General features: G+C 42.7%; 2 protein-coding genes across 2 annotated transcripts; both read right to left on the minus strand.

Annotated features, from left to right (window-relative positions):
* Window positions 1-957: 957 nt before the first annotated feature.
* LOC120917272 (dispanin subfamily A member 2b-like) lies at window positions 958-7926 on the minus strand. The gene is made up of 2 exons (XM_040328441.1): window positions 7441-7926; window positions 958-1187 (listed from the first exon to the last, which is right to left on the minus strand). The coding sequence occupies exons 1-2, from the start codon at window positions 7669-7671 to the stop codon at window positions 1047-1049; spliced, it is 372 nt and encodes a 123-aa protein (XP_040184375.1). The 5' UTR covers window positions 7672-7926; the 3' UTR covers window positions 958-1046.
* A 21878-nt stretch (window positions 7927-29804) lies between these two features.
* On the minus strand, window positions 29805-34624 carry LOC120916884 (dispanin subfamily A member 2b-like). The gene is made up of 2 exons (XM_040327822.1): window positions 34286-34624; window positions 29805-30561 (listed from the first exon to the last, which is right to left on the minus strand). The coding sequence occupies exons 1-2, from the start codon at window positions 34529-34531 to the stop codon at window positions 30373-30375; spliced, it is 435 nt and encodes a 144-aa protein (XP_040183756.1). The 5' UTR covers window positions 34532-34624; the 3' UTR covers window positions 29805-30372.
* Window positions 34625-55282: the final 20658 nt, after the last annotated feature.

Raw genomic sequence — 55282 nt, forward strand, 5'->3', positions numbered from 1 at the left:
AAAAAAACACTAATGCCGCGTACACACGATCGGAAATTCTGACAAGAAAAGTCCGATGTGAGCTTTTGGTCGGAAATTCCGTCCGCGTGTATGCTCCATCGGAGTTTTGCTGTCGGAATTTCCGCCAACAAAAGATTGAGAGCAGGTTCTATCGGAAAATACGCTTGTGCAAGAAAACACGCATGCTCACACGCATGCTCAGAATCAAGCAGAAGACCCAAACTGCCTATTGAACTTCATTGATCTCGGGTACGTCTTGTACGTGACCGTGTTCTTGACGGTCGGAATTTCCGACAAGATTTGTGTGACCGTGTGTATGCAACACAAGTTTGAGCCAACATTCCGTCAGAAAAATCAACGTTTTTCTTGTCGGAATTTCCGATCGTGAGTACGCGGCAATAGGTGTGAGCCAGGCCTAAAAGAGCTTGGCTTTATTACTTCCCAGTAGTGCCAGAGCTTGCCTGACTCTTATTACACACTCCTATTGTCCATTAAAGCCTATAGCTATGGGCCAATAGGCAGGGCTGTCTTCATAGCATCATGGGCCCCTGGGCAAAGTAATGCTCTGGGGCCCCTACAATGGAGACAGTGTAGGTAAACCAAAATCAAGTAGGTAGGATGTAGGGGATATCTAGGGTGTAGAGGGGTCAGAGAGCTGGGGGGATATCTGGGATGTAGAAGGGCAGCCCGGGCTGCCCCAATTTCGGGGCAGCCCGGGCTCAAGGATCAGCTGCTTTGGTGAAAGGCAGTGCCCAGGTGTGCCCTCTCATTAAGACAGCCCTGCCAATAGGAAGACATGGAGCAAGAGGGAATGAGCGTGGTGCAATCAGAACTACATGAAAAGAGGACAATGAAAGCTGCTGTAGGTATGGACAAGAACCTTTGGGCATCTGCATTTTGTACCTTTGGCAGTTTGTTATTTCTTTAAGGTACCATAGAGAAAGGACAGCATACATGTTTGAGAGTTGTTGTCTGCAGCTGCAAAAAGTTTATTTTCTAAATCCTTGCTTTATTCTTTCCTAGATTATTTCAACTGCCATGAATTTCTAAATAACGAGCATGACTACTATAATGGTGATAACACAAAAGAGGATGGAGAGCGTGGTTGCAGCAATATTCATAGAACGGGCTGTAGATCCATAGCTTTGGGCTCCGCTTCTGTCTCCCAGCTGTTTCATATCCCGAGACTGCAAGACAGAAAAATTATGAGGGAATGACAAATTTTCCATTGACAGAATGCCTTAAACTTAAGGGACAATTAGGTTTTAAAGTAAACAATGACCTATAATATTGTTTTGTCTGTCTATCTATCTTTTATATTAGAGACCTGTTTTGTGATAGCACAGAATGAAATCACCCTGCGTTCCCCTTGCCTTCCCTCACAGCCATGAATTCCCTCCCCCATCTCCATCGGGTCGGATTTCCCGGCAATGAGGAATTTGGCAGATACGGCAAGTGAGCAGAGAAGGGAGGGGACTCTAGTGTGGACATTCTTGTCTTATAATGTAAACAGGAAATGAGGGTTTTCAGGGCGCCAATAAACCATGGAAAAATCACTGAAATATTATGAAAAAATCAGAAATTAGAATTATCTACGCAAGAAGGCTTCTAGATGCATTGAAAGTATGTCTGCTGTATGTAGCCTATACTCTAGCTCCCTTGGATTGTGTTACTCTGGCTGAAAAAAAAAGAAAGAAAAGACCTGATTCCCCATCCGCACACTCGATGTGGATGGGGGAATCACTGTGCTATTGTGTTCTGACAGCAGGTCGCCTTGTGTACAACCAGCCTGCCCATACATGGATTGAAATTTGTCCGGTCCCTGCGAAACCAGCTGAATTTTGATCTATGCATGGCCAGCTTTAAGGCTGTTTACCCATGTGGTCGCCATTGCTGCCCCTCTTAAAAGAGATGTGCGATTAATTGCTGTTCAGAGGCATTTGAAGTTCAGCTTGGAAGCAATATGCCACCCCGACACCTATTTTAATGCTTGAAAGCCACATGCATTACACTTTGTTGTAGGGTGGTTGTGGTGTGGGCCCCACACTGAATTGTGTATGGAGGCATTAATGTCCACCAAACATGATTCACGGTATACATTTTAGCTGTGCCACACTAAGACCACAGCAGTGTATACTAACATTGTCGGTGGTCGTGTTAAGTTTTTGGTTGACAGTTGGGGGGTGGTAAAAATAGGCGGTTGAGCTGAGATTGGCCACATGTGTAAATAAGGCCTTACTGTACATCATCGGTGTGCGCAGTTTATTGCATTAGGGTGTGCACCCTAAAGCTCAAACACACATGCATGTGTGTGTGTCTATATATATATATATATATGACCCCAGAACACTGATTTCCCTGCCGGCACAGTGAAAGAGAAGAGCATAAACACTTCTCTTATGACAGAGTCGGTAAGAGGGAGATCTTTTCCATATTCCTGCTGCTACACAGACTGATAATACTAATGCACATGGCATGATTAGGGTGTGCCTGGGCACATCCGGCGCACCCTGTGCGCACACCTATGCTGTACATCTAGTTGGATTTGTTTTTTGAGGAAGTTTGATACACTGTATCCCAGATTGGTTGTATTGGAAAGGTCCAATATGCCTCAATACAGTTGTTTAAGATTAGCATCGGTTAACTTTTTCCTGAAGCAGTTAATCTTTCTCTATTGTCCCCTGGTACCCAACATGGCAGCCAATAAACTGCTGGGCACAATTTAGGCAGTAGAGAGGCAGCAGGGTGCTGGCCACTGGGCGCTGGAACACTCTCTGTGTCTAGGGTGACCACGTGTCCCGGATTGCCCGGGACAGTCCCGGATTTTGCAGGTCTGTCCCGGGCACCTTCATTCCAGGACAATACAGTGTCCCGGAATGAAATTGACACAGCAACCTCTGGGGCCAATCTGATGCCCCCAAAAAAGGCCGCCACATCACTGCTTTACTCACTGACAGTATTTGTCCTGGCCGGGAATGCCTGGAGGAGCACAATCCCCGACCCCTGCTTGTGATTGGAGAAATCATAAATCCCGCCTCTTGTGTCCAATCACTGTGCTGTGATTCGTTACAGCATGAGCTGATTTTTGGGAAGGGGGGGTGTCCCTGAATGGTAGTTTGAAAATGTGGTCACCCTATCTGTGTCCCAGCACCTGGCAGTAAAAGACTGTACTGTGGGTATTATCTCTGTCCACAGCACAAAAAAAGTCTTGCCCTGGTGAGAAAGAGAGCAGCATGGGATCAGGTAAGAGATGAGGGGGCTAACTTTCCATAACCATGACATCAGTGCTGGGTGTATTATTGTGCCCTGTGAAATCAATGATAGCGGATTATAATTGCATTCACTGTCACCAATGCTCTGGGTTATTATTGCCCTCACTGATACCAATGCTGGAGGTTAATATACTGCTACTGACACCAATGATTGGCATTCTTTTACTCTGACTTTTTTAGTGAACATTGCTATTTGCTGTAAAAAACACAGCAGGACCAAATTATTGGCCATTTAGGTGCATTATAACCTTATTTTTGTTGTCAAAATATTGAAAAAATGTACTGGAAGCTTGCTGTTTGCAGCAATAGCTTTGCTTTTATGGATGATTGCAATGCATGTCTTTACAGCATGAGAACAGGAACTGAACAACAAACAAGTGCATATAATTCAATAAGAAATGTACTTCCTCTGATTACATTACCATAGAATACACACTTTATCACTGCAGTGCCACCTGCTGGCTAGATAGGTATAATGTATATAGTTCACAGTAACGAAAGCTACTTGCTGTTCTTCTAACACCCTTTTTCAACAGCATGTGCTTTGTCAAATTTCATTCAGTTTCTTCTGGATATAACTATGACATTCCTTCAACAAATGCTTGATGAGTGCATCGGCAGTCATCTCCTCTGATGGGCAGTATTGAATGTCAATAACATTTTGCTCTTCATTGTCCCTCAGTAGGTGATACTTGACATTGATGTGTTTGGTCCTAGGATTGACCCGTTCTGATTGCGTTAGCTTTATACAAGTCTGGTTGTCTTCAAAAATGGGAATTGGTTTTGACATGTCTATCCCAATGTCTATGTCCACAAAAGTTGACAAATCCAAATCGCTTCTTGACATGTGTTTGCTGTACTCTGCTTCAGAGCAACAGTTGCTTGCTCTCGACTAGACTAACTTATGGTCCCTTCCCCATACTGGAAGATGAATTCACTTGTGGAATTGCGGCCTGTGCTGTCCCTGGCCCAATCAGCACCCACATATCCAGTTTTGGAGTGGATGTTGCTGGTAACCGAAACTTCATCTGAATTGTTCCTTTGAGGTATTGCATCACTCTTTTTACTGAGTTCCAGTCATGCTGACAGGAAGCTGAGACTTTCCTGCATGGTATGCCCTATGCTGCGGCTATGTCTGGTCTTGTCACAGTGGCAACATATAGCAGCTTACCGATTGCTCTGTGATACATATCATTGTTGGGTGGCGAGTTTTCTGCTTCATTCTTCTTTTGATAGCCTGGTTCCATATGAGTTTTCACTTCCTTTGCATCTTGCATATGACATTTTTCCAAGATTTAAGAGATTTTCTGAGATTGGTTGAGAAGATAACTTCCATCTTCTTTTCTTTTTTTTTTTAAAATATGTTTATTAGAATTTCAAGTTGTAATTTTACAGACATTCTCATGAAATCAATACATGCAATACATGCGGTGAGTAAACGCTATTAAAGCTGAGCGTTTAAAATTAAAATTATCATGCATAAAAAAAAAATCAATATCATGTGTTGTTGTTCTTAACAAAAGACAAGTACCCTGTTTACCCGAAAATAAGCCCTACCCCGAAAATAAGACCTAGCGTTATTTTTGGGGATGGCTGCAATATAAGCCCTACCCCGAAAATAAACCCTAGTTAAAGTCGTCGTAAAAACATGTAATCCGTTTTGTAAAAAGATTATATAATGTGCAGTGTGTCTCCTTTTTGTAACTTTGTTTTGAAAAATACCTTACTTACAGTGCCGCTGGGCACTCACGTGACTGGCTGGAGATCTTCTCCTCTCCAACGTCAGCGGTCCCTTCCTCTGCAGTGCTCAGAGTGGAGAAGAAGAGCTACGGCGGGTCACTGTGCTGGCTATCATGCTTTAAAGGATCAGGATATATTTTTTTTCTTTTTGGGGTTACAACCACTCTAAGATCATCATGATGACATGACTGTATTTGAATAAATGTAGATCATTGTACATACCGTAAATAAATAAGACATCCCCTGAAAATAAGCCCTAGTGTGAATTTTGTAGCCAAAATTAATATAAGACCCGGTCTTATTTTCGGGGAAACACAGTATTATGGAGGGGAGAGGGTAAGAATAGGTTAGGAAAGGGTGAGCAATTGATTGAAACATGCATTAACTGGCGTTTCAACCCTGGCCTAGGTATGTGAAGTAAAAGGTTCTAAACATATATTATACTTCAATAGAACAAAAGTATCGAATTCAAAAAAGTCTGTTAGGGTTCCATTAACATAAGGTACTCTGCTGATTTTGTAAAATGCGACCAACATGACCACTTATCAAGGTAGACCCTGGATGAGTCTCTTGATTGATGTATTAATTCTTCCATGCTGGCAATGTGATTAACTCTGCGGAGCCATTCCGGAATAGTAGGTGGGAGAGTTTGTTTCCATTTGATGGGGATACATAATCTTGCTGCGTTAATTAAGTGTAAAATTATGGTGTTATTATAAGTTGAATGGGAGAGGCTAGAGAGGTGTAATAAGTATTGTTCGGGAGTGAAGTCGGGTGTAAAAGTAGTAATTTGTGTAATTAAGTTATGAACTTTCTTCCAGAATTTAGATATAGCGGAGCATTCCCACCAAATATGCATTAGAGTACCTGGTTCACAGTTGCATCTCCAACATAATGGATTTTATGAATAATTGAAGGGGTTCTGTACCATCTTGAGTAAATCTTGTATCCGTTTTCTTGAGTTAATATATTTAACGTGCCCTTATGTATACGTCTGAATACGGTCGTCCATTGATCAGATGTTACAGAAATTTGAAGTTCCTTTTCCCATTTGAGGTTAGAACTATCCATTTGAAGGTCAAGGTTTGAGTTGAGAAGAGTGTACATAAGAGAGATAAGGTGTTTCTGAGGGGAATCTCTGAGACAAACAGATTCAAACCGCGTCTTGGGCCTATACCACCCATTCACGGGGTTACATTTTTTGAGAAATCCAGTGATTTTGTTAAAACTGAGATCTGTTATATTGCTATTAGGATTAGAGGTTATAAAGGATTCGTAAGAAATGAGGGAATTATGTTTGAAAAAATCCGCAGCCCTGTGTGTAACTGTGAGAGTGTTGTCTGAGTGTATTGTGTCATTTTCTGGAAGAGGGATTTCAAGACTTAGGATAACCGGGGTGTTGTCAGAACACAAAAGAAAGTAAAGGCCCGTACACACGATCGGATATTCCGACAACAATTGTGTGATGGCAGGGTTTTTGTTGGATAATCCGACCGTTTGTATGCTCCATCGGGCAATTGTTGTTGGAATTTCTGTGGGATAACATGCGCTCAAATTTTCCGACAACATATGTGTGCCATCGGATTATCCGATCGTGTGTAGACAAGTCTGTTGGACTAAAATCCAAAGTACAAAACATGCATGCTCCGAACCAATGCTAACCATAAGACAACATTGGCAGAAGTTGCCCAAAGGGTGGCGCCAAAGAGCAGAAAAAAAACACATAGTTTTGTGTATGTTGGCTTAAAAAGTTCTGTCGTCTGTATGCAGAACAGGTTCACGGCCAACGCCCTTCGCACAACATTCCATGGATTTGTCAGATGGAAATTCCTAGCAGATCAACTGGATTCCTAGCAGATCAACCAGTATTCGGGAAGTGTATTTAAGAGATGTAATGCATATGTAGTGTTTTTTTATTTTTATTTTGTCCAGATGTACACTTTAAGTTCATCAGGAGGCTATTTCATGGTGGGGATTATCACAATCCTTTTCTAGCACAAGAAACTTTTTTTACAGTGTATTTTGACTAGAGTTTCATTTCAGGGCCTCCAATGTCAACTTGTTCCGCCCTCTCTGTTCCCTTGTGTAAATCTGCTGATACCAAACAGCTACCCCCTCCTCTACTACAAGCAGCACAGACCATCCCCTTCTCGGAAATTACCGTTAACCACAGCTGGGAAAAATTAACACAAATGTCAGCCTTATGTTTCGTACTCATGTTGAAATTAAATCTGTTTCCAATAGAATACATTCAGTACTTGCCCTTCTGTACTGCACGGCAGAAAATGGCAGTAAAAAAGTTATACACATAAACAAAAGTTAGTTTTTTTAAGAGGTTGCTTTGTAAAATAGTTATATAGTAATTCAGATCTGCTAACGGTAGAAAGATTCATTGAGTTGCTAAATTTTAATACGATCTTAATCTTACCTTGACGGAAAATACAAGAGCAATCAACCCAAGACAGAGGATGTTCATGTACATGGTATTAAACAGTGACCAGATGAGATGGTCGCGTACTGGGGGGATCTCTGGCACTATTGTCACAACAGTGATTTGGCTTTGCTGGCTCGGGATGTTCCGCAACTCTTGCTCGTTGCAACTCTCACTGTAACTTGGTGGAGGATAAAGTTCACATACATAATCTCTGGTCTCCATCATTTCAGCTCAGCAGAGTAGATGCTAGAAAAAGATTTTTTGGAGTTTTTTTCCAAGAAGCACATCCGCAGAGCAGGAAAGACAACAATATGGAATGTTATGGGAGGGAAGTTACATTCCTCTTTGCATTTGGCAGGAAGACGGAATAAAAAAGTTCAACAGCCTTTCACTTTGGAAAAGAATACTGTGTGTATTATGATGAAACGAACCAGCAGCGTAACTACAGAGCATGGGGCCCCTCTGCAAAATACTGATGTGGGCCGCCGGCCCCCTTGGTGACCTCCCTACTGTTGTTAATCGTAACATAAAGAATGTTTAAACCTAGGGAAAGTAGAAGAGCTGCCAGCATAGTCAGTACCAGAGCTTTTTTTCTCAGAAAATAGGTGCAGGAACACAACCACGACCCCGTTCAGATTTCACGAACAGTAGAAGGGTCTTAAATCGGGGGTTCACCCGAGAAACACATTTTTAACATTAGATTGAGGCTAATTACGGGAAGCACAATCGGGTGTTTTTTTTTAAATCAATGCAGTACTTACCGCTTTAGAGATAGATGTTCTCCGCGGCTTCCGGGTATGGTCTGCGGGACTGGGCGTTCCTATTTGATTGACAGCCTTCCGACCGTCGCATACAGCGCGTCACGAGTTGCCGAAAGTAGCCGAACGTCGGTGCGCAGGCGCCGTATAGAGCCGCACCGACGTTCGGCTTCTTTCGGCAACTCATGACGCGCTGTATGCGACGGTCGGAAGGCTGTCAATCAAATAGGATTGTAACTCACCACCTCGCATTACGGTGGTGAGTTACAGACAGAAGAACAGGAAGTGAGGATTTCTCAGAAGAAATAAGGACATTTAAAAGCAAAATGGAAGGATGAGGTAAGTGAAGGAGGACTGCACTAAGGTAAAGTAAGCTATTTAGGGAAATTTTTTTTTCCTTTACAACCCCTTTAAGCCCTTACATCTTAGGCCTCGTACACATGACCGAACATGTTTGCTGAAACTGGTAGGCGGACATGTTCGGTCGTCTGTACGGCCGACCGGACCGGATTCCCGGCCGAGCGGACAGGTTTCCAGCAGACAATTGTTTCTTAGCATGCTAAGAAACATGTCCGCTGGAAGCCTGTCCGCTCAGACATGTTCGGTCGTCTGTATGACTCACCGGAAATGTCTGCTCGGCCGAAAGCCCTCGCATGCGTCAAAGTGATTCGACGCATGCGTGGAAGCATTGACCTTCCAGGGTCGCGCACATCGCCACGTCATCGTCGCGGCCACGTCACCGCGTATCCTGTCCGTGGGGTATTTGGTCTGATGGTGTGTACAGCCATCAGACCAAATGATCCCAGCGGACATGTCCGATGAAAACGATCCGCGGACCGTTTTCATCGGACAGATCCGGTCGTGTGTACAAGGCCTTAGATGTTGCAAAAGATCGGGTGATTTGGAAGACAGAACAGTTTACTGGAAAATTAATATTCCAAGCCCTCTGACCGCCATAGTAAGCAAGTGCTGAAAAAGGTGCTGTAGTGGTCAGTAAAGAAAATTGAGTTGTAGAAGCCTTAATAATAATCCAAAAACGCAATATTTTGTATTAAGACATAATTGTTGTTACTTCCTTCTCCAATTACTCTATAATACTAGGGCTGGGCTCACACTTGCTGTGGCTGCAGCTCACAGCAGGTGGTCCAGTGTGTCCCTGTTCACCGATTCAGGTGCGAATCAAGTGCAAATTTCTGTCTGAATTCCCACCAGATTCAGAACCAAAAATGCACAGGACCCTTTCAAAATGCGGACCATGGCCGCCCCGGGGGGTGTGTGAACGGCTCCATTGAGAGCCGTTCACACTCTCCAGTCATGCGAATTGGATGTGGTTAAACCCAGTTTGCGTAATGTGAACCCAGCCTGAAGCAAATTTAACATCTGTGGGTTGTTTTGTCATTTTTAGCTATAAAGATATTTCAACATTTTTAATCTGAGGAAGATTGTGTTAGGCATAGATGATTAATTTCAGTGCTGGCTGGAATGACCATAAACGCTGAGAGTATTAAATCTACAATCCAAAAAATATTACACAATATAGGAACTACATATATGGGAAAGACAAACACAGACAATAACAAGACATTTCAGCTCTGGCTACTATAAAACAACTTAAAGGGGTTGTAAGGGTTTGTCTTTTATTTTCTAAATAAGTTCCTTTAACCACTTAAGACCCGGACCTTTAGGCAGCTAAAGGACCTGGCCAGTTTTTGCGATTCGGCACTGTGTCGCTTTAACTGACAATTGCGCGGTCGTGCGACGTGGCTCTCAAACAAAATTGGCGTCCTTTTTTTCCCCACAAATAGAGCTTTCTTTTGGTGGTATTTGATCACCTCTGCGGTTTTTATTTTTTGCGCTATAAACAAAAATAAAGCAACAATTTTGAACAAAATTCAATATTTTTTACCTTTTGCTACAATAAATATCCCCCAAAAATATATAAAAAACATTTTTTTCCTCAGTTTAGGCCGATACGTATTATTTTACCTATTTTTGGTAAAAAAATCGCAATAAGCATTTATCGATTGGTTTGCGCAAAATTTATAGCGTTTACAAAATAGGGGATAGTTTTATTGCATTTTTATAAAAAAATAATTCTACTACTAATGGCGGCGATCAGCGTTTTTTTTTCGTGACTGCGGCATTATGGCGGACACTTCGAACAATTTTGACACGTTTTTGGGACCATTGTCATTTTCACAGCAAAAAATGCATAAAAAATGCATTGTTTACTGTGAAAATGACAATTGCAGTTTGGGAGGTAACCACAAGGGGGCGCTGAAGGGGTTAAGTGTGACGTCATTTGTGTTTCTAACTGTAGGGGGGTGTGGCTGTAGGTGTGACGTCATCGATTGTGTTTCCCTATAAAAGGGAACACACGAACGATGACGGCGCCACAGTGAAGAACGGGGAAGCTGTGTTTACACACAGTTCTCCCCGTTCTTCAGCTCTGGGGACCGATCGCGGGACTCCAGCGCCGATCGGGTCCACTGGTCCCGCGGTCATGGTCACGGAGCTTCGGACCGGGTCGCGCAACCCACAGCTGGGCACTTAAAGAGGACCTACCTGTACGTGCTTGTGCCCAGCCGTGCCATTCTGCCAACGTAAATGTGCAGGAGGCGGTCCTTAAGCGGTTAAGCTAGTGCATTTGTAAATAGAAAAGGAACAACTGCGCTAAGTTGAATATTCTAGAACTGGATTAATAAGCAGCAACTAATCTGTAAACCACCAGTGTGCAAAAATTGAGAAAAAATGTAGTTGCGCTAAACCAAAGAAGTCATGAGTAAGTGAGTGAAAAACTTGTAAAGCGCAACACATGCGAACTGAATCGCCTCTGGGCGCTGTTTCCATTCCATGGGTAAGGAAAACCCCTTGACCTCAGAAGAGATGGGTTTTAATCTTTCTCCTGAAGGCCAAGTGGTCTGACTCTAATCGGATGGTGGTTGGTAGTGCATTCCACAGCCGAGGTCCCTGGACTGCAAATCTTCGATCTACTTTGGACTCGTATTTGGCTTTGGGTATTTGGAGTAGGTTTCGATTTGTGGATCGCAGAATGCGATTTGGGTTATGGGCTTTTATTTTTTCGCATAGATATTGGGGGGCATTTCCGTGAATACACTTATGCGTTAGGCAGAGCGCCTTGAAAACGATTCTGTCTTTTACTGGCAACCAATGAAGGGCTCTCAGCGAAGGTGAGATTGATTCCCATGGTTTTTTTGCCAGTCACTAATCGAGCGGCCATATTTTGAACGACTTGTAAACAAGTTATTTGGTATTTGGGGAGTCCTAGATAGAGGGCATTTGCGTAGTTCAGTCTGGAATTGATGATTGTTCCCACCACGACTGCAATGTCCTCTTGTCATGTGGTGAGCATGAATGCTATCCCTGAGGGAGCATAACCAAGGTACATGTGAAACCTAAGAAAGTAATACTACATATACCTGATGATGGGTGAAACCTTAACAAGGTTAGTAGACTCAAATTAATTAATACTGAACCACATTAGCATGTGCATACAGCCAATCAAATGTGTACCATAAGCAATATAAGTGCAATAACCATATAAGAAAGTTGGAATTAACAGTAGGTCTATTGAAAGTCCATAGACAGTAAAAAAAGTCCAAAATAAATGAAGGGAAAAAAAGTCCATAAGGTAGTGTGTCTTATTGAAAAACACCCGTGCAGGCTCCAAACTGCTACAATATCGTGATTCCGTGCATAGCCCAAAGTGAATCTGCCACCATTGGTAAAGTAATCTGCTTACCAGATACTTAGGTCCTGATGGACCAGAAACCGCATATAAAACAGTCCAGCAGAATGATATATACTGTGTCCCCAGTTTGGCAAATTATCAGAAGGACTCCAAGAAAAAACTCTCATGGCAATTGGATCATGTAAAGAAGAGAAGCCTCACATAGCATAAAATCAGGGGGATTTAATTGTAGGATAAAAGGTATAAAACTCACATTATTGTAGAACAAACAAGCCTTGAGCCTGTAGCGCCGGCCGGACGCTAAACAGGCAAACCCGTCCGTATAGAGAGCATGCAAATGAGGGTGATGACGTCAGCACGCCACTTGCTCCGCCCAACACGTTTCGTGATAGGTCACTTCGTCTCGGGGCACGGGCGGCGTGCTGCGTCATCCCCTCATATAGAAAACCAAACAATACAATTGAGCCAAGCCTCTGTCCGGGTGTGGAGCGCATGCGCACCGACCAAACAAGGCAACCAAGCCTCCTATGCAAACTAATTGCGTGGAAAACATCCTATCCTCGCTCCTTTAGAGCTGGAACCACCCCATGGACAGGAGAACCAATTGGCACAAAGTGCAAGCGCCCAACCTCCGGAAGTGGTCATACAGGCTTCGTGTCTCCAATATGGAATACAAATTAATGCGTTCTTGGGACACAAACGGAACAAAACAAATAACAGAATAATAAAACATAATTAAGAAGATTGATCACCATAACACCACGAAAGACCGCAGCACATATTAAGCCATACAGGAGGTGCTTATAATAGCCTGCATGATCCTGATTGCATGGACCAGCATGGGCAGCTCTGCATAGGTACTGTGCATTGGTGGAAGTATATTCCCTGAGGCTCGACATAACTGTACGGATGTCAAGCGTGAAAACCCGGGATGTATCAAGGGTCCCACCCAATGTACTGTGATGCTAGTATAACCGCGCTGCCCCGAAGTCAATTGATTCGAGAAGGGGGTAAAACGCAAGTCTCCAGCTCATTCACATTACCCCATTCATCGCTGAGCTAAAGGGACGAATGTGTGTACAATGAATTTAAACATGAAAAAACATCTAATAATAAAAACCATGATAGATGAGAAAAAGAAAGAAAAATTCTCCTCCATCATGAACCTAAGAATTGTTTATAAAGGCATTTATATCAGTATCTACATTGAGTCTGTGGGGAAGGTAAGTGCTTAACCGATACCTCACTAGGGAGCTACCCCTCCAATGTGGTTTATACTTGTCTATGCCTATAAACAATGTACCGGAGGGATTCCTCCCGTGGACAAGGTCATAGTGTCTGGAAACTGAATGATTAGGGAAACCCTTCCTAATATTAGCTATGTGTTCATTTAATCTGATCCTCAGTTCCCTTTTAGTCCTCCCCACATATTGAAGTCCACAAGGACATTGTATCAGATACACAACCCCCTTGGAAGAGCATGTGATTAAGGGCTCTACTTCATGTGCCTTACCAGTACTGGTGGAAGCAAAATTAACTATCTTACGATCCTTGCATCTGTTTAAGGAACACACCTGGCATCTTTTGCATCTGTAATAGCCAGTGAGGCCCTGCAAAAAGGTCCTGTTTTCCCTTGGAGGGTACTGGACACTAGGTGCGATGCTACTTGCCAATGAAGATGCTCCTCTAAACACAATTGATGGCCTGTCTGGTAAGATTGGTGCCATTAACTGGTCACTCTGCAAAATGTGCCAATGTTTCCTTATCAAACGTTTAATGCTTTAATGTTGAGCTGAAAACGTTGTGATAAATGGAAGTGAGAAAGCACCCCATCCCTCCTTACTTCGGTCCTTTAATAGGGAACTCCTGTCTAGTTCCCAAGTGGTTTGCACCAGACCACGTAAGGTGGTCGGGTCTTAACCCTTTTCCACAAATCTATTGGACAAAACAGCTGCCTGGCTATCAAAAGCCTCCACCTCTGTACAGTTCCGTCTGATCCGGGCAAATTGTCCTTGTGGGACGGCCTTCAGCCAAGGAGCGTAATGGCAACTGTTGAGAGGAATAAAAGAGTTCCTGTCCGTTTGCTTAAAAAAGGTCGTAGTAACAAACCTATTGTTCTCAGCTTTGATGTTAAGGTCCAAAAATTGACCATCTCTTGGCTGGCTTCAAACGTAAATTTGATGCCCCTGGTATTGTCATTAAGAAATGACATATATTCATGTAAATCGTCCTCACTGCCATCCCATAGGAGGAGGACGTCGTCGATATACCTCATCCAGAGTGCCACTTCAGGCCTCCGGCAAGCATCGACGACGTCCTCCTCCCACTTGGCCATGAAGAGATTTGCCAGGCTGGGGGCATATTTAGCCCCCATGGCAACCACTCTGTCCTGACGGAAAAAAACTATGGTCAAACCAAAAGTAATTATGACTGGCTGCGTATTGCAGCAAAATCATAATAAAGTCAATCTGCAGAGGGGCCAGTCCAGACCCCCTTGTCAGATACAACTTGACCGCCTCTAGACCCAGATTGTGAGGAATAATGGTATATAAAGAAGTCACATCCGCCGTGACTAACCACATACCATTCTTGGGTGACATACTGGCCAATAGGTTGATGACTTGTTTGGTATCTCTAATGAAAGAGGGAATATTTTGAACCAAGGGTTGTAGAAAAAAGTCAATATACTTGCCCACCCGGGAAGTGATTGAGTCAATCCCACTCACGATGGGACGTCCCGGGGGCAAGTTAGGCTTTTGTGGACTTTGGGGAGGTAGTATATAACAGGGGTGCGGGGGGCCACCGGCACCAAATATAGTCTCTCTTTGTCATTGAGAATCCCCATCTGGAAACCTTGGTCAACATTGCCCTCCAGTTCCCGTTTATATTTTAACACTGGGTCTCTAGTTAGGGGGGTATAGGTGTCTGGGTCATCTACAATACAATGCATTTCCTTTAGGTAATCGCATCGGTCTAAGACCACAATTCCTCCCCCCTTATCCGCTGGTCTTATAATGAGGGATTTATTGGAGCAGAGTGATTCCAATCCAATCTCAAGCTCTCTTGTGCATTCTGGCCTTTTAAACTTTAATGTTTTCTAGGTCTTTAAGCACTACATCCCGAAAGACTCTAAAGCTAGCTGGCAGTGACCCTGGCGGGTTGAAGAGCGAAGGCATTGGCCAGGTTAGTATGTTTATACTCAGGAGGGGGAGTGAGCCCCTCTTTGATGGGATTCGATAGAAAGTATCGCTTGATGCTCAACTTCCTTGTGAATTTATGGACGTCCATAAAGGTTTGAAATTTGCTCAGGTTCCTCGGGGGAGCAAACTTCAGACCCTTATCAAGTAATTTCTTTTCTGAATCTGATAGTACCTGTTGGCTCAAATTAAAGATGCCCGTACCTAGACTCGCTTTCTTTTTGGATGTTTGGGCCCGCCTCCCCCCTCTGGTCCCTCTCTTGGTTCTAAAGGCCTTGTTGGGCCTCGCTGGTTCATGGGAAAACCCCAATTTTGGTTGGGCCGGAAGGGAGGGGGACCTCGTGGGTAATCGGACCTAAAGTGGCCATAGCCACCCTCTGACTGGCCAAATCCAGGTGGCGGGACTGACCTATCCCAGTTGCTATACGTCCCTTCCCTCGGACCAAATCCATATGGGCCTACTGAGTCAGCCAGAGGGAAATATCTATTCTGAGTAGGAATGTTATATTCAAAGCTCCCCTCTCTCCCATATTGGAAATCTGAATCTCCCTGTCCACGGCTGGTATGTTGAGAAGGTGGTCTCGAAGGGACGTGGTCCCAGTTGCGTGAAGAATCAATTTTGTAATGGTAATACTGAGGATCATGTCTCATGTTATTGGACTTAAAGGAACCTCTAGATGGGGTGCTGTTCTGAACTACATCCCTCTTGAGGTTTCTGGGTTTGACCTTAGGCCATTGTTGTGGTGTACTCTGCCCAGGTAGACGTCCCTGTCCAACCCTCTGGACCGAGGCTTGGGGGAGTTGGGAGGAGCTTGGCGGGACACCAACCCCAGGTATCTGGGGTGTGGTATCCATCCCGTCCTCAGTATTGTTGTCATTGGCTAGCTTTTTTTGCCACATAAATACCAAACCGGTTTGGTAGTCCTCCATGTCTCGGTTGTATTTCTTTTTCTTTTTGATTTTTTGGTCTTTTTCTTCCTTTTCAAGGGTTTTGAGTAGGTTACTTGAGCATTCTTTATACTCCTCCCCACCTTCAAATCAGATTTACCCATCTGAGGACTAACCTCCCAACGTAGACTCCTTGGGACCATAGAGTTCCTAATATAGGTCTCCAAGAAGGCTATGTCCCATTGTGATTGGATCTCGGTTGTTAAGAGATTTTTCAATTTCATAAACAAACCGCTAACTTCTGACACAGCAGACATGGGGGTGGAATCAAAAACTCCCGCCGTGTTGAGGACCCGTCTTGCACCGAAATCAAAAATGTCCATAGTTCCCAACTGACAGGGACTAAAAACAAAGCAGCAATTGAAGGGTTAAAAAACAAATTGTAAATTGAAAAGGAGCAACTGCGCTAAGTTGAATATTCTAGAACTGGATTAATAAGCAGCAACTAATCTGTAAACAACCAGTGTGCAAAAATTGAGAAAAAATGTAGTTGCGCTAAACCAAAGAAGTCAGCATAACCAAGGTACATGTGAAACCTAAGAAAGTAGGACACTTACCTGTCTAGGGATCCAACGTCTTCCTCACACGGGCTAGTTTTTACTAGTGCATGCATGAACCACGCTGCTCTTTGTGAATGGTCCAACAGTCTTCTGGGACCTGTGACATGTTAGTACCCTGGCCCCCATACCCTTTCTATGATCAATAACTTGCATATAAGCCTTTCAAATGGGGACTTTTGATTTTTTACGTTCGGGTCCCATAGACTTTATTAGATTTGTGAGGTCCGAACTTTTTCCATATTTAGCAGTTCTGGTGCGAACCGAGCCGAGGGGTGTTCAGCCCATCACTACTTATTATCATCTGGCAGGGTAACGATCAGCTCACTGAGGGTTTTGTACTGGAAACAATAATCCTTTTGGAATTGGTTTTACTGAAGTACTTGTCAGGGTACAATCAGTTCTAGGGCCCTTTTTGAAACCCACATCAGGCAACTCTATCAAGCTAGCTGCCATCATTCTTGCTAGAAGAGGAATATCCCTTATAGTTTTGTAAGTTAAGGAGAAACTGTAGTACATAGAGGACTATAACTTTCAGAGCAACCACCTAAAACAGAAGTTTCTGAACAAAGGCTAGGATTCAGTATCTATTGATCAAGCGTTCATCAAGTATCAACAGCTCTATAACATTACATTGGATGAGGCAACTTGAACCACAAGTGCAGGATCATGGAAAAACATGTGGGGGACCATTGTTTATAACATAGCTCAATGATCATTATCTGGCCATCCAAAGAATAATTGGAAGATACTGGGTCACTTTGTTAAATGATCCCAAACTACGGCAACAGCTTCCAGACAAAGTAGAATTGTTTATCGTAAGGCTAAAAACATAAAAAATCTGGTTGTCCCAAGTAGAGGTGTAACATTTCCAGAAATTTGAATGTTCTCCTGATTTTCAGGTGTCATTTTTTTCTGTAAATTAAGGGATGTATGTAAATGAATATGTATTTTTTGGAGGTTGTGGTTTGTAACACTTCCTTACCTGAAGATGCTTCTGGTGAAGAAACACTTTGTGATGATCCAGAAGCAGTAGAAAAGTGTTTCTGATATGAGAACTCTGGAGGGTAAATCTACTTGCACATTTATTATGCTCCTCATGATTTCATTCCATAAAGTAATTTCAATGTCTTTAGGGCACCTCTGGCAAGCCAGGGTGTGTTTTGTCAGTCTTGTAGCATTTTCATAAGAATATTTCTTCTCACAATGCTTGCAAATTTCAGCTTTGCTCTTGGCAGCAATTGCACTGTGCAAATGTTTCCAAATTCTAGAAATAAATACACAAAGAAAAGGGCGCCTCTAATGTAAACTATTTAAATAAGTGTCATTTAAAGAGAAGAGTACAAAGAAAAATGTTTTTGCACTTACTCGATGAGGATGGCTGTAGTGCTTGTAATCCTGTGTAATCCTGTGGAGTTTCATTGACATCTAGGCTGGCGACAACTGATAGATGAAGCGGCTGATATAAGCAGGGCTGATGTGTGGCAGCGTGTTGGAGGAAAAATGGCAGCTGTGTCAAGACAGCTGGGATGGTGTGCTGGAGGAAGCTGGAGTGCAAGCTGACAGGCAGTATTTCGGCTTATGTGTTCTGTGTCTTTCAGTCTGCAGTAGATTCAATGAAGGCTGTAGTGTTGCTGGAATGCAGGCTACCCTGCAGTGTAGCGGCGTCCATATCCAGTCAGCCCGCTCGGTATGGTCAGCCAGGCTCGACTGATCCACGAGGATGACGGCAGCACGTTGGTGGGGGGCGTGGTAATGCGGTTCAGGGCTCCGCCCCTTTGTCAAACCATTAGCTTGAGGGAAAGCTCTGAGTGCAATTAATTTAAAGCAATCATAAAGTTATTTGTATTAAAAAATAACAAACATGCTATACTTACTCCTGTTGAGTGCCCACCACAGCAAGCAGATTGCTATAGGTGGCACACGAGCCAAGACACAGCTTCCTGTGTTCATTCAGACAAGAAGTCGTTGCCCCGGCCCCACCCCCTTTCTCTCCTCATGGGCTGACTGACTTTGATTGACAGCAGTGGGAGCTAATGGAGCTGCTCTGCTGTCTCGGCCAATGAGGAGGGGAGTTTTGGGCAGCCGAAACACTTGTGCAACATCGCTGGATCTAGAGGGATCTCATCTTGCCATAGAGACAGTGGCGGCACTCATCCGGGCCAACCCAAGGATAAGTGGGTTTAGGTATGGGCCACTCCATGAAAAACTCATGTTGTATGCTGACGATATCATGCTATTGCTGGAGGACACCACCTCAACGCTTGAGGAGGCGATGGCAGTAATTACCAAATTCATCCAATACTCAGGTCTAGTAATAAACTGGTCTAAATCATCACCCTTGTTGTGATTTAAATAGAAGAAAATAAATGGGGAAGTAATCCTGTGAGGGTTGGGGGATAGAACAACACAGAAGATAATTGAAGGGAAGGGAGGAGTGGCCATAAGGTAAAGGAGAGCTCTGTAAGGCTCCATTAAAGCATTTTGTTAATATGCAAATAGATGCACTGTGTCATGCCACATGCATAGAGCAGTCTATTAATTTTAATCAGCTACCCTACATGTGACAAATGCACTATATAACTCATGTACCTGCTTGAGCTTGATGCATTTTTAATGTATGTTTTGCTGCATTTCTTTGCTTTAAAAGCTGGCATCTCTTTTGTGTGTGCATGTGCTGTGTGTGTGTGTGTGTGTATATATATATATATATATATATATATATATATATATATATATATATATATATATATACATATATATATATATATATATATATATATATTTTTTTTTTTTTTTTTTTTTTTCATATATAAGGTGGAGGACAACCGCACCCAGTTTGTAGTTAGTGCCAGCAAACAGGTCTTCCCACCGACCTTATATATACGAAAAAAGTCCAAGAGTTGCTGCACCTAAAAATTGTTTTTTAGTTTTCAAATATTTCAAAAAAGTTGCATATCAAAAATGTTCAAAAATTGTTCAGACAAGGATTTCCGTTTAGGGCTTACACGCTCACACCCTTCCTCAGATCAGTCAGAACACATCTAACAATTTCATCATGTGTCATGTGGTTTTAAACACTTAGGCCCAGATTCTCAAAGGGCTTACGACGGCGCAGCGCAATGTAGGCCGTCGTAAGTCCTAATCTGGGCCGTCGTATCTATGCAACTGATTCTTAGAATCAGTTACGCATAGATATCCATTAGATCCGACAGGCGTAAGTCTCTTACGCCGTCGGATCTTGAATGCAAATTTTGAAAAATTTAATTTAATTAGCTAGGTACGCGAATTCCCGAACGTACGTGCGGCCGACGCAGTAAAGTTACGACGTTTACGTTAGGCTTGTCCCGTCGTAAAGTTGCCCCTGCTATATGAGGCGCAACCAATGTTAAGTATGGCCGTCGTTCCCGCGTCAAAATTTATAAATTTACGTTGTTTGCGTAAGTCGTCCGTGAATGGGGCTGGACGCCATTTACGTTCACGTCGAAACCAATGACGTCCTTGCGACGTCATTTGGAGCAATGCACCCTGGGATAATTTACGGACGGCGCATGCACAGTACGTTCGGCGCGGGAACGCGCTTCATTTAAATTCTACACGCCCCCTACCCGCCTAATTTAAATTAGGCGGGCTTACGCCGGGTGATTTACACTACACCGCCGCAACTTTACACGCAAGTGCTTTGTGAATAAAGCACTTGCATGAAAAACTTGCGGCGGTGTTACGTAAATGACATACGTTATGCCGCTGTGGAGATACGCCGGATGTACCAGAATCTGGCCCTTAGGCCGCGTACACACGATCGGTCAAAACCAATGAAAACAGACTTAAGAACCGTTTTCATCGGTCCAAACGGATCGTGTGTAGGCCCCATAAGGTCATTTATCCTTCGGTCAAAAAAATGAGAACTTGCTTTAAAATTTAACAGATGGACGCCTAACGATAGGTCAAAACCGATCGTTAGTATGCAAAAGCATCGGTTAAAAACCCGCGCAGGCTCAGAATCAAGTCGACGCATGCTTGGAAGCATTGAACTTCGTTTCTTTCAGCATGTCGTTGTGTTTTACGTCACCGCGTCCTGACACGATCGTTTTTTTAACCGATGGTGTGTAGGCACATCAGACCATCAGTCAGCTTCATCCTCTTGTCAATCTGAAAAACATACACAGTGTATATATAAGAAAAAATGAAAAGTGATAAATAAAACAAAACAATTGAATATGAAAATTAAGAAATACAAATAAATAAATAAAGAAATACCACAAATTCATATAAATAAATAAATAAATAAATAAATAAATAAATAAATAAAGATCTAAATCTGTATTTAATCCATTTGGAGAAATAGTATTAAGAAAATGTATCCAATGTACCTCACGTCTCCTCAAGGTAAGTTCACGATCACCACCTCTCCTATTTTTTTCAATGCCTTCTAATACCATTTATTTCAATTGTGAAACTGTATGTCCTTTTTCTACAAAGTGTCGGGCATGTGATAATGGATACCTCAAAGTATGAATCCGCAGTATTGAAACAGCTTGCTATATATCAGTCCAGTATTTAGAGTACAAAAAAAGAATTAAAGGTGTTTTGACATTAGCGTTGAAAAAAAAGATTATTGATGATGAGACGTTGAATTTCTAACTTCTGAACATACAATCACACCAGTGATATATATTTTACCAAAGATTCACAAGGATCCCATTAATCCTCCTGGGTGTCCCATTGGCTCTGGGATGTTATCTGCGACAACTCCATTAGTACAATACTTGAACAGGTGCTTTAAGGAGTTGTAAAGAAAAAAAATGTTTGCCTAAAATTAATGTCTGCAAGGCAGACAGATAGAATAGTGTAATGAATCTGTTAAAAAACGAGTAAATACCTATTAAATTCCTTCATCTATATCACCTCCGGCATTCTAGTTTCTGTTCTCTCATTCACTTCCTGGTTTGCGGCACTCGTTCATGAAAGAACTACATTTCCCAGTATGCATTGCAGCACGCCCAGTAATTAACACCTCCTTGAAGTCTCTAACACTCCAAGTCCTGCCGCACAGATGTAGTTCACAGGAGGGGGCGAGCACGTCACTGACCACCGCAGTAAAGCCTCCCTTCACGGTGGTGAGTTACAATCAGACAAGCAGGAAGTGAACAGAACAGAGAAGAAATAGAGAAACTTCTGAGAAAAAACGAATGAAGAAGTGAAAAGAGGAATGTCTGCAGGTTAAGGATGCTTATTATGAATTTTTTTTATTTTATTTACAACCCCTTTAACAAAGTTATTGTTTAATACGAAATCATACATAAGAGATACTACAGATTTCCTTGATAAAATTCAAAATATTCAGTTGTCGTCCGATTCCATTCTAGTGACATAGGACGTTTCTAGTCTCTATACAGTGATCCCTCATGAATTAGGGACCAAAGCATGTCAGCGGTTGTTGGTCCAATTGGGTCTATGCGAAAATAAACAAATTTAGTTTTTGTTGGATTTACTGAAAATTGTACTTGATGAGAATTACTTTATCTTTAACCACTTAGGGACCGCCTAACGCCGATATACGTTGGCAGAAGGGCAAGGCTGGGCACAGGCACGTTCCTGTACATCGCCTTTAAGAGCCCAGCCGTGGGCCGCGCTCGCGCCGCTGGCGGCATGCTCGTGACAGGGTCTGAAGCTCCGTGACCACGGGGACCCGATTGCCGCCGGTGTCCCGCGATCAGGTCACAGGAGCTGAAGAGCAGGGAGAGGTGAGTGTAAACACACCTTCCCCATTCTTCCTGTGGCAGTGTCACTGATCGTCTGTTTCCTGTTATAGGGAACGACGATCAGTGACGTCACACCTACAGACACGCCCCCCTACAGTAAGAATCACTCCCTTAGGGCACACTTTACACCCCTTAGCGCCCCCTAGTGGTTAACCCCTTCACTGCCATTGTAATTTTCACAGTAATCAGTGCATTTTTATAGCACTTTTTCGCTGTGAAAATGACAATGGTCCCAAAAATGTGTCAAAAGTGTCCGATGAGTCCGCCATAATGTCGCAGTCACGAAAAAAAAACGCTGATCACCGCCATTACTAGTAAAAAAAAAAATATTAATAAAAATGACATAAAACTATTCCATATTTTGTAAACGCTATAATTTTTGCGCAAACCAATCAATAAATGCTTATTGCAATTTTTTTGACCAAAACTAAGTAGAAGAATACGTATCGGCCTAAACTGAGGAAAACAATTTTTTTTATATATATTTTATGGGGATATTTATTATAGCAAAAAGTAAAAAATATTGATTTGATTGATTTTTGTTTATAGCGCAAAAAATAAAAAACGCAGAGGTGATCAAATACCACCAAAAGAAAGCTCTATTTGTGGGAAAAAAAACACATCGAGTTCCTCTGCCAGTTCAGCCCTAAAGCCGCCGAGGAGCTCGGCGGGACGAGAGCTCCCATAGAACAACGAGGAAATAGAGAACATGTTCTCTATTTCCTCGTCGAGCTCCTCGTCGGCTTCCTCGGCCGAAAGTGTACACACGACCAGTTTCCTCGGCAGAATTCAGCCAGAAACTCGGTCGGAAGCTGAATTCTGCCGAGGAAACTGGTCGTGTGTACGGGGCCTCATACAGTATATGTCAGCAATATGTTTCTTGAACACTACCAGGGATGGTATAGATTTGTGGATGATATATTCCCTGTGTGGGGTGGCGACATTGGAACCCTATTATTATCTTAATTATTTTATCCCCAGGTTAAAGTTTTACATTGAGTTCAGCGGGATTGAAATGTATTTTCTGGTGAACAATTTTTGATACGTAACTTTTCTTGAAATGATTGAAAAATAAAAAACGCTTTTTAAGTGCAGCAACTCTTGGACTTTATATATATATATATAGTTAGGTCCATATATAACTCGACTCAGGTACAATTTTAGTTTCTTTCAGGTATTTACCAAAACATATTCAATCTATAGTTATATAATGGATACGTATAATATAGTGAAAACACTTGTGCTGGAAATTAAACAATGTAACTAAAATGTATTAATGCAGCAGCTGTTGCAATCGTGCATTGTATAAAGGAGTGGTGTCACAGGAAACTAATCCTTAGACAAACAGCGCTAGCAATAAAAACTAATAATAGTCCACAACAAATTAAAATCTGACAACGACCTTGAAAATAAATAAATGAATAAATGATTGGACAATAGAGCGCAAAGAGTGTCCAGTGATTAAATTAGATTAACTCTTTATTCAAAAATAGCATGCTCTTTGTGGAGATGTCACAGAGTAGTGAATAATTGTTAATAGAAAAAATGGGAGTCGCGCTAAATATTCCAATCTTGAGTGTCATACACAACCGTGAATGAGTGAAAAAATACTAATACTAATTAGTCCAATGATAGTGAAAAAAAGGTCTGAGGACAATAGTAAAAATACAGAGTCCATAGGAGCACAACACAGAGTAATGGATCCCAAGTGTGAATAGAGTTCATCAGTAGGTGATTTAAACGTACAGGAGGCCTCCACCACGAGAAACACAGACCCTTACCAGAGTCACAGATCTCTGTGAGATCAAAACCAGCATGTATTGTAGAGAAACACTGTCACAGCAGGGATATGAGTGATCCACCATCCAGTAGTTTTAAAATATAGAATCAGTCTCCCGTATGGCCATCAAATAGATCAATCCAGGGCATGAAAGAAAAAATCAGGGACATGTAAAATTTAATGGGTACAAAGGAGATACACTTACAGTCAAGTTGACATAAGCAGGCAGAAATGTAAAAAGCAGCCGGCCGGTCTGCTAGAGCGTGTACCCGTATCCTATGGGTCCTCACACGTGGAACGCGGTGACATCAGAGCGCCGCCTCCCGACGTTTCGTCACAAAGAGGACTTGTTCCCGTGAATTAGTATTAGTATTTTTTCACTCATTCACGGTTGTGTATGACACTCAAGATTGGAATATTTAGCGCGACTCCCATTTTTTCTATTGTTTATTTATGTTGTATGACATTTTTGAGACGCAGCTTTTTTAGAGTTATTGTTTTTCATATGTGGTATGCGCAATATTTTTTTCTGATTTGCGAGTGAATAATTGTTGATTGTGTGCCCAACCGATTCGTAGAAGAAAGGTGCAGGTCCCTACCCACTGAATGAAGTTGACCCTCATTACCTTACGGTCTTTGTGACCAGAAGTTGCAGGAACGGAATCGGTCACTTCACTTCCCAGTTCCCTACTGTGCATGCGTGAGCAGCGATGTGCATCTTTCACTGGCCACTGTTGTGTTCTGGGAGCCGTGTGTTTCCCAGAACACAACGGGAGGGGGACCGGGAAGTGACGCACTACTCGCAGACTGTATGCATGGAAGTGGGTGCAAATACCTATCTTAGACATGTATCTGCACCCCCTCCCCCAGAGGGGGGAAGGAATCCGATGAGTGGAAGTTCCACTTTAGGGTGGAGCTTCGCTTTAATAGGCCAGCTCATACCTCCTGTGCTGTATGGCTTAGGTTGGTGGTATTTTTAGCAACATTTTGGAACACTGCATTTGAAGCACCCAGTTATAAGGGATATGTTAGAAGTTAGCAGATCATAAGTGTAACGGGAGGGCAGTGGGACCCAGAAGCTCCTACACAGATTGAACCAGGAAATAAGGGACATATGTTGGATTGTTTTACCATCTTTTACTGAGCTATATACCCTGATCTGTGAGGCTGAGCTATGTACTCTTTTTTGTGATGCTGAGCTGTATACTCCTGACACGATGGGTGGAAGCAAGTGGAATACTGGGGGTGGAGTGGGTGGGTTCTATAAGAGGTGGGGCCTATGAGAAGTGGGATGGGTCAAAAAGGAAGGGCAGGGTCTAGCGCCCCCCTATCCTAAAACTTCACCAGCTGCCACTGCTTCTATACCTAACCACATCCATTTAAAACTTTTCAGAATATTATTGTTCTGGAAAGAAAGCAATTTTGTACACAAACTAAAACATTTTATTAGAAACATCATATAAATGTATACATGATATAAAACTGACAAAGATACAAAAATATGCACGATCACAGACTATATTAATACAATAATTTTGCAATGTACGATATACTGTATGTTTGGCACACCAGGATTTGTATATATTAGATGGATGGTGGCTGCACTCTTGTAACTTGTGGTATCATAAAAAATGTAATGCTGGTTTATGTAGAGAATTTTCTAGGAATGTACGTAAATGCTGAATAAAGTAAATGTGAAAGTAATACTAATATACCTATTTATTGTACCATAGCACGTAATCAGTCCATCTTTTACTTATATGGACAGGTTTAAGTACAAATACATGTGCATCTTGTATCTAGACAATTGGTGCTTTTTCGAGATTTCAGCTTTAAGTAGCAAAGCATAAGAGCTCATGGGGGCGGTTTGGCTCATACAGTATAGAAAACAGGTGTTTTGGGGACTTGGTAGGCACAGGTGCCAGCAGCCTGTCAAAATCAAAGGCTTAAGGCCATGTACGTTCAGGGTTGTATGCCCTGAACATGGAGTTATTGGCCCAGATTCTTGTAGATGGGCGTAAAACTCTGCGGGCGTAGAGTATCTCATTTACGTTACGCCGCCGCAAGTTTTACAGGCAAGTGCTTTATTCACAAAGAACTTGCCTGTAAAGTTGCGGCGGGGTAGCGTAAATCACCCGGCGCAAGCCGGCCTAATTCAAATTAGCCGGGTAGGGGGCGTGGAGCATTTATATTAAGCGCGTTCCCGCGCCGAACGTACTGCGTATGCGCCGTCCGAAAAATATCACAGGGTGCATTGCTCCAAATGACGTCGCAAGGACGTCATTGGTTTCGACGTGAACGTAAATGGCGTCCAGCCCCATTCACGGACGACTTACGCAAACAACGTAAATTTACAAGTTTCGACGCGGGAACGGCGGCCATACTTAACATTGGTTGCCCCTCATATAGCAGGGGCAACTTTACGCCGCGCAAACCTAACGTAAACGTCGTAACTTCACTGCGTCGACCGCGCGTACGTTCGTAAATTCGCGTATCTAGCTAATTTGCATACTCGCCGGGGAAAACGACGGAGGCGACACCTAGCGGCCAAAAAAAAATTACATTTAAGATCCGACAGCCTGTCGTATCTAATGGATATCTATGCGTAACTGATTCTAAGAATCAGTCGCATAGACACGACGGCCCAGATTAGGACTTACGACGGCGTATATTGCGTTGCGTCGTCGTAAGCCCTTTAAAAATCTGGGCCATTGTGTTTAGGACATACATTCTTGGTCATATATGGCACTAAATGGCAATACTGCTCGGAACAGCATCAGCCGCCATGTCTTTCAGCCTGTCATTGAGCTTGAAAGTACATAAAATGCGCCACACTATGTAATAGTGCTATCTAACTAATAAAAGGGTTAATAAGGGTTAATAATCTTCCTGTTAGTTAATACAAGTATTATATGTATCAGAGTTTACTATATATTTAATACACATCAAATTATATGTGCCATCAAAAACCCAAAGAGTAGTATACATTTTTAATAAATACAATCACAAATATAATGTCCACAAAAAAAATGTGACTTGCATTAAAAAGCCATTTAAAATAAAAATAATCAATAATGTCTAAAAGATAGATCTTCAAAAGTTCTTGTGAAGTTCCAAAACTTACTCCAGATTCTAGTGTGATCTTCACCATTCCCCTGTGGACACACTCTCGTCTTTTATATGGACCTTGTTAACTTGCAAGGACTTCCCCAGCATATTCCCTTTTAGGAGCCAGGACACCCAGAGAATATTGTAGGTAACTCTCACTGTAGATCTTTCACCCGGGTGAGGGACGCAAAACAGAGAAAAGCAATCCATAGTGCTCTCCACACATTTAATTTTTTTTTTCTTTTAGACTGTGCGAGCCAAACCGACCATGTGCGTGAGCTTTTAAGAGACCTATCCAACATTAGCTTTTCATTACAATTTTGTACTTGGTGAAAAAAATAATTTGGCATAATAAAAATCGAACATTAAAGCACACATTTTATGAGAAAAACAATAACATGTATTCCAAAGTTACAAAGATACAAACATATTTGCAAACTATATTAATACAATCATTGTGCAATGCATAATATACTGTGTGTTTGGCACACCAGGCTGTTTATATTTTAGATAGGTGGTGGCCACATTGTTAACATTTTTGGTATAGTAAAAAATACATTCACAAAGCATGTGAAAATCTGGTTTATGGAAGGAATTGACTAGAAATGTGAGTAATAAAATTTCAAGTAGGGTAATGCCGCATACACACCATCACTTTATGTGATGAAAAAAAACGACATTTTCTGTGAAGTAAAAAACAAAGTTTTTGAAACTTAAATTTTCAAAGACGAAGTTGCCTACACACCATCGTTTTTTCACAATGCTCTAGCAAAGCGAGGTTACGTTCACCACGTTTTTCCATTGAAGCTCGCTTCATAACTAGCTTCTGGGCATGCGCGGGTGTAAAAACGTAGTTTTAAACGTCGTTTTTTGCTACACACGGTCAATTTCTGTGAAGTAAAAAACGACGTTTTGAAAAACGACACATAAAATTGAAGCATGCTTCAATTTTTTTTGGTCGTTTTTTACAAGACATAAAACAACGTTTTCCCCCACACACGGTCATTTAAAGTGACGTTTTTAAAAACGTCGTTTTTTTTCATCACATAAAGTGATGGTGTGTACGCGGCATAAGTAATACCAACAGATGTATTCATTAATCCATAGGTCACAATTGTTTCAACAAAGGTCTTGTTTACATTTGCTGTATGTGAATCTGTGGTCGATCACTTTTCACAGGGCTTTTAACAGATGGTGACGGACATTTTATCACCTCCTCACCACCGGTTTTAACTTCTAAAAGCCAGCAGCACCATGCTGCATTGCACACGGCGGCGGTGCACACCCATTCAATTGAATGGGTTGCTGTCAGCGGATGCTGCAGCCTGCCGAACGCAACAGCAGGGATCATTTTTGATTTACAAAAGCATAATAGCCACAGCATGTGTATACATACCCCTATACAGCTGTCTTTGCAGGTTAGGGGAATGTTTGAGAGGCAGGAAAAATGCTGCTCAACCTCATGATTTAACTGCCCCCTTAAACTCAAGTGTAAACTACCTAATGCCGCGTACACACGATCATTTTTCATCATGAAAAAAACGTTGTTTTTCAAAAACGTCATTTAAAATGATCGTGTGTGGGCTACACATCATTTTTCAGGTTCTGAAAAATGACAAAAAAAAAATTCGAACATGCTGCATTTTTTTAACGTCGTTTTAAACAATGGCGTTTTTCGAGTTTTAAAAAATTATCTTGTGTGGGCTATAACGACGTAAAAAACCCCACGCATGCTCAGAAGCAAGTTATGAGACAAGAGCGCTCGTTCTGGTAAAACTACCGTTCATAATGGAGTAAGCACATTCATCACGCTGTAACAGACAGAAAATCCCGAATCGTCTTTTGCTAACACGGAATCAGCTAAAGCAGCCCCAACGTCGCATCGCTTTGCTAGATCATTTTTGTAAAAACGATGGTGTGTAGGCAACGTCGTTTTAATGATGAAGTTGGGAAAACGTTGTTTTTTGGACATGCTGAAAAACTACGGTTTTTTTCATGATGAAAAATGATTGTGTGTACGCGGCATGAGACCCCATACACACATGTAGATTTTCTGCAGATTTTTAGCTTCAGATTTACCAAAACCATGTTGTGCAGGCCCTTATTGCATACAAATTTAAACTCTGAGGCCTCGTACACACGATCGGTTAACCAGAGGACAACGGTCTGATGGACCGTTTTCATCGGTCAAAACCGATCGTGTGTGGGCCCCATAGGTTATTTAACCATCGTTAAAAAAAAAGCCAACTTGCTTTAAATTTAACCGATGGATTCCTAACCGATGGGTCAAAACCGATCGTTAGTAGGCACAACCATCGGTTAAAAATCCACGCATGCTCAGAATCAAGTTGACGCATGCTTGAAAGCATTGAACTTTGTTTTTTTCAGCACGTCGGTGTGTTTTACGTCACCGCGTTCTGACACAATCTTTTTTTAACCGATGGTGTGTAGGCGTGACGGACCATCAGTCAGCTTCATCGGTTAACCTATGACAACGGTCCTTCAGACCGTTCTCATCGGATGGACTGATCGTGTGTATGAGGCTTTAAGGTTTGACCTCCTATTGTGGTTTTGGTAAATCTGAAGACAAAGATCTGCAGAAAATCTGATCATTTGTATGGGGTCTTACTCATGTCGATTAGGTTAGCTATAGGTAGGCAGATGTTTGTAATGTGCTACTGGTCAGGGGGCCGGTAAAAACAGGTGGTTGATCCACTTTTGTACCACACCATTACTGCCCACCTACAAACAGGCACGGTGTTACTCAAGTTGGTATGCATTGCCACCGGGACGATGGTTTGTATCACAACGCATGGTTTATACCTGAAGGAAAGATCTAAATTTTAAAATGGGAAATTCAGATGTGCACTGTGATTTCATATTATGAACAGAATCTCGAGAATGGGCTTAACAACGGTACAGTTAAAGATCTGATAAGGCCCTGGTGGCCACCAAAAAACAAACCAATCAAGTCCACATTTTAAATATACTCCTATGTGTTGTGTGTAATATTCAAAGATTGCCTCTATTTAAGAAGACAGAATAAGAGGCAAAAAGAGGCTGAAAATGCATAGTCTTTGCTTTCTTCCTTAATCCGTTCACTAGCCATATCTTTGGTTTACATGATCGTGTAACATTTCAAATATTTTGGCTGACCGAAGAAGGGAAAAAAATATTACAATGGCAAAAAACAGGAAGCTCAGGACAAGGGCGGCGATGTTTAGGGAGCGGGCAGTGGTTCCATAGCTTTGGGCTCCATGCCTATCTCCTTGCTGCTTCCTGTCCCGAGACTGTGAGATAGAGAAATAAATAATTAGAATTTGGAAGTTTGCATTTGTTTTCACTTACAAAGAAAGGACCATTTTATACTATATAAGAACAGAAACATAATAGGTTACAGAGTTCTTTTACATTTTTAATGCATATATAATTAGGCATGTGCAAAAAGGAAAAATTAGTTTAGTTTCGTTTCGTTTTAATTCGTTATTTAATTAATTTTGTTAAGTTAGATTTGTTACATGTGTTGAATTCGTTTTCGGAATTCGTTCGTTTTTGACCGAATTTCGAAAAATCCGGTCGACTTCGAAAATATTTCGACCGGATTAGATAATATTTCAATCGGATTCGAAAACAAATTCGAATCGAATTCGAAAACAATTCGATTAGAAAACAAATTTGAATGAAAATTGAAAGCAAATTTGAATCAAAATCTAAAAAATATAAATTCTAAAAAAGAATACAATAAAATAGAATATAAAATAATAAAACAATAGAATGAAAGTCAAAGAATAGTAAAGAACAGAATGGAATATTTAATAGAATGTAATCAAATACAATAGAATATGACCTGGCTTCTTCTATCTATCTTCTATCTATCTTCCATTTTCTGAAATTCGAAATTCATTTAGAATGAACTCAAATTTGAATAGAAAAATATTAGAAGAGTAGAATAATAAAATATATATATTATATATATATATTTTATTCTACTCTATTCTAATGTTTTTCTATTCGAATTTGAGTTCATTCTATATGAATTTCGAATTTCAGAAGATAGTTATATGTATTAATGTAATTATATATATATATATATATATATATAAAATTACATTTATATATATAACCATCTTCTGAAATTCGAAATTCATATAGAATGAACTCAAATTCGAATAGAAAAATATTAGAATAGAGCTATTAGAATAGAGCAGGAAAAAATATATATATATATATATATATATATATATATATATATATATATATATATATATATATATATATATTATTATTATTATTATTATTCTACTCTTCTAATATTTTTCTATTCAAATTTGAGTTCATTCTAAATGAATTTCGAATTTCAGAAAATGGAAGATAGATAGAAGATAGATAGAAGAAGCCAGGTCATATTCTATTGTATTTGATTACGTTCAATTAAATTCTATTCTGTTCTTTACTATTCTTTGATTTTCATTCTATTGTTTTATTGTTTTATATTCTATTTTATTGTATTCTTTTTTAGAAATCGATTTATATTTTTTAGATTTTGATTCAAATTTGCTTTCAATTTTCATTCGAATTTGTTTTCGAATCGAATTGTTTTCTAATTCGATTCAAATAGAATTTGTTTTTCGAATTCGATTCGAATAGAAGTTGTTTTCGATGTTCGATCGAATTTCGTCCGCGGGTTTTCGATTCGAAAACGTTCGTTCGGATTCGGTAAATTTGTTAATATTACAATTTGGGAATTCGTATGCATCCGAATGTCCGAATAATGAAAAATGTGTCCGAATTTCGATTCGGAACGAAACGAAATGCACATGCCTATATATAATAATTGTTTTTCATAATTTCTTCCAGATCCATAATAACTGTAACATATAAGTCTTACCTGCTCTGGTTTTACTAAATATCAGTCCACAAACCCAGTTTCTGCCAAACTATGTACTGTTTGTGTGTCCTTCCTTTGTACTACTCTGGAACACAGATCACACAGGAAGAGAGCAGAATAATGCATCTACTGCATGATCAGAACTGAGAACATTACTATAAAAATAGAACATTAGTTGGTCCAGATGTAAAGATGTATTATGTGAGCTGACAGCAGAAACCATAATTCAGATTTGTGCCTAGGTGCCTGAGCCACAGAGAAACCATAAATCCTTATTACAAAATGGAAAATGCTAATGGTGGTTTGTATTATTTCCAGATGATCGTTTAGTTTTGCTTGCTGTGGCTGCCTTTGCCTTCTAAATCAGGCTTTCAGGTTCCCACACTACAGGCTGCATTGCATCATTAAAAGTTGAAGTTTAATATAAACAATGGAAATTGTGATAAAAAAAAAAATACATAAAGTTAACTGCTTAAAGGCTTTTCCAGGTTTAATCTTTGTGACTGCCCTGAAGGTTATATTTGGTGTGTAACAGGATCTAAAGGGCTGTGTTTGCTGGAAAAGAATGTGCTTACAAGAAAACAAACTTAATTTTAGAACTGTTGTGGATGTGTTGCAATAAATAAAAAGTCGGTCTATTCAAATGGGCATAAACTTAAAGCGGAGTTCCACCCAAAAACGGAACTTCCACTTTTCGGAACCCTCCCCCCCTCTGGTGACACATTTTGCACCTTTCAGGGGGAGGGGGTGAAGATACCTGTCTAAGGCCCCATACACACGAGAGGATTTATCCGCGAATACGGTCCAGCGGACCGTTTCCGCGGATAAATCCTCTCGAGGATTTGTGCGGATTTCCATGCGATGGAGTGTACTCACCATCGCATTGAAATCCGCGCCGAAATCCTCTGGCGATGACGTGTCGCGCCGTCGCCGCAATTATGACGCGGCGACGTGCGCGACGCTGTCATATAAGGAATTCCACGCATGCGTCGAATCATTACGACGCATGCGGGGGATCCCTTCGGACGGATGGATCCGGTGAGTCTATACAGACCAGCGGATCCATCCGTTGGGATGGATTCCAGCGGATAGATTTGTTTAGCATGTCAGCAAATATTTATCTGCTGGAATCCATCCCAGGGGATAAATATCCGCGGAAACAGATCCACTGGAGTGTACACACCATAGGATCTATCCGCTGAAACCCATTCGCTGGGATTTTTCAGCGGATGGATTCTATCGTGTGTATGGGGCCTAAGATGGGTATTTGCACCCACTTCCGGGCATAGACTCCTGTGGTAGTCTACACCACTTCCCAGCCCCTCCGCTGTCTCCTGGGAAACACACTGAGAGAGCAGGGACCAGTAACGGCGTGCCGCACTACTCGCTCATGTGCAGTAGGGAACCGGGCAGTGAAGCCATACTCTAACACGTATGTGCTGTATAAAGTATGGCCGTCGTTCCCGCGTCGAAATTTGAAAATGTTTTGTCCTTGCGTAAGACGTCCGGGAATACGAAAGTACGCTACGCACGTCGCCGTTCGAAAAAATGACGTCACTTCGCACAAAGCACGGCGGGAATTTCAAAACGGAGCATGCGCAGTAGGTCCGGCGCGGGAGCGCGCCTAATTTAAATGGCACACGCCCCTTTGAATTACGCGGGCTTACGCCGGCGTAAGTTTTCATGCAAGTGCTTTGTGAATCAGGCACTTGTAATGAAAACTTGCGGCGGTGTAACGTATCTACTATACGTTACGCCGCCGCGATTCTACGTGAATCTGGGCCTTTGTGAATACAGTACTTGCCTAGCTAACTTACGGCGGCGTAGTGTAAATACGATACGCCGCCACAAATTTGCGGCGACCTACCTGAATCTAGCTAATAGTGCGTGTAAAGGCAGGTGTCACAATACTTTTGACAATATAGTGTATATTCCTTTTCCAACATATTCTATAAGCAGCATTTCCCATTTTATTAATGTAAAAGTGTTGCTATTGAACCTACAAAGCCCCCTCCCCATCTCTCGTGGCACCTCTGTAAAAAGGGGCCATGTGGAGCAATTAGAAGCTGCATATGTGGTCCTCAATGCCTAGCAGGATGGCAATCACCTGGCACAATAAGTCTTACCTTGATGGAAAACACAAGGGCAAGAAATCCAAGGCAGAAACAGTTTATGTACATGGCGTTGAACAGTGACAAGATTAGGTGGTCTTTTACAGGGGGATCTTCAGGAGCTGCCGGAGCAATCGTTACCACAGTGGACTGGATCTGTTGTCGGGGGATATTCAGAAACTCCATCTCTTGATGTTCATTTGCCGTCTTGCTGTACCTTGGTGGAAAATTAAGTTCTGGGTCATAATCTCTGGATTCCATAACTTTGGTGAATGAAATATTACAGATCTCTTCTGGAGAGCTTTGCTAAGAAAAGTATTGTAAAAAGCAGTCAGGAGAATGTTCGCTGGTGGGAGGGAAAGGAAGCGTGCCAGATGTTCCGGCAGTTTATTTTATTTTTTTTTCATACATCTCAACACTGGGAAAGAAAACTGTTAGCAGCTTGTACAAGGAAAATAGGGAAACTCGAAGAAGAAAGACAACTAGATGGTAGAAAAAATATTTTATGGCTCAATTAGACAGATGTAAAACTTTTTTATATTGAACCAAAGTTTTAAGTGGGGTGGATTTTGATTCAGCTGCATATAACATTCCAAGAATTTGCCCTTTTCTGGGTTACAGAACCACATAACTACAGTACACTGCCACGGAAAACATCCATGTTTGCATTGCTAGATGCAGGATGCATTTAGCTACCGTATGTCCAGGGCAGTTTGAAGGAATTTGGGGGCCCACAAGCAAAATGGTGGCCCCCAAGCACCCCCTCGGACTCCCATGTTCTTACTTCCCCCCCTCCCTAGTCCCTGGGCCAGATTCACAAAGAGATACGACGGCGTATCTCCTGATACACCGTCGTATCTCTGAGATCCGACGGTCGGATCTATTCGACTGATTCATAAGAATCAGTTACGCATAGATCTCCCTTAGATCCGACAGGTGTAAGTGACTTACATCGTCGGATCTTAGGCTGCAATCTTCCGCTGTCCGCTAGGTGGCGTTTCGTGTTTTACGAATATACAAATGAGGAGATATGCCGATTTAGAAACGAACGCCCGCCCGTCGCTTTTTTTTACGTCGTTTGCGTTCGGCTTTTTCCGGCGGATAGTTACCCCTGCTATATGAGGGGTAGCTAATGTTAAGTATGGCCGTTTTCCCGCGCCGAGTTTTGAATTTTTACGTCGTTTGCGTAAGTCGGTCGCGAATACGGATGGCCGTAATCTAAAGATCCGCTAATCTATGTGAATCTAGCCCCCTATGTTTTTCTATTCTCACCTCCCCTTCTTCCCTGAAGGCTGTCGCTGTAGCGTGGCCGAGCTTCTCTTCCTCCTGTCAGTCCGGTGTTCTATCATTATGGGTCCCCAGTCCCCTATCAGATAGTGGCCGGGCCGGGCCAGGTACCGCGCGGTACAGGAGATTCAGTTTCCCGTGTTCCCGGCCGGACTGAAAGGAAGTAAGTGAGCTCTCAGTGTGCACTTCCTGTCAGTCCAGCCGGGGACGGGAAACTGAATCTCCTGTACCACGCGTGGTACCCGGCCACACTGACAGGACTCCAGAAGGAAGGAAGAGGAGCTCGGCCACGCTACAGCCTGGGAAGGGGAAGTTGGGGGCCCCAGGCCAGCTCGGGGCCCCAAGCAATTGTTTGTTTTGCCTGTCCTGTAGCGACGGGCCTGGCTATGTCAGCCTGACATTGGTCAAGCCTGCACCATGAAGACCTAATGCCATAGTAGACCTACCCTTTAAAAAATGTTTATTAGTTTACAAGCAAATTTTCTAATCCTAATTTTCAAATTTCTAAATCTGTTTATTATGAAACATTAAAAAAAATAATTGTCTTTCATATTCCAGAGCAAATAAAGAAAGCAGAGTATTGCCTTCATTGCAAGGACTGGCAACTGGAAAGCTGCACTGATCATTGTTGTCTTTCATCTTACAAAATAACTTACATGTTCAGTAGTTGAGCCTAAATTTTTTTTTACCTTCATGTATGCTATGTATAGCGCCCCCCTGACCCCCGTTGGTTCTTAGGCATGGTGGGTGTGGGCGGTTGCAGAAAAAATGGGCGCCAGTGACTTTTAGGATGAACAAAAGTGAGTTTATTGTTCACAACAGAAAAATGTGAGAGAGTGTTAGGGCACAGGACACCCTAGGACAGTAGGCAGATAGATCAGCACACTCCAAAAATAAAACAGCCAGATAGACAGCAATACAGAACAAAGAGCTTTAGGCCTGCACCCAATGTCCTGTACCTACGAAGCAACAGCAACAAAAAACTCACAACACCGTACAGGGTTTCCTTGGATGAGTTCCCCTTGACACTTTCCCAGACTTTCCACAGTCCCCGGCTCATGAAGAGTAACCTCTGGTACTTCATCTAAGAACGCCATCCCTTTCCTCATGCCTTCAGGCAACAAAAGGCTCTCTCTCTCTGGCAGAGCCTCGCCCATGCCCCCGGGCAGCAAACAGGCTCTCTCTGGCAGAGCCTTCAGCACATGGCCAGGCCTTAGACTCCAGGCCTCACCCAACACAGCTGTTCCTCACACACATAAGTCTGGGTGGGAGGACCCTGATCACCTGACTTCCTCCAAATATATACTCTCTCCCAGCATGCTCATGGCCTGACTAATGCATATGTGCATGCGCATACTCGCTCACGCATATGTGCCTTGTGGGTGCCGGCGCTTGCGTGCACCTGTGACAGATGCTGGCACCAAATGGGCTATTTAAACTTGGCTAGTGCTTAGGATCAGTGCTACTTTGTCTTCAGCCTCCTATGTAACCTGTGATCCTGTGAATCTGTATCCTGCTTCCAATTGCAGTAGCACTCTCCTGGTGTTGTGATCATGCAATAAATTATCTGTTTGGACGCTATTTATGTGGTTCCATGGTGTGCTTGCAAATATCCTCACTGTGACTTGAACCAGTATCCAGCTGGTTGTTGCTGCAGCACCCAAATTCGAGAGCTCATCCAGGAATGTGTGCGATGGGAATATGAAGAACTGCTTCCAGTTGCTGACCCAGGTCCTGACTATTCTCTGAACTCCACCTGCACCGACCTTGGTTTGTCCTCTGACCTCTGATTCTGACTGCTCCATTGGCTCCTGCTTTAATGATTGGTTCCAGACCTGGCTTGTTTCCTGATCATGCTACTGCCTGTGCCCTGTACACGATCCATTCTGTCTGTGTATGACCCAGCCTGCCTGACTCTGCTACTGCTGTCACCAGTACCAGCTGCCCACCTGCTTACTGGAGCCTATAGATGACTTACCCTGCCGAGCATGGACACCTGCCCTGCTGCTAGCAAGACTTACAGGCACCTTGTGTCACTATGTAATCCCGTGCCCCATATCCACATTATCAGGGGCCCCAAATCAGAGGTGTAAGGGCTCTTTCACACGGAGCGGATCTGTAATTGATCCGCTCCGTTAGCCCGTTTGGCTCAGCGGGGATTCCTCCGTAAATCCCCGCTGAGCTGTCGGCGGACAGGGCGGTCCCCGCACACTGTGCAGAGACCGCCCTGTCTCTCCTCCGCTCTCCCCTATGGGGAATCGGATGAATACGGACCGCGTGTTCGTATTCATCGATCCGTTCCGCCGAACGGAAGAAAAATAGGGTTTTCTTCCGTCCGCAAAAGCGGATCTTTGCGGACGCGGATGGTTGCGGACGTTAGCGGACGCATCATCCGCTAACGTCTGCAATCCCATAGGGATACATTACAAGTCCGTAAACGGACTTGTAATAAACGGTCCGTTTGTCCGTATGTGTGAAAGGGCCCTTAGAGAGGTCTTCTTCATCATATCATTCTCTGCTACCAGGTATGTGATCAGACATTCCAACCTGCAAAAACTAATTTCAGGGAGGTGTGCCCCCTCCCCCAGGGGTGAAATGTGGGCATGGCTTAAATTGCACTACCTATTGGGCATTGCGTAAAAGTCTGAGATTACTTACATAGTGCAGAATGCAGTAATGTTAAATAGGGGGCGTACAGTGCGGAGTGTATGGCAGTGGGTAATATGTACAGGAGAGGAGTGAGGAGTGTATGGAGGTGGGTAGTATGTGCAGGAGAGAAGGGTGGAGTGTATGGTGGTGGGCATTATGTGCAGAAGAGTAGCATGGAGTGTATGGTGGTGGGTAGTGTGTGCAGGAGAGGAGTGCAGAGTGTATGTAGATGGGTATATAATGTGCATGTGAGGTATGTGGAGTGTACAGCGGTGGGTGTTAGTAGGGCAGTGGATGGTGTCAGTAGTTCTTTAGTTTTATTTTTTTGCAATTTACTTTATTTATGTTTTCAAAATGCTTTTTGGGGCCAGTGGATGGTGGTGTCAGTAGGGCAGTGGACAGTGTAAGTAGAGCAAGATAGAGAAAGGGACTGATGACACAGATTCCCTAGTCCCTTTCTCAGCACTGAAGATGAATGGACAGGAAACACAGTCTCCCGTCCATCCATAAACTGAAGCAGAGTAATCACAGGTTACAAGGACAGGGACAGGGGGGCCGGAGAAGGACAAGGGGAAGTGGAGAGGGGGTAGAGAAGGACAGCGGGCTGAAGGAGAACAAGGGGTCGGAGAAGGACAGCGGGCCGGAGAAGAACGGAGGGGGACACATGGATAATATGCCAGTGCCACCCAGGATCAGCCCTGCAGCCGGGAGATCACAGGGCACTTGTGGGTGTCCGGGAGTCCGCTACCAAATGCGGGAGACTTGGGATGTCTGCATGATAGATGTGCACAAGAGCTGTTGCTGTCCTGGCTCTCTGCCGATTGTCAATCACAGCCAGTGAGGAGGGAGCGGGGACAGCGCCAAGCCTTGTTCTGTGTGATAAAACTGTTAAATAAAAAGAAAAAAATAAGCCTCAAACTAGTATTGTTTATATTTTAAATACACAAAACAAGATTTCCACAGCACTATGAGATTTCTAGAAAGAAAGCACATCATGGGATGAGGTCTGGGTTCGAGTCTACCATGGGCTTGAGGTGAACACTGCCATTTTTCACTGCCCCATTTTAACTAATGCCGGATTTTGCCATAATAACCACAATATACTGCCTGGTCTTTGAACCTAGGTCATCCTGCTTGGGAGGACCAATTAGGGGGCTTTTAGACAAGCCATCCCTCTCATTATAAAAAGGTCGATGCCCAGCAACCATATTGACCATAAGCTTTAGCTGTAATAGGGAAAGCATAGGAAGTGTTGATGCTGACAATGATAAGGTACATAGGGAGAGATTAGTGTAGAGCTTGTAACCACTCGTAGGTCTCTTAGGCCTCGTACACACGACCGGATCTGTCCGCTGATATTTGTCCGACGGACAGTTTCAGCGGACAGATCTGGTCGTGTGTACAGCCGACCGGACCGGATTCCCGGCCGAGCTGACTTTTTCCAGCGGACTAAAATTTCCTAGCATGCTAAGAAATCTATCCACTGGAAACCTGTCCGTCGGACGTGTTCGGTCGTCTGTACAGACTCACCGGACATGTCCGACCGACCGCCATCCCTCGTATGCGTCGTACTGATTCGACGCATGTGTGAAAGCTTTGAACTTCAAGGCCGCCCACGTCGCCGTGTCATTGTCGCGGCGACGGCACGGCCACGTCCCCGCGTATTATTTACGCGCGCATTTCTGTCTGATGGTGTGTACAACCATCAAACAGAAATCTCCGGGCGGACATGTCCGCTGAAAACGGTCCGGCGGACCATTTTCGGTGGACTGTCCGTCCGTGTGTACGGGGCCTTAAAGTAGATGTAAACCTTTACTGGATGTCCCATGTGTGGCAAAATCTGTGTATCTTAAAGTAGTTTGGGTTGGGGGAGGGGAAGGGTTTTACCTTTATCATCCTTTGTTACATCTTAACCACTTAAGGACCAAGTTTCTTTTTGAGATCTTAATATCAAGTTAAAATCATAAAATAATTTTTGCTAGAAAATTACTTAGAACCCCCAAACATAAAGAAAAGAAGATTTCAGGCACCCTAGAGAATAAAATGGCAGTCTTACAAGCGCAATTAGTTAATAAAAATATATACTTTTTTTAATTAAAAAATAAGACAACAGTAAATTTGTTTCTATATTGTGAAAGATAATGTTACGCTGAGTAAACTGATACCCAACATGTGATGCTTCAAAATTGTGCCCACTCGTGGAATGGCGACAAACTTTAGCACCAAAAAATCTACATTGGTGACGTTTAAAAATGTCTATAGGTTTCCAGTTTTGAGATACAGAGGAGATAGTGCTACAATTATTTCTCTCGCTCTTACGATTGTGGCAATACCTCACATGTGTGGTTTGAGCACCGTTTTCATTTGCGGGTGCGACTTAAGTATGAGCACAAACTCGACGGGGCGATTTACTTTTTTTTATTATTTATTTATTATTATTATTATTATATTATTATTTATTTTACTTATTTATTTATTTTGGACACTGTCCATTCAAAAAATAAAAAAGTGGGTCACCTTTATTTCTATTAGAAGGAATGTAAACATCCCTTCTAATAGGAAAAAGGCATGGCAGGGTCATAAAGACCTCAGATCTCATATTTACACTTGAATTCAATAATAAAAAAAAAAAGACAAAATAAAAATATCTTTTTTTTTCAATAATTGTTTTTTGTTATCCGTCATCCAATGGTGTGGAGTCGAGTAGGGGCCATCGTTCCCTCACTCCACTTCCAGCCTCACAGGGGACAGTATCCGATCGTCTCCACCTCTACCGACGGCTCCGGTAAGCGATGGAGATGACTGGAACATGGTGGGAGGGGGGCCTCTCCCGCCCCCAGATAAAAGTGATCTTGCAGCGAATCCGCTGCAGAGACCACATTTATCTGCTGCCATTACAATGGTATTTAGCCTCAAAGTACCGATGTATAACGACGGCAGGCCGTCAGTAAATGGTTAAAGTGGAACTTTAGTCAGAAAATGAAGTCCTGTTAGATGACTTCATATTAGCCCATTTTGCAGGTATATAGCTATGTAAAAGATTAAAAATAAGTGCCTATACTGTATAAATCCAGTAATACGCTGCCTCACTGTGCTCCGCACATGCTTAGTTACTCTCTATGGCATTGTGCCAAAAATCAGAGCCATTAGAGGCCGATCTGCTGACAGCCTATGGCCCCTTTCAGACGGACGGATAGAATGGTGCTTTTAGCTGCGGATTTTACCGCAGCTAGAAGCACACAATATTTTCCTATGACATCATTCACACACTACGGTTACCTGTGATGTTTTTACCCGCGGTTTTGTGCGGATAGAAAAAATAGAACTGGATGCGTCCAGCTGCGAAATCCCGCAGCTATTGGCACATAACCGCAGGTAACCGCAGTGCACTGTGTCAGCTTTTAGCTGCGGTAAAACTGCTGTTCGTCTGAAAGGGGCCTAAAGATTAACTGCTGCTCAGTGGCTCTGGGCTTCAGCAAAAAGGAGAAACAGGAGCAGTGCTGGCAATTTACAGCATGCACTTATTTTCATAGCATAATTATTAATGCGAAATGTATGTTCCTTGCTAAAGGACTTTATTTTTTATTAAGTTGTTATCGGTAAAATTCGGCTTTAATGCTGCTGATGGCTCGTCATCTCTTTACAGCCTGTCTCTGTCTACATGTATTACAGCGATAACGGTCTGCATGTGTTTTTTCACATGGCATAATTCCTGCATTTTTCTTTCACGTACTTTTAATAGTGAAAACAGTGGAACATGTCATGTCAATGTGCATCAGAACAGGAACGTTTAGTTCCCTTTTGGGAAAGCATCTGACATGGTGATTTACAATCAGACGATTGTGGGAGACAGGGGCACAGAGCGGCCACCCAATAACACAAAGTGCCCAAACAAGACCATTATTTCAGTATCCCCAGCTGTTATTTCCACGAAAGCTAGCGATGAAAACAAAAATAGGCATTTCAAGTGATATTTTTATTTTCAAATAAAATCACATATAAGCTTTAACATGATAGTATACAGTACAGTATTAGTGGTTGGTTTACATCTGCTTTAAGAAACTGTGCTTAAAGCGGAGGTTCACCCTAAAACTTTTTTTTATTTTTATGTACCATCCCATCCTGCATACTTGCGTCAGCTATAGTATGGTTTTTTTTTTCGCCGCTGTATTTACCGTTTAATCGCTCAGTTTAGTTTCAGACTCCGGCGGGGGAAATAGGCGTTCCTATGAAGAGGGGAAGATGATTGACGTCCGGCTATGGCGCGTCACGCGTTCCGAAAATAGCCGAAATAGGACTCGGATATATACGGCGCCTGCGCAGTCAGCTCCTAGTCTGTGCGCAGGCGCCGTATAGCGCCGTGAAGAGCCGGTTCCTACTCCGACTATTTTCGGAACGCGTGACGCGCCATAGCCGGACGTCAATCATGTTCCCCTCTTCATAGGAACGCCTACTCCCCGCGGGAGTCTGAAACGAAACTGCACGATTAAACGGTAAATACAGCGCAAAAAAAAAACATGCTGACGCAAGTATGCTGGATGGGATGGTACATAGATGTTTTTTCGGGTGAACCTCCGCTTTAAAGAGGAGGTCCAGCCTGCTTGAATTTTTTTTTAATTCAGCAGCTACAAATACTGTTACATAGTTACATAGTTAGTCAGTTTGAAAAAAGCAGTGGGCTTTTGGCGGACACTTTTGACACATTTTTGGGACCATTGTAATTTTCACAGCGAAAAGTGCTATAAAAATCCACTGATTACTGTAAAAATGACAATGGCAGTGAAGGGGGTTAACCACTAGGTGGCGCTAAGGGGTTAAGTGTGCCTTAAGGGAGTGATTCTTACTGCAGGGGGGTGTGGCTGTATATCAGGGAACAGACGATCGGTGTCACTGCCACAGAGAAGAACGGGGAAGCTGTGTTTACACACACCTCTCCCCGTTCTTCAGCTCCTGCGACCGATCGCGGGACACCGGTGGCGATCGGGTCCGCGGGTCCCGCGAGCGTGGTCACGGAGCTTCGGACCGGGTCCCGGGCGCGGGCCATTCTGCCAACGTATATATGTGCAGGAGGCAGTCCTTAAGTTGTTAATCTAGGCTTACCTGTAAGTCAAAGTGGTCTGTAAGGGTTTACAACCACTATAAAGTACCGTCCAGCTGTAGTTTGTAAATGTTGAACACAGATCTTCTGAGTGGCTGATTGCCACTTTACACAAGCTGTTTGCAGCTTGTTTAAAATGACAATCAGCACTCTCATTTAGACATGTGTATAACATTTCCAACAAGAGCTGAAGGACAATCTAAAGACTAATGCCCTGTACACACTACCGGTTTTTACGTCGGAAATAAACTTGGTTGGTTTTTACGACGGAATTCCGAATGCATACACGCGGTCACACCAAATTCCGACCGTCAAAAACGGTTCTTTTACAGATAGCTTTCAAGAGGTTATATAACACTTTTATAGAGGTGTGTATATGTACAGTATATATAATTGTAATATATGTATTCCATTTTTCCATAATCCTCTATTCTGTTGCACTCATAGTATAACTGTTAGGCCCCATACACACCATAGAATCCATCCGCAGATAAATCCCAGCAAATGGGTTTCTGCGGATAGATTCTATGGTGTGTACACGCCAGCGGATCTTTATCCGCGGATAAATCTCCCCTGGGATGGATTCCAGCAGATCGAATATTTGCTGACATGCTCAACAAATCCATCTGCTGAAGTCCATCCCAACGGATGGATCCGCTCGTCTGTACCGATTTACCGGATCCATCCGTCCAAAGGGATTCCCCGCACGCGTCGTAATGATTTGACGCATGCGTGGAATTCCTTATATGACAGCGTCACGCCCGTCGCCGCGTCATAATCGCGGCGACGGCGCGACATGTCATCGCCAGAGGATTTCGGCGCGGATTTCAATGCGATGGTGTGTACACGCCATCGCATAGAAATCTGCTGAAATCCTCGAGAGGATTTATCCGCGGATACGGTCCGCTGGAACGTATCCGCGGATAAATCCTCTCGTGTGTATGGGGCCTTATACTATGAGTGCAACAGAATAGAGGATTAATGAAAAATGGAATACATATATTACAATTATATATACTGTACATATACACACCTCTATAAAAGTGTTATATAACCTCTTGAAAGCTATCTGTAAAAGAACTGCTTTTGTTTCATGCAAGACACAAGTCTGCAATTTGTCTTTAATATATAAGTGTGTTCAAAGTTTTCAAAAACCTGCATGAATGAATCACAAGTGTTTGTGGTGGTAATCCCCTAGTACACAGGGGCCGAATGTCAGCCATTCAGCTCCTGTGTACTGGGCATTAGGCTGGGGTACACATTCGGCCCATGTATATGTCAGCCAGTCCAACAGAAGACGGCCATGTGGCCAGCTTCTGTCGGATGAGCATTCTGGAAAGCCAGCAGTCGACCGACTCCCGATCAGCGCTCTCAACCAATGGCTGAGAGCACTGACCAAACTGACAGGGGGGGCACCCTCCTGTCAGAAATCAATAAAACAGCAGGGCAAATGGAAGGGTTGAACGAACAAAAAACTAGTGGTGTGTACTAGGGGTTAAACTAATTTTATTGGTGCAACCCCTGGCTTCATATGTCATTTTGTAGAGCTGTAAGACCTGGTTCACCACCCCCTTCCAGTTGAGCTCAGTGGTCGTCTGTTGTAGGACCATAGACTTTTTGCCATTCTTGCTCCTTAGCAGAGCTTAATTCAGCATCTCTCAACACATCTAAACATTCTTTAGGATTAGAGATATTAGGGATGATGTTATCGGACATAAATTCATTCATTGAAGACCGGAAAGGTCTGATTTTCCCACAGCTCCAACTTAATTTCTTCCCTCTGGCCAGATTTATGCCCTTTTTAGCTTATTTTAGAGACAGTTGGCCTATATTCCTTGATTAAGGACTCTGTGAAGCAAGTGTCTGAGCTATCATGCAAGGAACCCTGTTTCTTTCTGCATAGAGACATGGTGGTGTTGAGGCCCAGGACTTTCTTCTTGCCTAAGGTAGTACCCAGTTTTCATTGCCAATCCCAGACTGTGTTGCTTAATCAGGGCAAGGGTAGGCACACAAGGAAAATAACTAAAAACCTAAATAAAAGTAAAAAAAAATTGCAAGTAAATAAGAAATTGTATATACCTACCACAAACTGAATATACACAGTCTCCAGTCAGTCGTTGTTCTCCTCCAAACTGCTTTCCTGATATGTTTGAGTGTTGAAGAAAGATAAGGAAAGGCAGATAGCATATGGCCATATGATTTCACTCTTAACATTTTGCTACTGCCTGTCCATAACCTGGCTGTAGGATTCCCCCTCCTCCATTTGTAGGTTTCCTCTCTTGCCCAATTTTGACTTTCTCCTCACCACCTGCACTCCAACCCTCCTCATTGCATTGTCCTCTATCTGCTGCTACCTCATTGGGTTTCACATAATAGGTTACCCACCATTGACGGTCAGTGGCAGTGAAATGAACCCCCCCCCCCTCTTAATTGGTGATCAATAGCAGTGAAATTTAACCCCCCTGTTACCTCTTTGGTGATTAGTTGCAGTAAAAGTTAACTCGTACTCCTCCTGCATTGGTGATCACTTACCTTATCACATGCTCCCACACCGTTCTCTCTCTGAGGCCACTCTGCTACCCATTAGCTGGCCATATTGGGTCAGTGATGTCTTGCAGAATCACCTCATGAACCACTTTGTAACAATGTCAGGATTTTTAGAGATGTCTACATTTTAGGACAATACATACAGTATATTGTATAAAACAAGTCTGGACAAATCTAAAACTCAGTAAACATATTTATGAGAGGAGATTTGCTAAGTCATTTCCTCAAGGCGCACCAGTAATGATATTTTCAGGCATCAAGTGTTACCAGATGGACCAACACCCTGCCAGCCTTATCATGGACATGCTCATTGGTATTGAATGAATATGAAGTAATTAATTTAAATAATTAGGGATGAGCCAAATGTACCTGAGTTGGATTTGATGCAGATTCAGTGAACATAACAGAAGGTCGAGTGCTAAATCCAAACCCCATTCAAGTCAAACGGGAGCCAAATGTTGAAAATATTTTCTGCCAATTTTGGGGCATATATGCAAGTGATCGTCAAAAATGATATAGGGGCTGAGTAGTGTTCCGTGGAACATGTACAAAAGCAAAAAAAAAAAAATGTAATTTGACATTTGTTACCATGCATTTTGAATTAATGGCACCAACGCTCAAAGGGCTGCACAATTTTCTGTGTTGCAGGAAAGCATGCAATTTTGCACACATTTCCACAACACGCAGATGTGAAACTAGCCTGAGATGGCTACAAATGTCTGTTGAAACAAGAAAAAAGCCACGCCACAAATTAAAAGTCAATTGAAATCAGCAGACTCTGAGAGTGTGATAGATAAAAACATCCATAATTGAATAGATTGTTAATAACATGTCCATGGGGTATGCAGATTAATTCCTTTCAGAAAAACTTCCTAAGTTCCACACCACCAAGTGACACATAAATCAAAGTGCACCCTCCACCGGAAGAAAAAGCAGCTTACCAGAAGGCAAGCATTACGGTCAGATGGCTATAACCCAGACGCGGCCTTTAAATTCCTTGGAGGTTTCCAAAATAGGGCAGATTATCTCTGGAACGTGATGGCTGTCGGCTCCAATTGGTTCAGAAAACAAGCACTTGATAACAGCATAAATAAAAGCATTGCCGGCCGGCATGTAGGAGCCCTCCTCCTCAGCGTGGTGATGTCACTGCGTAACCTCCCAGACGCGTTTCGTCACTCATAGGATGTTATCAATGGGGGTAGGGCTATGCAGTGAATCACTGTATAAATAGACCCACCGCCTATTGTGAAAAGCTGCATCATGGATCCAGGAACGGCATCTTTAATATGGTAAAATTTGCCCATACTCGAACAGCGCAGCGTAACGCCGTAAGGTAGGCAAAGCAATAAAAATATGTAAAAAAGCTGGCATTTCACATCGAGAATATAACTCACGGGTGGACACAAACCAATATTTTATAAACTAACTACAAACGGGACGCAAGAAAAAAATAAAAAATAAAAGGAAAGAAAAAAGAAAGACTGTCTGGCACAGGACATCCTTCCTGTTTTATCCTATGGTAAAAATCTCTGCCGCCATCTAGCAGAGATTTTTACCATAGGATAAAACAGGAAGCATGTGCCAGACAGTCTTTCTTTCCTTTTATTTTTTATTTTTTTCTTGCGTCCCGCTTTTAGTTAGTTTATAAAACATTGGTTTGTGTCCACCCATGAGTTATATTCTCGATGTGGAATGCCAGCTTTTTTACATATTTTTATTGCTTTGCCTAACTTACGGCGTTACGCCGCGCTGTTCGAGTATGGGCAAATTTTACCATATTAAAGATGGCGTTCCTGGATTTCCATGATGCAGGTTTTCACAATAGGCGGTGGGTCTATTTATACGGTGATTCACTGCATAGCCCTACCCCCATTGATAACGTCCTATGAGTGACGAAACGCGTCTGGGAGGTTACGCAGTGACGTCACCACGCTGAGGAGGAGGGCTCCTACATGCCGGCCGGCAATGCTTTTATTTATGCTGTTATCAAGTGCTCGTTTTCTGAACCAATTGGAGCCGACAGCCATCACGTTCCAGAGATAATTTGCCCTATTTTGGAAACCTCCAAGGAATTTAAAGGCCGCGGCTGGGTTATAGCCATCTGACCGTAATGCTTGCCTTCTGGTAAGCTGCTTTTTCTTCCGGTGGAGGGTGCACTTTGATTTATGTGTCACTTGGTGGTGTGGAACGTAGGAAGTTTTTCTGCAAGGAATTAATCTGCATACCCCATGGACATGTTATTAACAATCTATTCAATTATGGATGCTTTTATCTATCACACTCTGAGTCTGCTGATTTCAATTGACTTTTAATTTGTGGCGCGGCTTTTTTCTTGTTTCTACTGCCATTTTGTGTATCGCACGCCAGCTGCTGCCTGTAGCATAGAGGTTGGGAGGGTATTAGCGCGGTTTTTGTTTTCCCTATAAATGTCTGTTTCCTGACACCAAAGTCTCATTTATGCTGCCATGGATTGGCGTCCCGAAAGGAAAATTACGGTAAGGCTGCGTACACACGACCGGTCCAAACTGATGAAAACAGACTGAAGTTCAGTTTCATCGATCCAAACCGACCGTGTGTACGGCCCATCGGTCTGTTGTCCTTCGGACAAAAATTAGAGAGCTTGCTTTAAAATCGAACCGATGGACGGCTGACCGATAGGTCCAAACCGATGGTTAGTACACAAAAGCATCGGTTCAAAACCCGCGCATGCTCAGAATCAAGTCGACGCATGCTTGGAAGCAATGAACTTCATTTTTCTCTGCACGTCGTTGTGTTTTACAGCACCGCGTTGGACTCGATCGGTTTTTGAACTGATGGTGTGTACACACATCAGACCATCAGTCTGCTTCAGCGGTGAACCTATGAAAACGGTCCGTCGGACCATTCTCATCGGATGGATCGACCGTGTGTACGCGGCCTAAGTGTTTGGTACAATTTTTCATTTTCCTGATACCAAAATGGCAGCATACATGTGACTTTGTATGCTGCCATGGATTAGCGTCAGGAAAGGAAAATTACGGTAAGTATTTTTTACAATTTACAGTTTTCTCGGGAGGTCATTGAAAGATGGGAAAAAAACAACAAAAACTTTAATGATACTTCTAAAATTTAGCTCTGTAGGGATGGGAGACCATCAATGTACTCCTCACTTATGCAGTAGACAGATGGGGGAATAACAGATTTGATATTGGATTTAATCATAAATTCTAGGCAACATTTTGCTTAAAATGATCAAAAGTGTTATTTTCAGCATTAAGAGATATAATTTCTAATAATTATTTTCCTTGTAAATTGTGTTTAGGCTGTGATATGCCTCAGTCTATTCTGGGCATTTGGCCGAATTAGCATTTTGTATCTTATCTATGTGCCTAGGAAGTGCTGCCCTGAGGATTTGGTGATACTACACCCTGACCTCACAATTTTTTTTTTTAGCATATAACCAATTGGGCTTTAGATCTAGTGTCATTTCCAGCACATGTATAATTGGCTTAATCCACTAGGCTATATTAGATATGATTCCTCATGAATGGGCATTATGTTTCAGTGGATGACGCTAATGTGACAAACATCCAAAATATTTTACAGATATGTTAATGGACTTGTTGTTCTGAACTTGACTGAATGTGTTGTCCAATTTAAAATGAATGGGCATTCACATACTGTATATTTGGAGTATTTGTGTTACTGAATCCAGGACCCTGAATTCATTATATCTGTACACAGAACATGGAAATGCAATTTTTTTTATAAATATAAACTGCAATATACCTTTTCTCATCAGAAGTATATAGCAGTCTTGTGACTTCTATTAGTGTCTGGCTGAGCACTGGTTAAAGCTTGTAGGAGGAGATTTCCTTCTCCTCTGACTGTCCTATAAGGCTGCAGAACCCCTGACCCTCTGTCTAGACAGTGCTGATTGGCCCCCCAAAATAAAAAACCCTCTAGCAATACACATCAAACTGAGCATATGCAGAGTGCCCCCAAGGCATACAGAGAATGTAGGGTTCACCAGTGCATTATGCTCAGAATGCAGGAATCATAAGTGTGCTGCGCTCAGAATGCAGGGTTAATGAGTGTATTACGCTCAGAATGCAGGGATCAGGAGTGCGTGGGTGCTCAGAATGCAGGGATAAGGAGTGCATTACACACAGAATGCAGGGTTAAGGAGCGCGTTGCACTCAGAATGCAGGGATCAGGAGTGCGATACTCTCAGAATGCAGGGATTAGGAGTGTGTTGTACTCAGAATGCAGGGATCGGGAGTACGTTTTACACTCAGAATGCAGGGATCAGGAGTGTGTTTTACGCTCAGAATGCAGGTATTAGGAGTGCGTTTAGTTCAGAATGTAGGGCTCAGGGGTGTGTTGCGCACAAAATGCAGGATTAGGAGTGAGTTGATCTCAGAATTCAGGGTTAAGGAGTGTATTAGGTTTAGAACACAGGGATCAAGGGGGGGGGGGGGGGGGTGTGAAGGGTGGTAGAGGACACTGCTATGTGGGTGACCCTGCCCATAACAGTGTCCTCTGCAGTGGTCTGTGGTCTGAGCCCCCTTTCCACTATAGAAGCAACCTCTGGCCCCTCAGGAGGCAGGGAGGCAGCACAGTTCTGGCCAGAGGGAGGGAGCTGGCAGAGTCCATTGCAAACAATCACCAGGGGTTTAACTTAAACCGTTCTTTTGGCTGCCTCCTCCTCCTGCCCTCAGTCCTAAGCTGCGCTTCCTCCCATTCTCCACTGTTCACTGATAACAGCAGCGGAGGAGGCTGCAGGCGGGGGGAGGACCGGGACACAGAAGGCGTGGCAGAGCCGTGGAGAAGGCAGGAGAGCGAGAGAGAGGACGCAGAAGTCGTGGCAGAGCCACAGAGGAGGCAGGAGGGAGAGAGAGAGAGGACTAGCTCCCCTCCCCCTCTTCATTACCTCACATTAGTGGCCACCAGTGCATAGGAGGAATCCCTTCAGTTCTCCTATATAGAGGAGTTTATCTCCCAAGGTTGAGACACTAGGTTCTTTCATTCTATTAACAGGTTAAGACCCACTAATTCTGGGTACTTTGTCGCAGTAAGTGGGCTTAGCACTATATGACCATATAGTGTGACCAAACCCCCGTATTTTTGAATATGTTGAGGTGTTTTTAACTAGCCTTGCAGGATAAATGTCATTTTTGCATGTGTGTGCTATAATCTGTTTTGTAGAGAGAGGACTAGGACACAGAAGGGACGGCAGAGCCGCGAAAGAGGCGGGGGGGGGGACAGGGGGCCCGGGACACAAAAGGTGCGGTGGATCCGCGGAGGTGGCTGGAGGCTGGGAGGAAGTCAAAGACCGGCACCAAGAAGGCAGGGGTCGGCGGCGCATGAACCTGTTTGCGGTCTACCTGTCACCTGCAGGTGGTCGACAGGTAGACCACGATCGACAGGTTGTGTTATTTCCGGCGGATATGTATGGATACATGAAGGCAATCAAAAAGATCAAAAGGGGAAAATTATAGATGATCCTTGCTGAATAACCTCATCAACCACCATTTTGTAACAATGTCAGGCTTTTTAGCCATGTCTCCATTTACAAGGTAATTTACAAAGCAATACATGTATTTTACAGAACAAGTGTGGACAAATCTAAAACTTAATAAACATTTTTATGAGGGAATTTTTGAAAAGTCAACACCTCAAGATTCAAGGCACATTGCCATGGGCATTTCCAAACATCAGGGTTACCAAAGGTACCAACACCCTGCATGTCATATTTTGGAGGATAAATCTGATAAACATGGACATTTAAATAATACTATTTTATTTGTAATAACCAATGATGTTAACCATTTATCCTACCCTTGATATGTAGAGTATTTAAAACCAATAAAATGTTAGAGAGTTTTAATTGGTCCATTGGCTTCTAAGTTGAGCCCCACTAATTTGAACCTACTCACAGAAAGTGTTGTAATTGGTTCTTTGACAATCACTTTACACGCCCGTTTGTTTACGTCCCACCTGACAGCTCAGGGAGCTTTCATTAGTGGCAAGAAGTGCTTCAGGTAAGGATGGATTGGTGGGTTTTAGCTTTTGGTGTCATTCATTGTGATTGAATCGCTGGACGATGTGATTGATGATAGTTTTACAACTTTGCATATTTTTTATTAAAGAATTTGTCAAATGCTTGTGTGTGTTTATTTACCATTGTAATTTGTTTTGTGTTATTGAATAGGGGTACTATTTACATTTACATGAGAGGGCGGTTGGATATATGGGAGCCTGCTTATATTAAAGGAGTCCCCACAACACCTCCACATCCTTCAAGCCAAGGTTGTGGGAATGAGGCCCCATCTTGAGAGCAGGTGACTTGGAATGGTTCAGAAGGAGAGGGGGCATTTGGGGGTGGGGGGGCTATGTCATTTTAAAATCAGATCTGAAGGGCCTGGTATTGATTTTTGTGTTTGTTTGTTTTTTGCATGGCCTCCCCTAAAATACATTCCAGATCTGAAGAGTATGGTTTGGCATACATTTGGGGGGGGGGGGGTAGGATCCCATACTATTTTAATTATTTATTTATTTATTTTTACAGCCAGCTTCTTTTTTTGTAAAACAGCATGGACCCCTCCCTCCCCCAAAGTACGTACCAGACCTTCATCCTCTTCGATGAGGGTCTAGTATGTATTTTGAGGGATCCCCGTGCACATATGGTGTGTCACAGAAGATTCATTATCTGTCGCTTGGTGGAGGAACACAATTTATTTATTCTGGACTATTTTGATATTATATATGGACTGTTTTTATCTACCAATTTAATATTTTTTATGCACATTGCACTTTTCATGTTTAGAGTGTGTAGCACTTCTTAGGCCCCATACACACCATAGAATCTATCCGCAGATAAATCCCATCAAATGGGTTTCTGCGGATAGATTCTATGGTGTGTACACTCCGTCGGATATTTATCCGCGGATATATCTCCCCTGGGATGGATTTCCAGCAGATGGATATTTGCTGACATGCTCAACAAATCCATCTGCTGGAATCCATTCCAACGGATGGATCTGCTCGTCTGTACAGACTTACCGGATCCATCCGTCCAAAGGGATTCCCCGCACGCGTCGTAATGATTTGACGCATGCGTGGAATTCCTTATATGACAGCGTCGCGCCCGTCGCCGCGTCATAATAGCGGCGACGGCGCGACACGTCATCGGCAGAGGATTTCAGCGCGGATTTCAATGCGATGGTGTGTACACGCCATCGCATAGAAATCTTCTGAAATCCTCGAGAGGATTTATCCGCGGATACGGTCCGCTGGACCGTATCTGCGGATAAATCCTCTCGTGTGTATGGGGCCTTATACTTATGGTTCGTGTGATTATAAGTTTGTTAGACTTATTCATTTAATCAGTGGATTTTTGTCGTGTACTTCCTTTTTTTTTTGCACTTTGCACTTTAATCATTATTAGTGTACTTTATCACTCATTAACTGATTTGCGCAATTGTTATTTTTGTATGTCAAAACGCATGCCAAGTGAATGCAATGTGAACCCGGGCTTAGTTTGCTAAAGCAACATGTAGTATAAATAATTGTCATTTATTTTTTGTAATACATTCGCATTAATCTTTTTGTATTCCAGTGCTGCTGAATTCCCACAGCCTCTTTGCATGTACTTGCTGATTTCACCTGGTGATTTAGCCAGTAAGTCTGTTGTTTTTCAACAAAACAAGCTGTCCTGCAGATGTAACAGTAATGCCGCGTACACACGATAATTTTTCAGGTTGTAAAAAATTAAGTTTTTTTTTAATGTCATTAAAAACGATCGTGTTGTGGGCTTCAGAGAATTTTTCGGGTTCTGAAAAACAGGCAATTTTTTTTTAGAACATGGCCGTGTGTGGGCTTTAGCGACGTGAAAAATTTGCACATGCTCAGAAGCAAGTTATGAGACGGGAGCGCTCGTTCTGGTAAAACTACCATTCGTAATGGAGTAAGCACATTCATCACGCTGTAACAGACAGAAAAGCGCGAATCGTCTTTTACTAACACAAAATCAGCAAAAGCAGCCCAAAGGGTGGCGTCATCGGAATGGAACTTCCCCTTTATAGTGCCGTTGTACGTCACCGCGCATTGCTAGAGCATTTTTTTTTTTACGATCGTGTGTAGGCAAGGTCGTTTTAATGATCAAGTTGAAAAAAACGTTGTTTTTTCTAGAGCCTGAAAAACGTAATTTTTTTACAACCCGAAAAAAAAATCGTGTGTACGCGGCATCAGTCTTCAAAAAGGTGTTAGCTGGAGTCTGTTAGCGTATTTAATTTGCTAGTACATCTAACACACCCCCCCACTCTAATACAGATGGTGTGTTACTGGCCAGCCAGGTAAAAGCAGAGGTAAACCAGCCTAAAAAAAGAAAACAAATGCAGCCACTACATCTACAGATTGATGAACTGCAGTATATTACATTTTTGGTTTTTGGTGTAATGCTGCTATAATCATTGCTTTTCTTTCTCCTGAGATTTTTTTTTCTGTGATTTATACTTTGAAAACTTACATTTAATAGATTGACTCATTCATACAACTAAAATATGTTTCTTATTTAGTTTTATTTTTTAGTTAAAAAGTTGACATACATATATTAATAAGTAAATACTAAGGGCCAGATTCACAAAAGAGATACGATTGTCGTATCTATGCGGCTGATTCATAGAATCAGTTACGCATAGATAGCCCTAAGATCCGACAGGTGTAAGTGACTTGGCTGCAATTCTAGGCCGGCCGCTAGGTGGCGATACCATTGCGGTCGGCGTAGAATACGCAAATGACTAGTTACGCCGATTCACGAACGTCCGCTTTGCCCGTCGCTCTAAATTTACGTTGTTTCTGTAGAGATACGTCGCGTAAAACTAAGCATGCCCTCTAGGTGGTCTAACCAATATTAAGTATGGCCGTCGTTCCCGCGTCGAATTTTTAAATTTCACACCGTTTGCGTAAGTCGTCCGTGAATTGCGCTGGACGCCATTTACGTTAACGTCGAAATCAATGACGTCCTTGCGACGTCATTTAGCGCAATGCACGTCGGGAAATTTTAGGGACGGAGCATGCGCAGTACGTTCGGCGCGGGAATGCGCCTAATTTAAATGGTCCCCGCCCCATTTGAATGAGGCGGGGTTGCGCCGGGCGGATTTACGCTACGCCGCCGCAAGTTTACAGGTAAGTGCTTTGTGAATCAGGCACTTACGCTGTAAACTTGCGGTGGTGTAACGTAAATGGGATATGTTACGCCGCCGCAGCGTAACGTATTTCTATGTGAATCTGGCCCTAATACTTCTTCCTTTTATGCTGAATATTTTATATTTTTTTAAGTTATGGTATGTTTGTAGTTACACCTTAAATGATTCATACTTAGGGCTTATTCATATGGGCAGCCAAGATATGGTAAAAGCTATTTTCCTGACCCCCAACTGCCCACCTAA

Source organism: Rana temporaria, chromosome 11 (assembly GCF_905171775.1).
Source record: "Rana temporaria chromosome 11, aRanTem1.1, whole genome shotgun sequence".
In the NCBI taxonomy this organism is placed as follows: domain Eukaryota; kingdom Metazoa; phylum Chordata; class Amphibia; order Anura; family Ranidae; genus Rana; species Rana temporaria.

Coding starts and splice junctions, on each gene's coding strand:
- LOC120917272 (XM_040328441.1), bottom strand. CDS start 7,671: ATGATGGAGACCAGAGATTATGTATGTGAACTTTATCCTCCACCAAGT. Junction 1,188..7,440: donor CTCTTGTATTTTCCGTCAAG/GTAAGATTAAGA, acceptor TCTGTCTTGCAG/TCTCGGGATATGAAACAGCT.
- LOC120916884 (XM_040327822.1), bottom strand. CDS start 34,531: ATGGAATCCAGAGATTATGACCCAGAACTTAATTTTCCACCAAGGTAC. Junction 30,562..34,285: donor CCCTTGTGTTTTCCATCAAG/GTAAGACTTATT, acceptor TCTATCTCACAG/TCTCGGGACAGGAAGCAGCA.